General features: G+C 41.8%; 1 protein-coding gene and 1 long non-coding RNA gene across 2 annotated transcripts; both read left to right on the top strand.

Moving 5' to 3' along the window:
- Window positions 1-21,710: 21,710 nt before the first annotated feature.
- Window positions 21,711-35,146, top strand: LOC124256661. Its single transcript, XM_046690636.1, has 3 exons — window positions 21,711-21,885; window positions 34,055-34,992; window positions 35,117-35,146. Exons 1-3 carry the CDS (start codon window positions 21,711-21,713, stop codon window positions 35,144-35,146), a joined length of 1,143 nt encoding a protein of 380 aa, XP_046546592.1.
- Window positions 35,147-41,463: 6,317 nt separating this feature from the next.
- LOC124256674 lies at window positions 41,464-51,007 on the top strand. Its single transcript, XR_006893036.1, has 3 exons — window positions 41,464-41,474; window positions 48,219-48,223; window positions 50,885-51,007. It is a non-coding gene; the product is annotated as an uncharacterized LOC124256674 (long non-coding RNA).
- Window positions 51,008-71,131: the final 20,124 nt, after the last annotated feature.

Here is a 71,131-nt window from a genome sequence, read left to right as displayed (position 1 = left end):
TTTTAATGTCAAGTGAGAACAGTGATCTTATAAGAAAGTTGGCTATGTATGTTGAAAATGCCATGCAATTAAGAAAAAAATCTGTTAATGTAGGCAATATGTAGTGTGGCTGCTGTACAACTGCTGTGTCATGGGCCGATGGCCTACGTCTCTTGCTAAATAAACCTGGAGGAGTACTAGTATTTAGAAAAGTGTATGTCATTCTGTTTCCTTCTCCAACTAACATGAGAAGGAAGAAACTTGGTATAATTATATATGTTTGTACCCATATGTTTCATCAATATGCAGATGCTTATTTAATCAAATATTTTCGTCACTGGGCGCGCCAAAACATCACCAGGTGTCATGAACATTATCTTGGACAGGAAAGCCTACTTCCATATTTGGGAACAAAACGTACATTTATTCCACAAGGGACACGTTCTAGATATTGCCCAGGGTGATCGGATAGAACGCCCCCTCCATAATTTATAGGTGGTACTCAGCGTTATGACATAACAGAGATGTAATGAAAATTAAATGTTCAAACTCTGTGGAACAATAAGTGACCCTCCATCACATCACATTCCGATCGTCGACATCAGCGTTACAACTGAATCCTAAAAACTACATGTGTACATTTCACAGTCGGAAAAGAAATTCACTTTACACTTTGCATTACGACACTGACAATCTTCACGCGATGATGGACAAACAGAAAACACATGTTGTTCAGTTAGTCAAGGCATCGTGCCGACAACCCACAACCTGATAAACCCTTACGCAATCGATCGGCTTTCTGTCTCGTTTGGAGACCTAACAACAAGCACAGAGACACTTCCACTGGCGTTAAGTGCGACTACACCCCGGTAGTTTGAAAGCCTCTGGGTACAAAATACCAGCAAATGAACACTTTCCTAAACGTAATGTTATGTTTTATAGTGGTTTATTGTTGCACGCTGCAGTCACACATGTTTTGCGAGAGCGTCCTTGTACCAAAGACGTTGGCTTTTTAATTGTTCCTGAAAATAATTCAATAGCTTCTATGGAAGTTCCGTGTTTGCGGATGTTTGATGGTGGGTGTAAATCGTTATAGTTAATTGTTCTGAGTAAGGATAGTACAGTATTACCTGATGACGATGTGCATCATGTGTGGCAGGTGTTAAACTGTAACCGTTTCAAGCATATCCACCAACGTCAATCTGATTCAGCAGCCCCATTGTGTGAATATTGTAACACCAAGGTAGGTGTCACGATGTTGGGGATTAGAAGCTGGTTGGCTTGAGTTGACAGGGACTGTAGACTGTTTACCAGGGTGTTGGTTTTCTTAGTGAACACAAGTAAACGCTGTTCCTGTTCATAGAAAAGTCCACACGATGAATCGAAAGTACACCGCCATCGACATTTAACGATTAACATACACCGATATTGATGTGTCAGGCTACAACCCGCCTACACTGCATGGAATCTATTTCAGCAGATAGTCCACCTCGAGTATTGTTTGATGCTTATGTTTGAGTAGTGAAAGCCCTCAGTATAAACCGAGTGTCAGAACGTCTCCATTACAAGAGATACACCAGCGAGTCAACATGTCCTTCATCAGCTGAGTTCCTGGATATGTTCTCAGAAGACGCTGAATGTTGTCTGAATGTTGTTCTAAAAGTGCATCTGGTGGAAGAGCAAACTCCGATTTTAAAACAAAAACATGAAGTCTGCAATGCCGTGTCTAACAAGAAAATGGTGATATTTAACGCCAAGTTAAGCACCTGGGTGCATTAGCATGTTTCCATTGGAGCTGAAAGCAAATCAAAGATGGTATCACTCCAGAGTGTCTTAAAGGTGGAAGTACGCTTCCGGAAACCACCAACCACCATACAGGAACTCGTCAAGTAGTTCTTTTTGTGTTGGTCGTGCTCCGGAAGTTGACAGGTACGTGTGCCAAAACACCTAACAGGTACAAGCCGAAATGTCCCCATCATCGATGGGTCTGGTGTATTGTTTTACACAAGAAGGCAAAACTGAAGACATGTGTTATAACTTGAAGAATATTTGTATTCTCATCTGAGACTATTAAATATAAAAGCTTTTAGTTGCCTGACAGCTTTGTGTTTGTGAGACCGATGCAATCCCTAATAGTCCTGTTTGAAGGCTTGCTCCTGTCGCGAGAGTGATGGGTGAGCTTAAATCCTTACAGACATGGTACAAAGGACGGAAAGATTCTGTGATCTTCAACGTACAAAGGTAAATAAAGTCGTTTTTCATTCCCCAGTAGGTAGTTGTTACTTCAGCTCAGTGTAGCAGAGGACCAGGACATAAGATAAAGGACACTTGTACACGGATGAACGCACGTATCCATGTACAGTTAGTGAAACAACATATTGACGCTTTATGTATCGTCAGTCAAAGTCAGTCAAAATGGTTTATTGCACAGAAGGCCTCTGGCCCATATACAAGAGAGTACGTACACATCATACTGTTACACACAGGAAGTAACACGTTCTTTAAACAGTTCATTTTTTTTAACTAGTGCATGTTTAATATATAGTGAAAGGTTTAATATATGGGATTCGATCTTAGTCGTTAAAATATATACGAAAGCTTTCAATGGCGGCATCCGTAACAAATAATCTTTAATATATTTCTTTCGAAGGTCACTATAAAATGGACAGACGAACACAAAGTGAATTTCATTTTCTATTTCTATACCGCATAACTGACAGATTCGTTTCGATTTTACAATGGAATGTTTTCTTCCTTCATTTAACAAAAGGTCTAACAAACCTAGCCGATATTTAATAACATGTTTCCTTAAATTTTCTGTCGTGAGTATTGATAAATAACTTTCTGGTTGAAGTAAGGTCTTGAAAGTTCTATAATAAGCATAACGTGAACTATCTTCTAAAGTGGAATGCCTTTCCTTGTAAATCATATTAACAGACCGAGTTCTAAATTCTTTAAGAAACATGTCTACACTTCCAACTGACTGACATCACCATATGATACCATAACCATGGCAAAATAGAAGTTATATGTTATGAGCTACTTTGGGGAGACGTTGCTCGTGCATATGAAGAAGTTTGAACCAATTTTAAACATCTAATCTGGGAATTAATATATAATGGGTATCTACCACATTCACCATATACCATGCAATTTGGTGTAGAGGATCCAACACAAAGAAATTTTTGACATACTAATAAGTGGACCTTCTCCAAACATTCATACCGCTGAAATCCCCATACTTCCGAGCCATATAATTAAATTGGTTGTATCTGGGTATCAAAGAGCTTAAAGAATATATTAGGTGACATGGTTCCAACTTTGTGGACAATAGACATTTACACTTATTAAAGCTTCTTTGCACGCAATGATAAATCTTTGGTACATATTTTCAAGGTCATTGTGTGTGAAAACCAGATTCCAAAATATGAGAAATGATCCACTACATTGACTAACTGACCATCAAATAACCATATTTCTTCCAGCGCTATTGGACCACCTTTCCTGAAGATCACAATTTTAGTTTTCTCTAGATTCACTGACAATTTCCATTCCCTTGTGTATGCATTTAGAATATTTAGTTGTCTTTGGAGACCGACTACAGTATCTGACACTAAAATGACATCGTCTGCAAAAAGTAACATCAAAACTTCTATTAGGTCTGGAAATATTTGGATACCATGTTTACCATTTGAAGCTGTTTCATATATAATTCATTAATGAAAAGTGAAAATAAGACAGGACTCAGAATACAGCCTTGTCTTAAACCCAAAGGATAATCAAAGAAATCTGTTTCACCCTCCCTGCTACGAACACATGACCTCACTTTACAATATATTGCTTTATAATAGCAAACATTTTCCCCCGTAGTCCAGCTTTCCGAAGACACTTCCATAGCTTAGAGCGGTCAACTGAAATCTACAAATGCTACAAACACTTTATGCTTTCGTCGTGACAAAGTCTTTTGGATAAATGCATAAGAGTAAATATGTGATCTGATGTGGAATAATTCTTTCTAAAGCCAGTTTGAAATTCAGGAATTTTATCACGCATGTTCGCCCATTTAGAAATTCTATTATTTAGTATTGTTGTAAACACTTTTCCAAGGATGCTCATCAAAGAAATACCCCTGTAGTTGTCTGGGTCATTCCGATCACCTTTTTTATGCAGTGGAATTATTATAGAACATGACCAGCTGTTTGGGGAAAATACCTTTTTCAATAAGCTTATTAAACCATTTGCTTAGAAAAGGCATAACTACAAACCTGGAACACTTCAACATTTCAATAATTATGTCATCTGGGCCTGCTGCTTTCCCCTTTTTTATGTGATCTATTGCACCAAATATTTCGCTTTCAACAATGGGTGAATCTAGCACAAGTTCATCAACATCAGTATAGCATTCAGTAAAATCATTTTGCATGTCATCAATTTCCATGTCTAATATTGTTTCATTTGAAAAAACCTTCTTAAAACGACTAAGCCACTGTGTTTTTATATGTTATCTTTAGCATGGGACCGATATTGAGGGATCGTATTTCTTTCCAGAATGATGAAGCGTTGTTCATAGAATTTACCAATTTGTCTTGTTTACGCCTACGTAAATCAACTTTGAGGATTTCCGACAACAATTCTTATATTTATTCCTATTTTCACGATATTTCTTTCTGTCAAGACCAGCACGAGTTATTCTGAATCTTCGAAGTGCCTTGCGGGCGTTCCGTCTTGCAGTTCTGCATTCAGCATTAAGTGAGGTCTTTTTATTTATGTTATGTTTTAATTCTTTTCTCATACAAGATGATGAATCCAGCATTATTTGAACAAAATCATCAATTACCCCCTCAATGTTATTATCAAGTTTATCGAAGAGTAGATGTGTAATAGACGTTATACTTTCATGAAGCTTACTTAGATAATTGTCAGATAATTGGTCATTCCATATTAATTGTATTTTTGTGACGCCCTCAGGTGTTAGCTTGTTAATTGTTTGATTCATATTGGGGAATCTACAAGTCAGTTCTAGAGGTAGGTGATCCGAGTCCAGACGATAGCCAATATTCAGCATGTCAATATAATCAAAGAAATCGGGAGAACATATAAAGTAATCATTAACACTAGCACCTTGGTATCCACAATAGGTAAATTCTCCCAGGTATCTCCATACACTCTCCCATTGATAATGAACAGCTGGAATGTATACAACATATCTAACAGCAACTGGCCAAATTTGTTAATAATGGTATCATGAGATTACCGATCGCCAACAGATGTTTTCATCTTCAGGAAATACACAACTACTATGAACAACATCGTTTTGTAAATCGGCGAGAGGATTATTCAATCATATCTCCACATACCACACTAATAGAATCCCTAAACTTCGACTGATTATCTAACAAAAACTCTTCAAGCTGTTCAATACTACAGTCTGAGCTCACGTGGTTATAATACTATAGGCCAGCTGGTGGTATGTATGTACATAGCAAGTTTACACTTTTATCAGTTTTAAGTAACACATTTGATATGTTCAAGCACAGGAGGTTATGAACCTCTGATTCAGTCAACTTACACAATTTGCTTACTGTTTGATGGACACATACACACACACCACCTGAGAGCCTGCCGTAGTCAGATAACTTTATTGCTGGGATGTAATAGATGTCATAATCAACTAACCAGTCGTTGCCAAATCCGCAGTCGACAAAAGTTTCCACAAGACATATTATTTGAAATTGCTTTAAGTACGATATAAATTCATCGTCAGCAATTTTGTTTTGTAGTCCGTTAATGTTCCAACAGAGGAAAGCGAATGTTTCGCCGGGACAGTCAGCGTTTACTGTAGCACCGGTGTTAACCGTGTTATCTCCTTGTGGGTTAATATCCGGGCCTCGGCCAGTTCCCCTAGCTAGCAGACACGTTTGCGGATGATTTTCCGAGCGATCTTCTGGGTAATGATCGTCTGTCTCCTGACGTTTCCAGACATCGCCGAAGTTGGTGTTGTTTCTAGTGTGCGAGGCTTTGTTATCAACCGTCCATCCTTGAAATACCCAAACTTGTTGGTCCCCTTAAGCGCCTGCAACTGCTGACGTTGACGTGACGTAAGATCACTGGAAATTCCAAGTCCTCCTTCCTTGAATGTGGGTCTCGCTTTCAAGGCTCGAACTTTGTCGTCAGACATATGTAGCTTAGTAATCATTGGGCGAGGTCGTGTTGCATTTTCACGTTTAACGCCAAGCCTGTGAGCCCGTATGATGTCCAACGACTGCCACGTTTTGAATTAAGCATGTTTATTGAGGACAGATAGCACAGTGTCTTTAGACGCCATTGATTTTTCATCGACTGCAGCTTCAGGGATACCGTGGATGAGAATATTGTTACGTCTGCTATATGACTCAAGTCTGTCCAGTTATATGTCTGCTATATGACTCAAGTCTGTACAAAGGTAAATAAAGTCGTTTTTCATTCCCCAGTAGGTAGTTACTTCAGCTCAGTGTAGCAGACGACCAAGACATTTGATAAATGACACTTGTACACGGATGAACGCACGTATCCATGTACAGTTAGTGAAGCAACATATTGACACTTTATGTATCGTCAGTCTTGTAGTCGGCTTCAAAATGTCATAGCATGGAAGTTTAACATAACGGTTATCGAATCTAACCTCTGGATTTTACCGAAACAAATCAATCGATGATGGCGAAGGAAGGCGGAGCGTTTGATAGCGTCCATTGCATATAGTTGGACTTTCAGATCCTCCCCAATTGTCATGGATGTCACGTTTAGCTTCATTCTCGCGGGGATGTGTACATGTACCTGCATATTCGATAATTAAAATACATCTAGATCTGTTATTATATGTTCGGTGGTGTATTACAGTTGAAAAATATTTTAATTTGTGACCAATAGAGTGACAATATGTTATGATATCTACTGTGGAAATGTTGTCCCCGTTGTCGCCCCCCAAAACAACACAATCAAACAACAAAGTATGGTCGTTGTTGTCGACACGATGGGCACACCCGGGGTCAGTGTGACACTGACGAGGAAACACGTCATCAACAATGGATTATGTCACTGTAGGTCGAGTGACGTCATTCGACACTGACCTTTCATTCCGCCAACAACAGAGGAAGAATAATGTGTGAGTTATTGGAACGTAAACTGTATTAATTCACTCAACATCGACATTGTAATGGAATATGACAAGTATTGACAGTGCAATGATTGCTCCACATTAAACCAACACGGTGAGACCATTTCTGAATGTACGCACATATGTTGGTAAGAAGATGTAGCGCAATAGCTAGTGTTAGTGTGACACACCTAAAACACGAGTTCGAGTCCTACATTGCTACAACGTGTCCATCCCGTTCCTGATGTTCCCCGTCGTCATGTGTCTCCTGTAGTAGGCAGAGTCGAAACCTTATTCCTCTTGGATGACAATTGGCAGATGTAATGAAATATCAACGGACTGGATATAAATTGGCAGATGTAATGAAATATCGAACTATTTCCTGCTTCTCCATCTTGACGATCTCTTTCTTTGTGAACATGAACGGGAATTTCTGCACCAACTGGCAAAGTTAAAACAAGGCAATTTGGCTAAGAAGTTTAACTTAAGCTTCAGTTATATCACTGATCCGATATCCTTCAGTCAAATAGGCAATTCCCTTCCACTGATTTACCAAACTGAAAATGAAATACGGACACCAGCGAGACCGCCTCGTCTGTTTCATATCAAGATCTATACATAACGATTCACAGTGACAAAACACGCTTCACAACTTTCCATAGTCACTTTTATGACTAATTTAGCAACTTTTGAGGGGTACAATCGAGCATGCTCCTTCCACGAACATTTCAGAGATCTTCGCACAATTCTCTGTCACAAGTTGTCAGATCGATGTTGTAACCATCAAGGCCTTTGAAAAACCCCTTAAAAGGTTTGACGGTAGACATGTGGAGGACCGTTGTAAGTTAGGTGCATCAGTGACAAGAAGTATTATCTGATGCAATTACTACGCTGATTGGCGTCCCATGTTTCGTATGCTTTGTTTCAGGTCAACGCTTGGTTTGGCTTATGTTTGCGGCCAGTGTCACCGTAAGAGCAGGATACGCTAACGGCTTCGCGAACACCTGGGTCCGACTTGTGCACTTGTTACTGTTACAGGAATTACAGAACTTGGCGTCCAGACAGTTATTGGAACCGGGTTCGAATCCCTATTTATGATTTTCTCTCCCATTATGTGTCGAGGTTTGCCGGCTCCTGTCCCGCCACTAGATAATTAACCTGCATCTCGAGCTTACATGTTGAATATATATTGTTCAGTAAAGCCTTGAACCTCATTCAGTCTTGAGCACGTTTTTTTTCATTATATGCCCAATGATCGTACACGGAGATAGCAAACACCGAAAGCACTCAAGTGGGTTTGTTTTCGTAAATGTTAAAAAAGATCAATAATCATTACTTTCAAATAAAGTTTCGACTTAGAGGTTTTCGTTGTTTATCTGTTCACGTCAAGTTAACCAAACATCGTCGACCCCACACAAGTCCATCTGGTAATGGTTATTTCAAGAGGATGGAAGTAAGATTCAGATCTATACATTTCACGGCTTCGATTAGAGTAGCCCCGATTTGGTTGCAGGAGAGAACGGTAGCAGTGAAGAGTGTTGTATAATTGCATGTGACTGGACTCGGATGCTTACTGTGGTAATCTGTCGTTCTGTCTGTTAGTGATGAAATCTGGAATCGTACAACTATCTAACTGGCCAGGTGATCTGCTGTGGTGGTCGTGAAGACCTTCAAACAAGAACAGTGATCTGATTGGACGTCGCGTTGTAATCACTAATAGCACAATTCCTGCATCTTCTATAAGGTTGTGGATCCACTTGTCTCGGGGAGTCCAGTCCGCTTTCATCAATGTACAAATGTATACTATTCACACTTTACTAAGGATCAAATCATGGATTCAACAGAAAACTATGATGTGGGGTCAAATTGGATTTAAATATCTTAGCTTATTGTAAGCATGGATCCTACGTTTCAGTGTGACATTTCATCTAGTGGATCTCATACCTGCTATTGACAGGTGTTGTGTACTTGTCAATGACTCGTTCCATGATTTGCCAAATGGTTGATTGGTGCGATGAAAACCATTTTTATGGTTACTCATGTATCAAGTGCATATTAAGGATAGATGAAAGTGACTGTTTGCCTGAAGACGGGATACCACATTATTATTTACCCAGTTTTAAATGGATACAATTTCAAATTATGAATCTACGTTTAAGTAAAGCTGTGAATTTTTGCAATCCTTAGCAAAGTGTGAGTAGTATATATTTAATGTTAAATCTGTTTCGTCACTGAGCGCGCCAAAACATCACCAGGTGTCATCAACAGTATCTTGGACAGGAAAGCCTACTTCCATATTTGGGAACAAAACGTACATTTATTCCACAAGGGACACGTTCTAGATATTGCCCAGGGTGATCGGATAGAACGCCCCCTTCCATAATTTATAGGTGGTACTCAGCGTTATGACATAACAGAGATGTAATGAAAATTAAATGTTCAAACTCCGTGGAACAATAAGTGACCCTCCATCACATCAAATTCCGATCGTCGACATCAGCGTAACAACTGAATCCTATAAACTACATGTTTACATTTCACAGTCGGAAAAGAAATTTACTTTACGCTTTGCATTACCACACTGACAATCTTCACGCGATGATGGACAAACAGAAAACACATGTTGTTCAATTAGTCAAGGCATCGTGCCGGCAACCCACAACCTGATAAACCCTTACGCAATCGATCGGCTTTCTGTCTCGTTTGGAGACCTAACAACAAGCACAGAGACACTTCCACTGGCGTTAAGTGCGACTACACCCCAGTGGTTTGAAAGCCTCTGGGTACAAAATACCAGCAAATGAACACTTTCCTAAATGTAATGTTTATGTTTTATAGTGGTTTAATGTTGCACGCTGCAGTCACACATGTTTTGCTGTTACAACCGAGAGCGTCCCTGTACCAAAGACGTTGGCGTTTAAATTGAAAGTAATTCAATGGCTTTTATGGAAGTTCCGTGTTTGAGGATGTTTGATGGTGGGTGTAAATCGTTATAGTTAATTGTTCTGAGTAAGGAGAGTACAGTATTACCTGATGACAATGTGCATCATGTGTGGTAGGTGTTAAACTGTAACCGTTCCAAGCATATCCACCAACGTCCACCTGATTCAGCAGCCCCATTGTGTGGATGTTGTAACACCAAGGTAGGTGTCACGATGTTGGGGATTAGAAGCGTGTTGGCTTGAGTTGACAGGGACTGTAGACTGTTTGACCAGGGTGTTGGTTTTCTTAGTGAACACAAGCAAACGGTGTTCCTGTCCTTAGAAACGTCCACGCAATGAAACTAAAGTACACCGTCATCGACATTTAACGATTAACGTACATCAATATTGATGTGTCAGGCTACAACCAGGCTACAACCAGGCTACAACCAGGTTACACCGTACGGAATCTATTTCGGCAGATGTTCCAGGAGAAGCACCTTATCCAGATACAACTCTGCCCGCTAACTGTCTCAAGTATGATGTCACCCTCCTGGTATCGCACCCAGTATCATGGAGGGCGACTGTAAGCCGGTGACTAACTGAAGAATTACTTAACGCAATGGTAATTACTAACCTTCTCTTCCTCAGTTCACTTGTGATGCCGGACTTCTGTGTGTGGTCGGTACTATATGTGTGGTCGGTACTATATGTGTGGTCGGTACTATATGTGTGGTCGGTACTATATGAACTGACGAGAACATCATCATGTAAAACAATGCATTGTGGACGTGTAAAACCAGACAGAGTATGGAAAGAAATCCATATCGTGTGTTGATATCGAGTACTTGTCAAATATACGGAGAAGACAAAATTGTGCTGTCCTCGTGTTTCACTAAGTTTTGCGTTTCGGCATATGGTCTTCCACCAGATGCACTCAGTAAAAGCATTCCGTAAACATTCAGATTATTGGGTATATAATAAAACAATACGTGTTCAAGGGTGGTTGAGGATTAAGGCTGCACTGAACGATAAGTTTACACAATGTCAGCGTGTTGTTCGAGGTAAGCTCGAGATGCAGGTTAATAATCTAGTGGCGGGACAGGAGCTGGCAAACCTCGACACATAATTGTGGACCAAAACTTCAACAGGGATTCGAACCCGGTTCCAATAACTGTCTGGACGCCAAGTTCTGTAATTCCTGGAACAGTAACAACACTCCTGTCTTTCTAGTATCTACCATAAAACCGTTAGAAAGCTATTTGTGAGGCCTTGATGGTTACAACATCGATCTGACAACTTGTGACAGAGAATTGTGCGAAGATCTCTGAAATGTTCGTGGAAGGAGCATGCTCGATTGTACCCCTCAAAAGTTGCTAAATTAGTCATAAAAGTGAAAAGTGACTATGGAAAGTTGTGAAGCGTGTTTTGTCACTGTGAATCGTTATGTATAGATCTTGAAATGAAACAGACGAAGCGGTCTCGCTGGTCTCCTTATTTCAAGTTCAGGTTGGTAAATCAGTGGAAGGGAATTGCCTAATTGACTGAAGGATATCGGATCAGTGATATAACTGAAGCTTAAGTTAAACTTCTTAGCCAAATTGCCTTGTTTTAACTTTGCCAGTTGGTGCAGAAATTCCCGTTCATGTTCACAAAGAAAGAGATCGTCAAGATGGAGAAGCAGGAAATAGTTCGATATTTCATTACATCTGCCAATTGTCAATCCAAGAGGAATAAGGTTTCGACTCTGCCTACTACAGCAGATACATGACGACGGGGAATATCAGGAACGGGATGGACACGTTGTAGCAATGTAGGACTCGAACTCGTGTTTTAGGTGTGTCACACTAACACTAGCTATTGCGCTACATCTTCTTACCAACATATGTGCGTACATTCAGAAATGGCCTCACCGTGTTGGTTTAATGTGGAGCAATCATTGCACTGTCAATACTTGTCATATTCCATTACAATGTCGATGTTGAGTGAATTAATACAGTTTACGTTCCAATAACTCACACATTATTCTTGCTCTGTTGTTGGCGGAATGAAAGGTCAGTGTCGAATGACGTCACTCGACCTACAGTGACATAATCCATTGTTGATGACGTGTTTCCTCGTCAGTGTCACACTGACCCCGGGTGTGCCCATCGTGTCGACAACAACGACCATACTTTGTTGTTTGATTGTGTTGTTTTGGGGGGCGACAACGGGGACAACATTTCCACAGTAGATATCATAACATATTGTCACTCTATTGGTCACAAATTAAAATATTTTTCAACTGTAATACACCACCGAACATATAATAACAGATCTAGATGTATTTTAATTATCGAATATGCAGGTACATGTACACATCCCCGCGAGAAGGAAGCTAAAAGTGACATCCATCACGATAGGTAGCGCTGACAAACAATCGGGGAGGATCTGAAAGTCCAACTATATGCAATGGACGCTATCAAACGCTCCGCCTTCCTTCGCCATCATCGATTGATTTGTTTCGGTAAAATCCAGAGGTTAAATTCGATAACCGTTATGTTAAACTTCCATGCTATGACATTTTGAAGCCGATTACAAGACTGACGATACATAAAGTTTCAAAATGTTGTTTCACTAACTGTACATGGATACCTGCGTTCATCAGTGTACAAGAGTCATTTATCAAATGTCTTGGTCCTCTGCTACACTGAGCTGAAGCAACAACTACCTACTGGGGAATGAAAAACGACTTTATTTACCTTTGTACGTTGAAGATCACAGAATCTTTCCGTCCTTTGTACCATGTCTGTAAGGATTTAATCTCACCCATCACTCACGCGACAGAAGCAAGCTCTCAAACAGGATTATTAGGGATTGCATCGATCTCACAAACACAAAGCTGTCAGGCAACTAAAAGCTTTTATATTTAATAGTCTCAGATGAGTATATAAATATTCTTCAAGTTAAAACACATGTCTTCAGTTTTTCGGTCTTGTGTAAAACAATACACGAGACTCAGTTGATGATGGGGACTTTTCGGCTTGTACATGTTAGGTGGGTGTCGGTCCGATACTGCGAAATCTCAAAATATAGAGAACCGAAACCGCGAAAATAAATCCGTTAGGTCCGGACCGATCGCGCGAAACTCTGTAATCACTGAACTGTTGAGTTAGGCCTACTTATCCAGACTCCAGTTGTAACGGACAAGCTGGTATACAGCAGCACAGTCCATGCTGAACTGCTTAATTACGTACCAATACAGGTTGTACATTTATTATGAAACGTTGAAGTTATGTTTTCATTTCAACTCGGAGTAGTGAATAATTCAGTCGCATGTTAGAACAGTTCACGCTGCACTGGTTAATATGAAAACAACATTCGTTCGACTTTGTGTTTTCATTTTCTAAGTAAAACACATGTTTAAAATACGTGTTTGAACAGTTCACGCTGAACTGGTTAATGTAATAACGTAATGTGTTTACACTTAACATTCATAAGTAAACGTTGAGTTTGTGTTTTCATTTCAACTGAGAGTAAATAATTCATTTGCGTGTTTTCACTATTAAATTAACATCTGGTTCCCTTACCGTTATGTAATGCACCCACTATAAAGTCATTCAGGTACGGTCATTGATTTACCGTTGAATCGCCTGGCATAAAACCAGACAGTGCGTTTGTAAGTATTTTATTATCCCAAAAGTGATTAAGTACAAAGATGTATTTTTCGAAAATCTGTTACTGCGACTGGTAGATTGTTGGAGCATTCATTAATACTGTGTATAGGAACAACAGATGCTTCCTTCCAGACATCAGGAAACACTTTATTCCTTAATGATAGATTAAAAAACTTCTGATGAGGAAACTGCTAAATGTCTTGCATTTATTTTTAAGAAATGTATTACCAATGCCATATGGGCCTGTTGCTTAAGTGATATCAACAGAGGAGGGAATATCATGGATTTCCTGCGGACTCACCCATCAGTGGAGACCGACATCAAGGTGAGAGAGACCATGGAGACACTAAGTCAAGTCCACGATCAGATCACTGCCGCAGCTGTTCCAGGTAGAAGTAGACAGTATGCGGGGTGGTGACTGGACACCGGAACACGCCACCCTTGTTGGCAACGTACCTACGTTTTAAATGAAGACGGACACCCTGTATAGAGCAAGGAAGAAGTCATTTCCTCCTCTACCATCCCATCGTCGTGACCTGGTAATCCACGAGCAGTACCAAACAACAGAGGGCGGGGAACAGTTCCTGGCATTAGAAGATGGGGACGAGGACAAGATCCTGGGATTCGCCACCACATCCAACTTGGAGAAGTCTTTACAGAAGGTCAGTTTTATGTGACGCCTCACATACTTTACCAGCTGTACACCATCCATGCTGTGGGCCAGATGCTTCCCCTGGTCTACCTGCTGTACACCATCCATGACGTGGGCCAGACGCTCCCCCTGGTCTACCTGCTGTACACCATCCATTACGTGGGTCAGATGCTCCCCCTGGTCTACCTGCTGTACACCATCCATGACGTGGGCCGGATGCTCCCCCTGGTCTACCTGTTGTACACTATCCATGCTGTGGGTCAGATGCTCCCCCTGGTCTACAAGCTGTACAACAGCCATGACGTGGGTCAGATCCTCCCCCTGGTCTACCAGCTGTACATCATCCATGACGTGGGCCGGATGCTCCCCCTGGTCTACCTGCTGTACACTATCCATGCTGTGGGTCAGATGCTCCCCCTGGTCTACCTGCTGTACACCATCCATGACTTGGGCCAGATCCTCCCCTGGTCTACCAGCTGTACACTATCCATGACGTGGGCAAGATCCTCCCCCTAGTCTACCACCTGTACACCATCCATGACGTGGGCCAGATGCTCCCCCTGGTCTACCTGCTGTACACCATCCATGACGTGGGCCAGATGCTCCCCCTGGTCTACCTGCTGTACACCATCCATGACGTGGGTCACATGCTCCCCCTGGTCTAAAAGCTTTACACCATCCATGACGTGGGCCAGATGCTCCCCCTGGTCTACCAGCTGTACACCATCCATGTCTTTGGCGAGATGCTCCCCCTGGTCTACCTGCTGTACACCATCCATGACTTGGGCCAGATCCTCACCTAGTCTACCAGCTGTACACCATCCATGACGTGGGCCAGATCCTCCCCTCTGGTCTACCTGCTGTACACCATCCATGCTGTGGGCAAGATGCTCCCCCTGGTCTACCTGCTGTACACCATCCATGCTGTGGGACAGATGCTCCCCCATGGTCTACCCTGCTGTACACCATCCATGACGTGGGCCAGATGCTTCCCCTGGTCTACCTGGTCTACCTGCTGCTCCCCTGGTACACACCATCCATGCTGTGGGCCAGATGCTCCCCCCTGGTCTACCTGCTGTACACCATCCATGACGTCGGCCAGATGCTCCCCTGCTCTACCTGCTGTACACCATCCATGATGTGGGCCAGATGCTCCCCTGCTCCAGCCCTGACGTCTACCCCCTGGTCTACTGTACACCATCCATGATGTGGGCCAGATGCCCCTGGTCCACCTACTTTACACCATCCATGACGTGAACCAGATGCTCCCCCAGATGTACCTGTTGTACACCATCCATGCTGTGGGCCAGATACTCCTCCTGGTCTACCAGCTGTACACTATCCATGACGTGGGCAAGATCCTCCCCCTAGTCTACCACCTGTACACCATCCATGACGTGGGCCAGATGCTCCCCCTGGTCTACATGCTGTACACCATCCATGTCTTTGGCGAGATGCCCCCCCTGGTCTACCTGCTGTACACCATCCATGACGTTAGCCAGATGCTCCCCCTGCTCTACCTGCTGTACACCATCCATGACGGGGGCCAGATGCTTCCCCTGGTCTACCTGCTGTACACCATCCATGCTGTGGGCCGGATGCTCCCCCTGGTCTACCAGCTGTACACCATCCATGACGTGGGCCAGATGCTCCCCCTGGTCTACCAGCTGTACACCACCCATGACGTGGGCCAGATCCCCCCCTAGTCTACCACCTGTACACCATCCATGACGTGGGCCAGATGCTCCCCCTGGTCTACCAGCTGTACACCATCCATGACGTGGGCCAGATCCTCCCCCTGGTCTACCACCTGTACACCATCCATGACGTGGGCCAGATGCTCCCCCTGGTCTACCAGCTGTACACCATCCATGACGTTAGCCAGATGCTCCCCCTGCTCTACCTGCTGTACACCATCCATGACGGGGGCCAGATGCTTCCCCTGGTCTACCTGCTGTACACCATCCATGCTGTTGGCCGGATGCTCCCCCTGGTCTACCAGCTGTACACCATCCATGATGTGGGCCAGATGCTCCCCCTGGTCTACCTACTTTACACCATCCATGACGTGAACCAGATGCTCCCCAAGATGTACCTGCTGTACACCATCCATGCTGTGGGCCAGATACTCCTCCTGGTCTACCAGCTGTACACTATCCATGACGTGGGCAAGATCCTCCCCCTAGTCTACCACCTGTACACCATCCATGACGTGGGCCAGATGCTTCCCCTGGTCTACCTGCTGTACACCATCCATGCTGTGGGCCAGATGCTCCCCCTGGTCTACCTGCTGTACACCATCCATGGCGTCGTCAAGATGCTCCCCCTGCTCTACAAGCTGTACACCATCCATGACGTGGGCCACATGCTCCCCCTGCTCTAACTGCTGTACACCATCCATGATGTGGGCCACATGCTCCCCCTGGTCTACCTACTGTACACCATCCATGACGTGAACCAGATGCTCCCCCAGATCTACCTGTTGTACACCATCCATGCTGTGGGCCAGATACTCCTCCTGGTCTACCAGCTGTACACTATCCATGACGTGGGCAAGATCATCCCCCTAGTCTACCACCTGTACACCATCCATGACGTGGGCCAGATGCTCCCCCTGGTCTACCTGCTGTACACCATCCATGACGTGGGCCAGATGCTCCCCCTGGTCTACCTGCTGTACACCATCCATGACGTGGGTCACATGCTCCCCCTGGTCTAAAAGCTTTACACCATCCATGACGTGGGCCAGATGCTCCCCCTGGTCTACCAGCTGTACACCATCCATGTCTTTGGCGAGATGCTCCCCCTGGTCTACCTGCTGTACACCATCCATGACTTGGGCCAGATCCTCACCTAGTCTACCAGCTGTACACCATCCATGACACGGGCCAGATCCTCCCTCTGGTCTACCTGCTGTACACCATCCATGCTGTGGGCAAGATGCTCCCCCTGGTCTACCTGCTGTACACCATCCATGCTGTGGGACAGATGCTCCCCCTGGTCTACCTGCTGTACACCATCCATGACGTGGGCCAGATGCTTCCCCTGGTCTACCTGCTGTACACCATCTATGCTGTGGGCCAGATGCTTCCCCTGGTCTTCCTGCTGTACACCATCCATGGCGTCGGCAAGATTCTCCCCCTGCTCTACAAGCTGTACACCATCCATGATGTGGGCCAGATGCTCCCCCTGCTCTACCTGCTGTACACCATCCATGATGTGGGCCAGATGCTCCCCCTGGTCTACCTACTTTACACCATCCATGACGTGAACCAGATGCTCCCCAAGATGTACCTGTTGTACACCATCCATGCTGTGGGCCAGATACTCCTCCTGGTCTACCAGCTGTACACTATCCATGACGTGGGCAAGATCCTCCCCCTAGTCTACCACCTGTACACCATCCATGACGTGGGCCAGATGCTCCCCCTGGTCTACCAGCTGTACACCATCCATGACGTTAGCCAGATGCTCCCCCTGCTCTACCTGCTGTACACCATCCATGACGGGGGCCAGATGCTTCCCCTGGTCTACCTGCTGTACACCATCCATGCTGTTGGCCGGATGCTCCCCCTGGTCTACCAGCTGTACACCATCCATGATGTGGGCCAGATGCTCCCCCTGGTCTACCTACTTTACACCATCCATGACGTGAACCAGATGCTCCCCAAGATGTACCTGCTGTACACCATGTACACCATCCATCCATGCGTGGGCCAGATGCTCCTCCTGGTCTACCAGCTGTACACCATCCATGACGTGGGCCCCTCCCCTAGTCTACCACCTGTACACCATCCATGACGTGGGCCAGATGCTTCCCCTGGTCTACCTGCTGTACACCATCCATGCTGTGGGCCAGATGCTCCCCCTGGTCTACCTGCTGTACACCATCCATGGCGTCGTCAAGATGCTCCCCCTGCTCTACAAGCTGTACACCATCCATGACGTGGGCCACATGCTCCCCCTGCTCTAACTGCTGTACACCATCCATGATGTGGGCCACATGCTCCCCCTGGTCTACCTACTGTACACCATCCATGACGTGAACCAGATGCTCCCCCAGATCTACCTGTTGTACACCATCCATGCTGTGGGCCAGATACTCCTCCTGGTCTACCAGCTGTACACTATCCATGACGTGGGCAAGATCATCCCCCTAGTCTACCACCTGTACACCATCCATGACGTGGGCCAGATGCTCCCCCTGGTCTACCTGCTGTACACCATCCATGACGTGGGCCAGATGCTCCCCCTGGTCTACCTGCTGTACACCATCCATGACGTGGGTCACATGCTCCCCCTGGTCTAAAAGCTGTACACCATCCATGACGTGGGCCAGATGCTCCCCCTGGTCTACCAGCTGTACACCATCCATGACTTTGGCCAGATGCTCCCCCTGGTCTACCTGCTGTACACCATCCATGACTTGGGCCAGATCCTCACCTAGTCTACCAGCTGTACACCATCCATGACACGGGCCAGATCCTCCCTGGTCTACCTGCTGTACACCATCCATGCTGTGGGCAAGATGCTCCCCCTGGTCTACCTGCTGTACACCATCCATGCTGTGGGACAGATGCTCCCCCTGGTCTACCTGCTGTACACCATCCATGACGTGGGCCAGATGCTTCCCCTGGTCTACCTGCTGTACACCATCCATGCTGTGGGCCAGATGCTCCCCCTGGTCTACCTGCTGTACACCATCCATGGCGTCGGCAAGATTCTCCCCCTGCTCTACAAGCTGTACACCATCCATGATGTGGGCCAGATGCTCCCCCTGCTCTACCTGCTGTACACCATCCATGATGTGGGCCAGATGCTCCCCCTGGTCTACCTGCTGTACACCATCCATGACGTGGGCCAGATGCTCCCCTGATGTACCTGTTGTACACCATCCATGCTGTGGGCCAGATGCTCCTCCTGGTCTACCAGCTGTACACTATCCATGACGTGGGCAAGATCCTCCCCCTAGTCTACCACCTGTACACCATCCATGACGTGGGCCAGATGCTCCCCCTGGTCTACCAGCTGTACACCATCCATGACGTTAGCCAGATGCTCCCCCTGCTCTACCTGCTGTACACCATCCATGACGGGGGCCAGATGCTTCCCCTGGTCTACCTGCTGTACACCATCCATGCTGTTGGCCGGATGCTCCCCCTGGTCTACCAGCTGTACACCATCCATGATGTGGGCCAGATGCTCCCCCTGGTCTACCTACTTTACACCATCCATGACGTGAACCAGATGCTCCCCAAGATGTACCTGCTGTACACCATCCATGCTGTGGGCCAGATACTCCTCCTGGTCTACCAGCTGTACACTATCCATGACGTGGGCAAGATCCTCCCCCTAGTCTACCACCTGTACACCATCCATGACGTGGGCCAGATGCTCCCCCTGGTCTACATGCTGTACACCATCCATGACGTGGGCCAGATGCTCCCCCTGGTCTACCAGCTGTACACCATCCATGTCTTTGGCGAGATGCCCCCCCTGGTCTACCAGCTGTACACCATCCATGACGTTAGCCAGATGCTCCCCCTGCTCTACCTGCTGTACACCATCCATGACGGGGGCCAGATGCTTCCCCTGGTCTACCTGCTGTACACCATCCATGCTGTGGGCCAGATGCTCCCCCTGGTCTACCAGCTGTACACCATCCATGACGTGGGCCAGATGCTCCCCCTGGTCTACCAGCTGTACACCACCCATGACGTGGGCCAGATCCCCCCCCCCCCTGGTCTACCAGCTGTACACCATCCATGACGTGTGCCAGATGCTCCTTCTTTCCTTCTTGTCTACGAGCTGTACACCATCCATGACGTAGGCCAGATGCTTCCCCTGGTCTACCTCCTGTACACCATCCATGTTGTGGGTCAGATGCTCCCCCTGGTCTACCAGCTATACACCATCCATGCTGTGAGCCAGATGCCCCCCCTGGTCTACCTGCTGTACACCATCCATGCTGTGGGCCAGATGATCCCCCTGGTCTACCAGCTGTACACCATCCATGACGTGGGCCAGATGCTCCCCCTGGTGCTGTGGACCAGATGCTCCCCCTGATCTACAAGCTTTACACCATCCATGACGTGGGGCAGATGCTCCCCTTGATCTACCAGCTATACACCATCCATGACGTTGACCAGATGCTCCCCCTGGTCTACCAGCTGTACACCATCCATGACGTGGGCCAGATGCTCCCCCAGATCTACCAGCTGTACACCATCCATGACGTGGGCCAGATGCTCCCTCTGGTCTACCAGCTGTACACCATTCATGACGTGGGTCAGATGCTCCCCCTGGTCTACCTGCTGTACACCATCCATGACGTGGGCCAGATGCTCCCCCCTGGTCTACCTGCTGTACACTATCCATGCTGTGTGCCAGATGCTTCCCCTGGTCTACCAGCTGTACACCATCCATGACTTGGGCCAGATGCTCCCCCTGGTCTTCCAGCTGTACACTATCCATGCTGTGGGCCAGATGCTCCGCCTGGTCTACCTGCTGTACATCATCCATGACGTGGGCCAGATGCTCCCCCTGGTCTACCTGCTGATACCAGACAAGAAGCAAGCAGCCTATATCAAAGGGTTTCAGCTGCTGAAGGCGACTGCAGGACACAGAGGTATACAACTGCGACCACAGATAATGCAGGTAGGTTGGGCTTTATTAATATTAGATATAATATTAAATAAATGTCTCATAGTAATTACATAATTTATCGTTTATTTCCAACTAATTAAAAATTTGATATAACGTTGGTAATATAATTGTAAAAACGTGCGTGTTTGTCTTTACAGTATGGATGTCGAGACTGCCACCAGGAACGCTTCAATAAGAGTCTTCCCTGATGCCAGGTGGAAGGGCTGTTTCTTCCACTGTACACAGTGTCTGTGGAGGAAGACCCAGCAGGTTGGCGGCCTGCAGTTGGACTACGGCAAGGACCTGGAGGTCAAAAATTTCTTCGGCGATGCACCGTGCTGCCCCTTGTCCCCATAAATGATGTAAGTATAACGTTTTCACAAATTTCTTTAGAAATTACTAATCAGAGATACACTTCTTTCATATCAGATGTTTTTTATGAATGCCTTTTTTTATCTTATTTTAAACAATTTCGTTCCTATTTTTAGGTTGAAAACTTGTGGCTGGACACCATTGCAATGATGCCTGACGACAGATGCTGCAGGCAGTTGGCAGACTACGTCACCACAAAATGGATTGAGGGCGACTTCTCCCAAGCTAGATGGAACCACTTCACCACTGACGGCACCCGCACCAACAACACACGGTAAGGACGGCACAACAGGGTGAAGAAGTTGGTGTGCAAGGCCCACCCCAACATTTATGACCTGATCCATTTCTTAAAGATGGAGCAGACGACAACAGAGATCAGGCACCTGCAGTACGACGCTGGCCAAAGGAGACCTCCCAAGGGAAGGAAGTACAGAGCTTTGGGTCACAGGCTAGACCAGCTGCAGACGAGACTCCAGGGCAACGACTGCACCGTTTTGGCCTATGCCGATGCAGCAGCTCACCTGCTTAGTTTGTAAAATTGATAGTGCTGTTGATGATGTATGTAACATCTATGGAGATGTGTAAATAAAACAGTTTTGCCTTTTCCCCTGGTTCCAATTACCACCCACCCCACCCCCAATCATCTTCGGTCCTAATCCGCAATATAATCTGGCCATTATGTCCCTTAATTGCAATAATTGGCTATTTAGCGAAATTCTCACGAAGTCATCCAGTAGGGAACATACAGTTTTGCAACCTGTAGGTCTTAAACGAAAAATATGGCTTGCTTCGCACCCGTCAGCATCCTGTTATTCGCAGATTGTGTAGTACTTCTGGCGGGAAAAGAAGAGGACCTGCAAATACTGTTGGATTGACAGGATAGTTCGTGCTTAAGGAATAAGTTGTATTAAAACTGTGACCAGTCAACAATTGTGCATTTTAGAAAACCATCTTTGCAGAATAATGCGCGTGTTTTTACATGTGGAGATCTACCGTAAAGGCAGTACAAGCAGCCACACATGAACATACATGCGCGAGCGAACTCTTCTTAAGTGCAACGTTAAACCCATTTCACCTCACCTCCCATACCGAGCGGCTGCGGGGCTCTTCAGGGCCACACGTGTATAAACGATGTTCAGAACCTGGCATATAGGTTTTACTTAGGTGTTGGTAAATATACGCCAACTGATGGAGTGCTTGGTAATCTATGATGGGTACCCGTTAGCATGTCATAGAAGACTGCAGGTCTAATACAGTGGTGCAGATATATGTACCCGTTAGCATGTCACAGAAGATTGCAGGTCTAATACAGTGGTGCAGATATATGTACCCGTTAGCATGTCACAGAAGACTGCAGGTCTAATACAGTAGTTCAGATATATGTACCCGTTAGCATGTCACAGAAGATTGCAGGTCTAATACAGTAGTGCAGATATATGTACCCGTTAGCATGTCATAGAAGATTGCAGGTCTAATACAGTAGTGCAGATATATGTACCCGTTAGCATGTCAGAGAAGATTGCAGGTCTAATACAGTGGTGCAGATATATGTACCCGTTAGCATGTCACAGAAGATTGCAGGTCTAATACAGTGGTGCAGATATATGTACCCGTTAGCATGTCATAGAAGATTGCAGGTCTAATACAGTAGTGCAGATATATGTAGCCGTTAGCATGTCACAGAAGATTGCAGGTCTAATACAGTGGTGCAGATATATGTGCCCGTTCGGATGTCACAGAAGACTGCAGGTCTAATACAGTGGTGCAGATATATGTACCCGTTAGCATGTCACAGAAGACTGCAGGTCTAATACAGTAGTGCAGATATATGTACCCGTTAGCATGTCACAGAAGATTGCAGGTCTAATACAGTAGTGCAGATATATGTACCCGTTAGCATGTCACAGAAGACTGCAGGTCTAATACAGTAGTGCAGATATATGTACCCGTTAGCATGTCACAGAAGATTGCAGGTCTAATACAGTGGTGCAGATATATGTACCCGTTAGCATGTCAGAGAAGAGTGCAGGTCTAATACAGTGGTGCAGATATATGTACCCGTTAGCATGTCACAGAAGATTGCAGGTCTAATACAGTGGTGCAGATATATGAACCCGTTAGCATGTCACAGAAGATTGCAGGTCTAATGCAGTGGTGCAGATATATGTACCCGTTAGCATGTCATAGAAGATTGCAGGTCTAATACAGTAGTGCAGATATATGTACCCGTTAGCATGTCACAGAAGATAGCAGGTCTAATACAGTAGTGCAGATATATGTACCCGTTAGCATGTCATAGAAGATTGCAGGTCTAATACAGTAGTGCAGATATATGTACCCGTTAGCATGTCAGAGAAGATTGCAGGTCTAATACAGTGGTGCAGATATATGTGCCCGTTGCGATGTCACAGAGGATTGCAGGTCTAATACAGTGGTGCAGATATATGTACCCGTTAGCATGTCATAGAAGATTGCAGGTCTAATACAGTGGTGCAGATATATGTACCCGTTAGCATGTCAGAGAAGATTGCAGGTCTAATACAGTAGTGCAGATATATGTACCCGTTAGCATGACATAGAAGATTGCAGGTCTAATACAGTGGTGCAGATATATGTACCCGTTAGCATGACATAGAAGATTGCAGGTCTAATACAGTGGTGCAGATATATGTACCCGTTAGCATGTCACAGAAGATTGCAGGTCTAATACAGTGGTGCAGATATATGTACCCGTTAGCATGTCACAGAAGATTGCAGGTCTAATACAGTGGTGCAGATATATGTACCCGTTAGCATGTCACAGAAAACTGCAGGTCTAATACAGTAGTTCAGATATATGTACCCGTTAGCATGTCACAGAAGATTGCAGGTCTAATACAGTAGTGCAGATATATGTACCCGTAAGCATGTCATAGAAGACTGCAGGTCTAATACAGTGGTGCAGATATATGTGCCCGTTGGGATGTCACAGAAGATTGCAGGTCTAACACAGTAGTGCAGATATATGTACCCGTTAGCATGTCACAGAAGATTGCAGGTCTAATACAGTAGTGCAGATATATGTACCCGTTAGCATGTCACAGAAGACTGCAGGTCTAATACAGTAGTGCAGATATATGTACCCGTTAGCATGTCACAGAAGATTGCAGGTCTAATACAGTAGTGCAGATATATGTACCCGTTGGGATGTCACAGAAGATTGCAGGTCTAATGCAGTGGTGCAGATATATGTACCCGTTAGCATGTCACAGAAGATTGCAGGTCTAATGCAGTGGTGCAGATATATGTACCCGTTAGCATGTCATAGAACATTGCAGGTCTAATACAGTAGTGCAGATATATGTACCCGTTAGCATGTCACAGAAGATTGCAGGTCGAATACAGTGGTGCAGATATATGTACCCGTTAGCATGTCACAGAAGATTGCAGGTAGAATACAGTGGTGCAGATATATGTACCCGTTAGCATGTCATAGAAGATTGCAGGTCTAATACAGTAGTGCAGATATATGTACCCGTTAGCATGTCAGAGAAGATTGCAGGTCTAATACAGTGGTGCAGATATATGTGCCCGTTAGCATGTCATAGAAGATTGCAGGTCTAATACAGTGGTGCAGATATATGTACCCGTTAGCATGTCATAGAAGATTGCAGGTCTAATACAGTGGTGCAGATATATGTACCCGTTAGCATGTCACAGAAGATTGCAGGTCTAATACAGTGGTGCAGATATATGTGCCCGTTAGCATGTCATAGAAGATTGCAGGTCTAATACAGTGGTGCAGATATATGTACCCGTTAGCATGTCACAGAAGACTGCAGGTCTAATACAGTGGTGCAGATATATGTACCCGTTAGCATGTCATAGAAGATTGCAGGTCTAATACAGTGGTGCAGATATATGTACCCGTTAGCATGTCACAGAAGATTGCAGGTCTAATACAGTGGTGCAGATATATGTACCCGTTAGCATGTCATAGAAGATTGCAGGTCTAATACAGTGGTGCAGATATATGTACCCGTTAGCATGTCACAGAAGACTGCAGGTCTAATACAGTAGTGCAGATATATGTACCCGTTAGCATGTCACAGAAGACTGCAGGTCTAATACAGTAGTGCAGATATATGTACCCGTTAGCATGTCACAGAAGATTGCAGGTCTAATACAGTAGTGCAGATATATGTACCCGTTAGCATGTCACAGAAGATTGCAGGTCTAATACAGTGGTGCAGATATATGTACCCGTTAGCATGTCACAGAAGATTGCAGGTCTAATACAGTGGTGCAGATATATGTACCCGTTAGCATGTCATAGAAGATTGCAGGTCTAATACAGTAGTGCAGATATATGTACCCGTTAGCATGTCACAGAAGATTGCAGGTCGAATACAGTGGTGCAGATATATGTACCCGTTAGCATGTCACAGAAGATTGCAGGTCGAAGAATACAGTGGTGCAGATATATGTACCCGTTAGCATGTCATAGAAGATTGCAGGTCTAATACAGTAGTGCAGATATATGTACCCGTTAGCATGTCAGAGAAGATTGCAGGTCTAATACAGTGGTGCAGATATATGTGCCCGTTAGCATGACATAGAAGATTGCAGGTCTAATACAGTGGTGCAGATATATGTACCCGTTAGCATGTCACAGAAGATTGCAGGTCTAATACAGTGGTGCAGATATATGTACCCGTTAGCATGTCACAGAAGATTGCAGGTCTAATACAGTGGTGCAGATATATGTGCCCGTTAGCATGACATAGAAGATTGCAGGTCTAATACAGTGGTGCAGATATATGTGCCTGTTAGCATGTCACAGAAGACTGCAGGTCTAATACAGTGGTGCAGATATATGTACCCGTTAGCATGACATAGAAGATTGCAGGTCTAATACAGTGGTGCAGATATATGTACCCGTTAGCATGTCACAGAAGATTGCAGGTCTAATACAGTGGTGCAGATATATGTACCCGTTAGCATGTCACAGAAGATTGCAGGTCTAATACAGTGGTGCAGATATATGTACCCGTTAGCATGTCACAGAAGACTGCAGGTCTAATACAGTAGTGCAGATATATGTACCCGTTAGCATGTCACAGAAGATTGCAGGTCTAATACAGTGGTGCAGATATATGTACCCGTTAGCATGTCACAGAAGACTGCAGGTCTAATACAGTGGTGCAGATATATGTGCCCGTTGGGATGTCACAGAAGATTGCAGGTCTAACACAGTAGTGCAGATATATGTACCCGTTAGCATGTCACAGAAGATTGCAGGTCTAATACAGTAGTGCAGATATATGTACCCGTTAGCATGTCACAGAAGACTGCAGGTCTAATACAGTAGTGCAGATATATGTACCCGTTAGCATGTCACAGAAGAGTGCAGGTCTAATACAGTGGTGCAGATATATGTACCCGTTAGCATGTCACAGAAGATTGCAGGTCTAATACAGTGGTGCAGATATATGTACCCGTTAGCATGTCACAGAAGACTGCAGGTCTAATACAGTAGTTCAGATATATGTACCCGTTAGCATGTCACAGAAGATTGCAGGTCTAATACAGTGGTGCAGATATATGTACCCGTAAGCATGTCACAGAAGACTGCAGGTCTAATACAGTGGTGCAGATATATGTGCCCGTTGGGATGTCACAGAAGATTGCAGGTCTAACACAGTAGTGCAGATATATGTACCCGTTAGCATGTCACAGAAGATTGCAGGTCTAATACAGTAGTGCAGATATATGTACCCGTTAGCATGTCACAGAAGACTGCAGGTCTAATACAGTAGTGCAGATATATGTACCCGTTAGCATGTCACAGAAGATTGCAGGTCTAATACAGTGGTGCAGATATATGTGCCCGTTGGGATGTCACAGAAGATTGCAGGTCTAATGCAGTGGTGCAGATATATGTACCCGTTAGCATGTCACAGAAGATTGCAGGTCTAAGGCAGTGGTGCAGATATATGTACCCGTTAGCATGTCATAGAAGATTGCAGGTCTAATACAGTAGTGCAGATATATGTACCCGTTAGCATGTCACAGAAGATTGCAGGTCTAATACAGTGGTGCAGATATATGTACCCGTTAGCATGTCACAGAAGATTGCAGGTCTAATACAGTGGTGCAGATATATGTACCCGTTAGCATGTCACAGAAGATTGCAGGTCTAATACAGTGGTGCAGATATATGTTCCCGTTAGCATGTCACAGACGATTGCAGGTCTAATACAGTAGTGCAGATATATGTACCCGTTAGCATGTCACAGAAGATTGCAGGTCGGCTACAGTGGTGCAGATATTGACCCGTTAGCATGTCACAGAAGACTGCAGGTCTAATACAGTGGTGCAGATATATGTACCCGTTAGCATGTCACAGAAGATTGCAGGTCTAATACAGTAGTGCAGATATATGTACCCGTTAGCATGTCACAGAAGATTGCAGGTCTAATACAGTAGTGCAGATATATGTACCCGTTAGCATGTCATAGAAGATTGCAGGTCTAATACAGTGGTGCAGATATATGTACCCGTTAGCATGTCACAGAAGATTGCAGGTCTAATACAGTGGTGCAGATATATGTACCCGTTAGCATGTCACAGAAGATTGCAGGTCTAATACAGTAGTGCAGATATATGTACCCGTTAGCATGTCACAGAAGATTGCAGGTCTAATACAGTGGTGCAGATATTGACCCGTTAGCATGTCACAGAAGACTGCAGGTCTAATACAGTGGTGCAGATATATGTACCCGTTAGCATGTCACAGAAGATTGCAGGTCTAATACAGTAGTGCAGATATATGTACCCGTTAGCATGTCACAGAAGATTGCAGGTCTAATACAGTAGTGCAGATATATGTACCCGTTAGCATGTCATAGAAGATTGCAGGTCTAATACAGTGGTGCAGATATATGTACCCGTTAGCATGTCAGAGAAGATTGCAGATCGAATACAGTGGTGCATATATATGTACCCGTTAGCATGTCATAGAAGATTGCAGGTCTAATACAGTGGTGCAGATATATGTACCCGTTAGCATGTCACAGAAGATTGCAGGTCTAATACAGTGGTGCAGATATATGTACCCGTTAGCATGTCACAGAAGATTCAGGTCTAATACAGTGGTGCAGATATATGTTCCCGTTAGCATGTCACAGACGATTGCAGGTCTAATACAGTAGTGCAGATATATGTACCCGTTAGCATGTCACAGAAGATTGCAGGTCTAATACAGTGGTGCAGATATTGACCCGTTAGCATGTCACAGAAGACTGCAGGTCTAATACAGTGGTGCAGATATATGTACCCGTTAGCATGTCACAGAAGATTGCAGGTCTAATACAGTAGTGCAGATATATGTACCCGTTAGCATGTCACAGAAGATTGCAGGTCTAATACAGTAGTGCAGATATATGTACCCGTTAGCATGTCATAGAAGATTGCAGGTCTAATACAGTGGTGCAGATATATGTACCCGTTAGCATGTCAGAGAAGATTGCAGATCGAATACAGTGGTGCATATAAATGTACCCGTTAGCATGTCATAGAAGATTGCAGGTCTAATACAGTGGTGCAGATATATGTACCCGTTAGCATGTCACAGAAGATTGCAGGTCTAATACAGTGGTGCAGATATATGTACCCGTTAGCATGTCACAGAAGATTGCAGGTCTAATACAGTGGTGCAGATATATGTGCCCGTTAGCATGTCACAGAAGATTGCAGGTCTAATACAGTAGTGCAGATATATGAACCCGTTAGCATGTCAGAGAAGATTGCAGGTCTAATACAGTAGTGCAGATATATGTACCCGTTAGCATGTCACAGAAGATTGCAGGTGGAATACAGTGGTGCAGATATATGTACCCGTTAGCATGTCACAGAAGATTGCAGGTCTAATACAGTGGTGCAGATATATGTACCCGTTAGCAGTCACAGAAGACTGCAGGTCTGATACAGTGGTGCAGATATATGTACCCGTTAGCATGTGACCAGTCAACAATTGTGCATTTTAGAAAACCATCTTTGCAGAATAATGCGCGTGTTTTTACATGTGAAGATCTACCGTAAAGGCAGTACAAGCAGCCACACATGCACATACATGCGCGAGCAACGTTAAACCCATTTCACCTCACCTCCCATACCGAGCGGCTGCGGGGCTCTTCAGGGTCACACGTGTATAAACGATGTTCAGAACCTGGCATATAGGTTTTACTTAGGTGTTGGTAAATATACGCCAACTGATGGAGTGCTTGGTAATCTATGATGGGTACCCGTTAGCATGTCATAGAAGACTGCAGGTCTAATACAGTGGTGCAGATATACTGTTGGATTGACAGTCAACAATTGTGCAGTTTAGAAAACCATCTTTGCAGAATAATGCGCGTGTTTTTACATGTGAAGATCTACCGTAAAGGCAGTACAAGCAGCCACACATGCACATACATGCGCGAGCAACGTTAAACCCATTTCACCTCACCTCCCATACCGAGCGGCTGCGGGGCTCTTCAGGGCCACACGTGTATAAACGATGTTCAGAACCTGGCATATAGGTTTTACTTAGGTGTTGGTAAATATACGCCAACTGATGGAGTGCTTGGTAATCTATGATGGGTACCCGTTAGCATGTCATAGAAGACTGCAGGTCTAATACAGTGGTGCAGATATATGTACCCGTTAGCATGTCACAGAAGACTGCAGGTCTAATACAATGGTGCAGATATATGTACCCGTTAGCATGTCATAGAAGATTGCAGGTCTAATACAATGGTGCAGATATATGTACCCGTTAGCATGTCACAGAAGATTGCAGGTCTAATACAGTGGTGCAGATATATGTACCCGTTAGCATGTCACAGAAGACTGCAGGTCTAATACAGTAGTTCAGATATATGTACCCGTTAGCATGTCACAGAAGATAGCAGGTCTAATACAGTAGTGCAGATATATGTACCCGTTAGCATGTCATAGAAGATTGCAGGTCTAATACAGTAGTGCAGATATATGTACCCGTTAGCATGTCATAGAAGATTGCAGGTCTAATACAGTAGTGCAGATATATGTACCCGTTAGCATGTCATAGAAGATTGCAGGTCTAATACAGTAGTGCAGATATATGTACCCGTTAGCATGTCAGAGAAGATTGCAGGTCGAATACAGTGGTGCAGATATATGTACCCGTTAGCATGTCACAGAGGATTGCAGGTCTAATACAGTGGTGCAGATATATGTACCCGTTAGCATGTCACAGAAGACTGCAGGTCTAATACAGTGGTGCAGATATATGTACCCGTTAGCATGTCACAGAAGATAGCAGGTCTAATACAGTAGTGCAGATATATGTACCCGTTAGCATGTCATAGAAGATTGCAGGTCTAATACAGTAGTGCAGATATATGTACCCGTTAGCATGTCATAGAAGATTGCAGGTCTAATACAGTGGTGCAGATATATGTACCCGTTAGCATGTCACAGAAGACTGCAGGTCTAATACAATGGTGCAGATATATGTACCCGTTAGCATGTCACAGAAGATTGCAGGTCTAATACAGTGGTGCAGATATATGTACCCGTTAGCATGTCACAGAAGACTGCAGGTCTAATACAGTAGTTCAGATATATGTACCCGTTAGCATGTCACAGAAGATAGCAGGTCTAATACAGTAGTGCAGATATATGTACCCGTTAGCATGTCATAGAAGATTGCAGGTCTAATACAGTAGTGCAGATATATGTACCCGTTAGCATGTCATAGAAGATTGCAGGTCTAATACAGTAGTGCAGATATATGTACCCGTTAGCATGTCAGAGAAGATTGCAGGTCGAATACAGTGGTGCAGATATATGTGCCCGTTGGGATGTCACAGAGGATTGCAGGTCTAATACAGTGGTGCAGATATATGTACCCGTTAGCATGTCACAGAAGACTGCAGGTCTAATACAGTGGTGCTGATATATGTACCCGTTAGCATGTCATAGAAGATTGCAGGTCTAATACAGTGGTGCAGATATATGTTCCCGTTAGCATGTCACAGAAGATTGCAGGTCTAATACAGTGGTGCAGATATATGTACCCGTTAGCATGTCACAGAAGACTGCAGGTCTAATACAGTGGTGCAGATATATGTACCCGTTAGCATGTGACCAGTCAACAATTGTGCAGTTTAGAAAACCATCTTTGCAGAATAATGCGCGTGTTTTTACATGTGAAGATCTACCGTAAAGGCAGTACAAGCAGCCACACATGCACATACATGCGCGAGCAACGTTAAACCCATTTCACCTCACCTCCCATACCGAGCGGCTGCGGGGCTCTTCAGGGTCACACGTGTATAAACGATGTTCAGAACCTGGCATATAGGTTTTACTTAGGTGTTGGTAAATATACGCCAACTGATGGAGTGCTTGGTAATCTATGATGGGTACCCGTTAGCATGTCTCAGAAGATTGCAGGTCGAATACAGTGGTGCAGATATGTGTATGGACAACAACAGTTTAAACAAAACGATATATCTATGGTCTGATAAGTGTGCCACCCCCTGGTGTAAAAACTGGAATTTTAAGCTGAGAAACTGTTTAGAGCCTGTAATTGACGCTATTACATATTCAGTTCCACCGGGCATGGTTACGCTACGCTATTCACCAGGTATAGGTGTGCATGGACGCTAAGGACTAATGACAGTACAGGGAAGCTAACGACCTATACGACTGTGAAGAAAAGTGGATATCAAGCGGAACATTTCATAGTATCACAAATGCCCCGAACACATAGAAATTTAGACTGGGAGTAGCACCTGCCAGACTAGAGACAGGGCGATATGAAGAGGAAGAGAGACTATACGCAACGTGTGAAAACTGCTGTGTTGATAATGAATATCATGTTATTTTAAACCGTCCTTTATAGGAGGATTTACGATATACCCCAGCAGAATATGTATGTATGCCCCAATTTTAATGTTTTAGCAGAAGCAGGGAAGATTGAAGTGCTCTTTGCACACTTTGATTAAACTTTGTTGTGTGCCAAAACCTGTTTTAATATTTGAAAGGACGTTTATAGAGGTTTGTAAGATGGATTCCAAGATACTTACAAACTTTGACACATTCGATGTGTGCACCATATATTAGTATCTGTTTACTCATATCTCTTATTGTACCACAGAATGTTTTGAATTTGTTTTTGTGCTAAAGTTGATGGCTAACTTCCATGTTTTACAATAAAGGGTAAACGCGTCAAACACCTTTTGCAAATGTTGATGGTTGAAGGTAAATAATACTGTGTGTTCGACATAAATGAGCGCGAATAACACGATGGACATATCTTACAGTCCGTCGACTGACTTAGACTCAACGAAAAGACTAGGGCAATTTTGAGAAAGTGAAAACGGTTCCAAATCGTTCACAAATAGTGAGAATAGCATTGGGGAGAGATTTCCCCCTTGGCAGACTCCAATAAGACAGGGGAACTGTTCTGAGTAAGTACCATTTGAACACACGTGAATGAATATCATCGTACGTTAACAATAATGCGAATTAACTTGCCATCAATACGTTGTGCTGGTAACTTGACTTGACTATACACCAATGTGGAAAACCTGAAACAGTGACGTGACCAGATGCGACCAGTTATTACTTCTTTGAGTGGCATGTAGAAGCTGGGATGATAAACAGGAACGACTTTTTATGAATAGACAACTTCTTTATTGCAATGAATGCGACGTTTCGGTGCAGCTGCTCACGCTGTTACCAAGCACTAGCAATGACGCCGCAGCGTCGCATCGATTGCAGTAAAGAAGTTGTCTATCCATAGAAAACCGTTCCTTTTCATCACTAGTTATAACGATTTATACATTTTGTTTTGCATATTGTTATAACTGTTAAAAGGAACATTGCATGGAACATCTTTGCCAGCTGCAAGTGAATGGCCTGTCGTTCCTTTATGTGGATATTGTTGGATACATTTCTCGAACAAGGTAACGCCCTGATGTTATTGGTCGGTTTTAGTTTTGATATTTGTATTTTATTTTAATTATTTTCTGTAGCATCCAACAAAATCATTCCATTTCATTCCTATACCGTGAAGCTCGATGAGACAGACAACATACACCAGGTCGCGTCTGTATGAAATATGATTCCCGTCGGCAATCTATAAAAGGTCTAGATATTATTATATTATAAAATTTACTAAAAAACAGATCGTAGAGTTTGTATGAAGTTCCAACAATTAATTAGGATTACAAGGCAAAAATATAAAGACGCACATTTTTTTGCAGTCCTAACATATTTTATCACTGGCAGATGAGGCTATGCTTCAAAATGGCTTCATTTGTTATCATAAAAATGAAGATCAAAATATTAATGAGTAAAAAACAGATTTCATCTTTGTTGATCAATGTCAGGATATACATATCATACATATACTACAGCAGAGATCGCAACCCGGTCAAGAATTCTGGGATATCATCTGGGTACTCACGGGGAAGAGAGAAATCATAACAAAAACAGTTCCGAGGAATTGTTCTGGATCAGTATCCCTTTAACTCTTCGCCGTCCGATGTTACGTAACCGACTTGATTTTTTAGGTGAGGAGAACGATGAAAGAAACTAAATACAATCGGAGTTCAGCGGAAGATTCTCTCGGCTATAATATCCATGACCAGGATTACAATTTTTTATGCGAGTTAACCAGGCATCAACAAACTCAACAACCTAGAGAAGAAGTTCATCCACTCATCTAACCATCTCACCTTCCTTATGAGATGCAGAGATAATCATCTCATCCCTAAAGGCCTTAGACTAACAAGTCCAGTCCACTCACCAGCATCCAGCAACATCCTCAACAAAGCATCCAGCCTCCTTGTCCGAGAGACAATTCAACACCATCGCAAGACCAAGGTTCTCACCTTGACCAACATCATAGAACAGCAACACCAACTCCAGAACATCCTCCACCCTGAGAACTACTCCAAAATGCGCCACCTCCAGACAAAAGCAAACCAGAATCTAGACGCCCGAACAAAGAAGACCCACATCACAAAATTTAACAAGCTCAGGCCATCAACCAGCACCCGAACCTCTCCCCCTAGAAAAGAATACCTAAAGAAAACTGTGATCAACCTTAGCAGCAAGAATCTATCTGAAGATGATATCACTGTCCTAGCCAAAGGCCTGAAATTCTCCCCCACGGTCCGCCTGAACAATGATACATTCATTGCCAACATTGAAACAGGCCTACAACAACTGGCACCTGGCGGCAATGTTGACTACCTAAGACACCAGACAGCCAACATCCTCCAAACGAATAACACTCAAAAAGACAACCTAAACAGAGCAGAAAGGAAAGCCCTCAAACGACTAAAATCGGATCAGTCCATAACCATAGCCCCAGCTGACAAAGGCCGAGCAACTATCATTATAAACACCGAAGACTTCAACAAGATCACCAGTAAAATCCTCAACGACACATCAACATACAAAGAACTCAAGAAAGATCCCACCAATCAACTCCAGAAAGAACACAAGGCCCTGCTGAAAAACCCCTGTGACAAAAATGAAATCGGCCCAGCCCTGCACAAGAAGCTCACTGTCCCACATCCTAAGCCACCCTACGCCAGAGCCACCATCAAGGTCCATAAAGATCCGATCAAAGCCCGTCTACTAGTCTTGACAACGGTATTAGTAGCTACACCGAAACGTCGCTCATATTATATTAAATAAGTTGTATATTCATAGAACTCTCCTCGTTGTTCAGGCAAAGACGGAGTGGTTTGGTATCAACTGAGGACTTAAACAAGGATGTATCTTGTCACCTCTGCTTTTCAATCTGTACATCAATGATCTATTAGAAAATATTACTGCACTTGGAAGAGACGTTCGGGTGGGAAAAGAGGTTATCTCCATCATTGCCTATGCCGACGACATTGTGTTAATCCCCGAATCAGAGAATGACTTGAAGTTTATGTTATCTGTATTTCACGATTGGTGTCACAAGAACAAGATGTCGGTTAACATGGACAAATCGAAGTTTATCCACTTCAGGGGGCCTTCAATGCCACAGACAGACATCACCTTTAAACTGGGAGAAATGGTACTGAATGTTTGTTCACAATACCAAATACCTGGGAATTATGCTGACTGAACATTGGAATTATAACGCAATGGTGAAGTGTGCTGTAAAACCAGCAAATAGAGCCTTAGGCTTACTTATCGCCAAATTCAAGTGCCTCGGAGGGATGCCTTTTCATGTCTTCACGAAGCTTTACGACTCGATGGTACAGTCTCTTGGCCAACATTTCAAACGAGCAACTCCAAAGGTTGCAAAGTGTTGAAAACACAGCAGCCAGGATTGTGATGAGGTGCAAGAAATCATCCGACATAACTCCAGCTCTGATCCAGCTTCACTGGCTTCCTGTTCATGCAAGAATTGAGTACAAGATACTGTCCTTAGCTTATCAATGCTGTCACCATTCTGCTCCTGCCTATTTGTCAGAACTCACAAACCACTATGAACCACCACGACAACTACGATCTGCACACCTTTGCCTCCTCTGTGTGCCAAATCCAAAGCTTACATGGTTTGGGAAAAGATCCTTTACCTTCAACGCAGCAACATTGTGGAATAAACTGCCTTGTGACTTGAAAAGAATTGAAAATCTCAGCACTTTCAAAAGGGCTTTAAAGACCTACCTTTTTAAACAGTTTTACAACACTGCCTAATCTACAAATTACAAACTTTGTACATACCAGTGGACGTTTGTTAGCGCTATGAGCATTCACCTAGTGGATGGAGGTTAGCGCATTATAAATGCACTTATAAATATTATTATTATTATTTGCAGATTAAAAATTGTATGCAGCAGAGAGGGTTCGGATGATCCTGGCACAGTCAGGCTGGTAAGGCTCATCATCAGCTCAGGGCCCTTGCCCCCTCTACACGCAGCCCAGACAGCGCCTAGTCGAACCCACCAAGAACTTTCCGGAGAATATGAAGGCTCCCCAACACTGCAGCCTTCTGCATTACCCAGAGTGTCAGAAGGGCTGTACTCCCGGTGGAGAACCCGGGCACTCTCCTGATCTGCGCCAAGAGATCAGGAGGTACCAAACCAAGGGCACCGAGAACAATGGGGAGCCTGACGACAGTGTACTTGGGATGCAAGCGAGACATTTCAAAGGCGAGGTCCGCATATTTATCATGCTTTTCCTTGATCTTGTCAATCACATTGGTGTCAAAAGGGACAGAAAATTCAATGATATAAATAAATTCATTGGCTTTATCAAAAAGGACAAGATCAGGTTTGTTAGCTGGAATTCTTCTGAGGCTGTATATGGGCCTATTCCACAGAAGTTTGAAAGCATCATTTTCCATGACGCCCTGGACATGTTCAGGGTCGTACCATGGATGGACCTCGGAGTCAAAGCCACAGGCATGTCGGAGACGGTAGTAAAAGCAGCGAGGCATGCCATCATGTCGTTTAAGATATGCTGTTTGTGCCAAGGAAGGTCATCCACTGACAAGGTGTTGGACAGTCTCTGTAAATTCATTGCAAAGACGACATTTCATATTGATATTTTCTTTAAGAATCACATTTAGGCGATTACGAGTGGGAAGTGACTGGTCCTGAGCAGCAAAAAGGAAGCCCTCAGTTTCACATTTAAGACCAGCCGACTTCATCCAGGCGAAGGAGTCGGTGGGATTGCTATTCTGTTCAACACACTGCATGTACACACGATGCAATGGCTTCTCAGAAAGCTTATCCACAAAAGACCGACTCTGGGCAGACTTGGTAAAGGACTTCACCTGGTTTACTCCCATCGCTGTACCGTCCAGCAGTACATTGCCTTCAACAAAGTCAACCTCAAATTTCAGATTCTGTCCAACAACCTTGGCACGCTTAAAATAGCTGTGGAATTCCTTGTTTTCATCATGAGTCTTCACATGCATCACCAGAGGATCATCCGATAAATAAATATGTGCAAAAGTACACAATATAATTCTGTCATGAAGAGCCTTCACATTAATCAAACCCCGACCTACAGAATTGATTGGCATATATACACGGTTAAGGGAGGAACGAGGGTGATGGGCTCTGTTATCAGACATGATCCTTCTGGTCAGGCGGTCAAGACTCTGGATATCTTGTTTCGTCCAGTCAACTACTCCAAAGGAATAGGAGAGGACTGGCACAGCAAAAGTATTGGTGGCTTTGACCTTGTTTCGAGCATTTAGCTCTGAGCTCCAGATTTTCTTTAAACGAGATTTATACTCGGCCTGAAGTTTGTCTTGAATTTGGGCATTCTGGAGCTTATCTCGAACTTGCATTCCAAGATAGGTGTAGGCCTGATCTTCCAAAAATGCTCAATAACTCCTCCCCCTTGTAACTTGACCGATCCATCATTAGTTACCTTGCCACGTTTCAAATGAAGAGTATTACATTTGTCGAGTCCAAATGTCATGCCAATATCATTAGAAAAGGACTCGACAAGGAGAACCTGCTCTTTCAAATTGGTATCTCCTTTGGCAAGGAGCTCGATATCATCCATGTAAAGGAGATGAGTAAGAGGTGTTGGGGATCTGTCCTGAGGAGGTCCGGGATGGTAACCCTCCTCTTTATTGAGCAGAAAGCTCAAAGGATTTAAAGACAGACAAAAAAGCAAAGGACTAAAGGAATCCCCCTGAAATATTCCCCTTCTGATTGGAATAGATTCCGAAGTCTGCACCTGCCCCAGCGAGTACATCTCAAGTTGAGTCGACCAGCAACTCATTAAAGACTTGAGTAAATCAAGTAGTCGCTCAGGGAGGTCAATACAATGAAGAGACTTCAGAATCCATTCGTGAGGGACAGAGTCATATGCTTTTTTGTAGTCAATCCAGCACATGGAGAGGTTGCGGTGATATGTTTTAGCCTCTTCCAAAATCATTTTCTGTACAAGAAGTTGATCCTTGCACCCCCAACATCCCTTTCTTGCCCCCTTCTGCTCTCTGTAAATTATATCATTGGAAGAGCAGTAAGATGACACGAGGTTTGTCAAACACCCTGTGAATATTTTGTATTGTGTATTCAAACATGTGATAGGGCGGAAGTTTTTGGGATCAGTCAAGTCTCCTTTCTTGGGAAGAAGTATTGTGCGACCTTGCAGAACCATGGAGGAACATCACCTGTGCCCACAAGAGTATTGAAACAGTGTAGTAATGGTGTTTGGACACAGGGGAACAGTTTCCAATACCGATTTCGAATGCCATCAGGCCCTGGAGCTGTATTTGATTTGGACTTTTTATAACACTTTTCAGGCAATCTGGTGAGATGTAACAGACAAACGACCTAGTTACCTTCTCATGCATTGCATGGTCATAATCACGGACCCATGGTGCCTCAAGGTTACAGTTGCCGGGTACAGACCACAACTGTTTCCAGAACCTTTCATTGGCATCCATGGGAGGCCGTTTGTCATGTTCACCATCACCCTTTGCTTTCAGTTGCCTGTAGAAGTGCTTTTCATTGTTTCTAAAAAGTTTATTTTGTTTAATGAATTTATTTTTCTTTTCCCATTTTTTCTTTCTTTCAGTCCAAACCTTTATTTTTGCCTTAAGGGAATCGACAATTTGGAGAAGTATCTTTTCTTTCGTTGTTTTATATTTCAGTTTTAATTTTCTCCAAATTGCCTTTTGTCTTTTGACATTGGACTGCCTGATGATCTTAACTTCAGGCACAGCTCTATCCAGGAAATGTATTTTCTAGTTTCCGTTAGTTTTACTTTAAACCGGTTTTTCTTTGGTGTAGTCTTCTTAGTATTGGATGTTTTTTCTTTGGAAACTGTGTGAATTTCCTCCAAGGTTCGAGCGGCAGCATAGACACAACAATTAACTTCATGTAATGAACAGTCCGATGAAAGTTTCATAGAAATAATATCATTTAATAAATTAATTTCATTTTTGGGAAAAGATTCATTTGTTTGTTTAATAGGCCTCCGATTTTCTAAAGGAATGCCAGATATTTCATCATAAATAGAATGAAACAAAATATACACAGGATTTTCAGAAAGATCTGCAACTGGGGAAGAGGAAGAGTGAGGGTCTGAAATTTCGGGGCCAATTGGCTCTATGCCGGAAGAGTTTCCATCAGCAAGAGGAAAGAGGTTGACACGGACGTCCATTCGAAGTTTTGGGTCTCCTGCCACTTGAGCATTCTGTTCGTGCAAAGGTTCCTGACGGGCACCAGTTGTGGGTTGAACTGGCTCACGGGGCAAGAGATTTTTAAGCCGCCGGAATTGATCTCGGAGATTTTGCTCCGTCAGGTAAGCATACATGGGCATGGCATTGTCCCAATGCAGCTTCAGCGACTTGCCATTGATACGTGGATTTTCAGGCCATCCTGTCGCTCTCGCACACTCAAGTAGTGTGGTTTTAAGGTGGTTTGACCAAGATATTCTTGGTCGGGTTCTGTGCCTTCCCCTGGGGCAAGTCCCATCTCCAGTATGGTTGGTTTCACTAACTAATGGAGGAAGGCTGACTGGGCTGCGGAAGTGAATCTATACTTTCCTTTTGGCTGTCTGTAACCCAGTGAAAAACCAGCTTCGGGGGGTCAGCCCTAACTGGGTGATGCACGTTTGGTTCAGGGAATATAATTCCCCTATCTAGGCCCACCACGGAGAGGCGTACATCATCAGGCCCTTTATTATTATTATTATTATGTTTTACAGATTAAAAATTGTATGCAGCAGAGAGGGTTCGGGTGATCCTGGCACAGTCAGGCTGGTAAGGCTCATCATCAGCTCAGGGCCCTTGCTCCCTCTACACGCAGCCCAGACAGCGAATGGGACTTCTCCCAGGAAACGCTGCCTAGTCGAACCCACTAGACTATAATGGTGGGGATATGGGAAACACACCGCGGTCAACGCCCTTCATCACACAGTTATAAGATTCGTCATGGGCGTTGGAAATACACCCCCAACCTCAGTGTTAACGGCTGGATACCACCATCCCCCACCCCACCCCTCAGTGGTGCGACAGTAGACAACAGTAACTAGAACATAAACACGGTTAGACAACATGAGTAAATGACGGATGAATAAACGGGTATTTTTTGGTCGAAGAATATGAACAGATAGAAAGTGTTGACGAGTTAGAGAAAAGTTTGAAGTCACTGGAATGGGACATTTAACTGCCTGTGAATCATTAGAAAGCCGCCTTTTATGAAAAACTGTCGCAAGTATATCGTTTAACAACTATACATCGAACTGAAGAGAGAAGCTGAATGGCAATACTCGTCACAATAGTTCATCTACAGGTCTTAGCAAACTTAGACATTATAGACAGTTCAAAGGGTAAAACCAAGCTGAGAGCTACCTCACCTGTTCTCTACACAGATCACATAGGACCGCCCTTGCTAAGTTCACGTGTGGGGTAGCGCCTCTGAGGGTTGAAACAGGGCCTTATGAGAACCTGAATTTTTATAATAGATTTTGTTTTAACTGTGTTAACACTATAGAAGATGAAATGCATGTTTTGCTCGCATCAGTTAGAGCTGAATTATTAAGTGTTGGTGTAACAGGTTAGAGGGATCTGATGTACCATCTCTAAATGAACAGTTTCATTCTATACTTAACTTACTTAACTTCACTTTGACTTTGGACACACCAGCACACTGGAAACAAGTAAATGAGAGTTATCTTCCCTTTTTTACAATAGATTGAAGTAGCAAAATGGAAAAGAAAGGTTATATCTTTTATAAAACTCTAACTAGATGAGGCTATAGTTAGCCTAATAGATAAAGGATTAAAATGACAGCTAAAAGCTCCAACTAAAAGAGATGAGGAGGAGGACTGAGGTGATTCTGCTCCCATAATTAGCCCATAGAACTATATGCACTGCGGTCGTGTCAGATACTAACCTTGGTGATGAATGGGTCATTCTGTATCAAGATGTAATAGAACGTGAAGACACATAAGCCAGAATGATAGATTAGAAAAATATGATACCATTAATATTTTCTCTGCTATTAATTTTAAAACAATTTCAAAAGGCGATTGAAGGACAAGGTTGTTCTCCTTTAACTTGGACTGGCAACTACATGCTATTATGTGAGCAGAGTGAACCCAAGGAAATATTTACAGTATAACTGGTATTTTGTATCTGATTTGAAAACTCAGCAACATTTAAAAAAACGGACTGAAATCTTAATGAAAAATTTGTAAGTGATTCACATAAACTGGATATATAGCCCACATTTTTAATGAAAAACATGCCAATCATTTTCTTTAAAAAAAAGCATTAACTTAGGTTTATTGTAGAGAGTGAGTTTAGTTTTACGCTGCGTTTAGCAATATTCCAGCTATATGGCGGCGGTCTGTAAAGAATGGAAGCTGGACCAGACAATCCAGTGATCAACAGCATGAGCATCGATCATTTGGGATACAATGACACGTGTCAACCAAGTCAGTGAGTCTCACCACCCGATCCCGTTAGTCGCCTCTTACGACAAGCATGGGCTACTGAAGATCAATTCTAACCTTGATCTTCACGAGTGCTAGGCTACTTGTTAAAAGCTCTAGAAAGGTAATAATATTGGTAGTTTTTAAACCGAAATTATTAAAGGACAGATACTTTAAGTATTTCTAATACTTTAATAGTAGGTGGAACATGTTTGTCTATCAACCCTACTGGTTTCGATGTACCAGTCAGCGAAAAACTATTGCAAGCACCCTTGAATCATATCACCTCACCCAACCACATCTCAAATATTCAAGTTAGCCTGAACACAACCCTTCAAATTATTGAACTTACTAACTGTCTCAAGTATGATGTCACCCTCCTGGTATCTTGTATCATGGAGGGCGACTGTAAGCCGGTGACTAAAAGAACAATTAATTAACGCAATGGTAATTACTAACCTTCTCTTCGTCAGCTAACTTGTGATTCCGAAATTCTGTTTGTGATCGGTATTATTTGAACTGACAAGAACATTTTCTTGTAAAACACGTCATAAAACCACACAGATTTAAAGAAAGAAATCCTTATCATGTGTTGATATCGAGTACTTGGCAAATATACGCAGAAGACAGAATTGTGCTGTCCTGGTGTTTCACTAAGTGTTGCGACTCGGCATATGGTCTTCCACCAGATGCTTGCACTTTTAGAACAACAGCCAGTCAACATTCAGCGTCTTCTGAGAACATATCCAGCAACTCAGCTGGTGAAGGACATGTTGACTCGCTGGTGTATCTCCTGTAATGGATACGTTCTGACACCAGTTTTGACACCCGGCTTTTACTACTCAAACATCAGCTTCAAACAATAATTAGCCTGGAATATCTGCCGTAATAGATTCCGTGCAGTGTAGGCGGACACATCAATGTTGGTGTACGTTAATCGTTATATGTCGATGGCGGTGTACTTTCGATTCATCGTGTGGACTTTTCTATGAACAGGAACAGCGTTTACTTGTGTTCACTAAGAAAACCAACACCCTGGTAAACAGTCTACAGTCCCTGTCAACTCAAGCCAACACGCTTCTAATCCCCAACATCGTGACATCTACCTTGGTGTTACCACATCCACACAATGGGGCTGCTGAATCAGATTGACGTTGGTGGATATGCTTGGAACGGTTACAGTTTAACACCTGCCACACATGATGCATATTGTCATCAGGTAATACTGTACTATCCTTACTCAGAACAATTAACTATAACGATTTACACCCACCATCAAACATCCTAAAACACGGAACTTCCATAAAAGCCATTGAATTATTTTCCGGAACAATTTAAACGCCAACGTCTTTGGTACAGGGACGCTCTCGGTTGTAACAGCAAAATATGTGTGGCTGCAGCGTGCAACATTAAACCACTATAAAACATAACATTACATTTAGGAAAGTGTTCACTTGCTGGTATTTTGTACCCAGGGGCTTTCAAACCACCGGGGTGTAGTCGCACTTAACGCCAGTGGATGTGTCTCTGTGCTTGTTGTTAGGTCTCCAAACGAGACAGAAAGCAGATCGATTGCGTAAGGATTTATCAGGTTGTGGGTTGCCGGCACGATGCCTTGACTAATTGAACAACATGTGTTTTCTGTTTGTCCATCATCGCGTGAAGATTGTCAGTGTCGTAATGTCAAGTGTAAAGTGAATTTCTTTCCGACTGTGAAATGTACACATGTAGTTTATAGGATTCAGTTATCACACTGATGTCGACGATCGGAATTTGATGTGATGGAGGGTCACTTACTGTTCCACAGAGTTTGAACATTTAAATTTCATTACGTCTCTGTTTTGTCATAATGTTGAATACCACCTTTCAATTATGGAAGGGGGCGTTCTATCCGATCACCCAGGGCGATATCTAGAACAGGTCACTTATGGAATAAATGTACGTTTGCTACATGCTAAGACGTTCCTGATGTTCAGCTATTACATCCTGTATCTGCTGTAGTAGGCAGAGTCGAAACCTGTCCACGCTACTGGTATCCTACATATGTGGAAGACAACCTGGTGTCCATCCTAAAGTAGGGGCATCCCTACATCGCTCGTCACACAGAAGACCTGGGTGTCCCAGCTATTACATCCTAAGCCCATTTCTGGACCCCGAACCTGGTGTCCAGCTCACTCCATGAAGTATTATCTGGTACATCATCCTACTACATCGGACAGAACCCTACATTAGGCAGTCCCAGCTATTACATCCTACACCGGACAGAACCTGGTGTCCAGCTATTACATCCTACACCGGACAGAACCTGGTGTCCAGGTTATTACATCCTACATCGGGCTGAACCTGGTGTCCAGCTATTACATCCTACATCGGACAGAACCTGGTGTCCAGCTACAAAACCTACATCCTACATACGGACAGAACCTGGTGTCCAGCTATTACATCCTACAACCGGACAGAACCTGGTGTCCAGCTATTACATCCTACATCGGACAGAACCTGGTGTCCAGCTATTACATCCTACATCGGACAGAACCTGGTGTCCAGCTATTACATCCTACATCGGACAGAACCTGGTGTCCAGCTATTACATCCTACATCGGACAGAACCTGGTGTCCAGCTATTACATCCTACATCCGGACCAGAACCTGGTGTCCAGCTATTACATCCTACACCGGACAGAACCTGGTGTCCAGCTATTACATCCTACATCGGACAGAACCTGGTGTCCAGCTATTACATCCTACATCGGACAGAACCTGGTGTCCAGCTATTACATCCTACATCGGACAGAACCTGGTGTCCAGCTATTACATCCTACATCGGACAGAACCTGGTGTCCAGCTATTACATCCTACATCGGACAGAACCTGGTGTCCAGCAATTACATCCTACATCCAGCTATTACATCCTACACCGGACAGAACCTGGTGTCCAGCTATTACATCCTACATCGGACAGAACCTGGTGTCCAGCTATTACATCCTACATCGGACAGAACCTGGTGTCCAGCTATTACATCCTACATCGGACACAGAACCTGGTGTCCAGCTATTACATCCTACATCGGACAGAACCTGGTGTCCAGCTATTACATCCTACATCGGACAGAACCTGGTGTCCAGCTATTACATCCTACATCGGACAGAACCTGGTGTCCAGCTATTACATCCTACACCGGACAGAACCTGGTGTCCAGCTATTACATCCTACATCGGACAGAACCTGGTGTCCAGCTATTACATCCTACACCGGACAGAACCTGGTGTCCAGCTATTACATCCTACATCGGACAGAACCTGGTGTCCAGCTATTACATCCTACATCGGACAGAACCTGGTGTCCAGCTATTACATCCTACATCCAGAACCTGGTGTCCAGCTATTACATCCTACATCGGACAGAACCTGGTGTCCAGCTATTACATCCTACATCGGACAGAACCTGGTGTCCAGCTATTACATCCTACATCGGACAGAACCTGGTGTCCAGCAATTACATCCTACCTCCAGCTTTTACATCCTACATCGGACAGAACCTGGTGTCCAGCTATTACATCCTACATCGGACAGAACCTGGTGTCCAGCTATTACATCCTACATCGGACAGAACCTGGTGTCCAGCTATTACATCCTACACCGGACAGAACCTGGTGTCCAGCTATTACATCCTACATCGGACAGAACCTGGTGTCCAGCTATTACATCCTACATCGGACAGAACCTGGTGTCCAGCTATTACATCCTACATCGGACAGAACCTGGTGTCCAGCTATTACATCCTACATCGGACAGAACCTGGTGTCCAGCTATTACATCCTACATCGGACAGAACCTGGTGTCCAGCTATTACATCCTACATCGGACAGAACCCTGGTGTCCAGCTATTACATCCTACATCGGACAGAACCTGGTGTCCAGCTATTACATCCTACATCCGGACAGAACCTGGTGTCCAGCTATTACATCCTACATCGGACACCTGGTGTCCAGCTATTACATCCTACACCGGACAGAACCTGGTGTCCAGCTATTACATCCTACATCGGACAGAACCTGGTGTCCAGCTATTACATCCTACATCGGGCAGAACCTGGTGTCCAGCTATTACATCCTACATCGGACAGAACCTGGTGTCCAGCTATTACATCCTACATCGGACAGAACCTGGTGTCCAGCTATTACATCCTACACCGGACAGAACCTGGTGTCCAGCTATTACATCCTACATCGGACAGAACCTGGTGTCCAGCTATTACATCCTACATCGGGCTGAACCTGGTGTCCAGCTATTACATCCTACATCGGACAGAACCTGGTGTCCAGCTATTACATCCTACATCGGACAGAACCTGGTGTCCAGCTATTACATCCTACACCGGACAGAACCTGGTGTCCAGCTATTACATCCTACATCAGGGAGAACCTGGTGTCCAGCTATTACATCCTACATCGGACAGAACCTGGTGTCCAGCTATTACATCCTACATCGGAACCTGGTGTCCACCTGGTGTCCAGCTATTTACATCCTACATCCGGACAGAACCTGGTGTCCAGCTATTACATCCTACATCGGACAGAACCTGGTGTCCAGCTATTACATCCTACATCGGACAGAGAACCTGGTGTCCAGCTATTACATCCTACATCGGACAGAACTTGGTGTCCAGCAATTACATCCTACCTCCAGCTTTTACATCCTACATCGGACAGAACCTTGTGTCCAGCTATTACATCCTACATCGGGCAGAACCTGGTGTCCAGCTATTACATCCTACATCGGACAGAACCTACATCCAGCTATTACATCATCCTACACCGGACAGAACCTGGTGTCCAGCTATTACATCCTACACCGGACAGAACCTGGTGTCCAGCTATTACATCCTACATCGGACAGAACCTGTGTCCAGTGTTACATCCTAGCTATTACATCCTACTTCGGGCTGAACCTGGTGTCCAGCTATTACATCCTACACCGGGCAGAACCTGGTGTCCAGCTATTACATCCTACATCGGACAGAACCTGGTGTCCAGCTATTACATCCTACTTCGGGCTGAACCTGGTGTCCAGCTATTACTTCTTACACCGGGTAGAACCTGTTGTCCAGCAATTACATCCTACGTCCAGCTATTAAATCCTACACCGGGCAGAACCTGGTGTCCAGCTATTACATCCTACATCGGACAGGACCTGTTGTCCAGCTATTACATCCTACACCGGGCTGAACCTGGTGTCCAGCTATTACATCCTACACCGGACAGAACCTGTTGTCCAGCTATTACATCCTACACCGGGCTGAACCTGGTGTCCAGCTATTACATCCTACATCGGACAGAACCTGATGTCCACCTATAACATCCTACATAGGACAGAACCTGGTGTCGAGCTATTACATCCTACATCGGACAGAACCTAGTGTCCAGCTTTTACATCCTACACCGAAGAGAACCTGGTGTCCAGCTATTAAATCATATACCACTTAAACTCCTGGGGTTTTGTTCACGAAAGGAAGAGCAAACCTACTATCCATTATGCACACGGCCGAGCGGCCATCACCACATTACAGATGTTGATCAAGTCAGCTGGCCTGACAATGTTTGGTCAGCCATGCATTTTTAATAAAACCTACACGTGAGCGGCTTCACAACCAGGCACTGAGAAACAAGCATTGGCTGTTTACAAGTGTGAGACGATCTCAGACTAGGGCGTCAAGTCGGGGCATTTCAAATCATGACACTTTCGTCCGAGAAGACAGTGATGCCGTGTATGTTGAACCTTGCAATAACACACCACCGTGCATTAGCGCTTGACAAGAAAACATGTGTTCTCACCCGGACCGTGTGGCTACACTGGGGGTTGACTTGGAGGGTTGAATGTAGACACGTTGTCGTTGAATGAAATCTATCCTTATCAAGCTTTTGTGATTTGACGCAACTCTACCTCTGATGAAGATTTTACTAAAGTGCTACGAATATCCGATAAAAACACAACTTTATACATATTCCCGTGTGAATAATCGCATGACCTTTGAAAAGGCCTTACAGACGGCCAGACTGGTCTTATACAGGAGCTGTGATGTAACAGTTGGGAATCCATGTGTCTAAAGTACTGTCGGAAATAGAAAAAATACTGTATTTTCTCATTTATCTCTACAATTTATGTAGTTGATATTTGAAAGTGTGAAATATCTGTTAAACTACGTTCGGCCTAACTACAGTCTCAGTGGTAGGGAGATGGGAAACGTAAAAAATGAATTTTACTGAGGAGAGATTAGTGCAGAAATGAGCATTGCGGGTCCAAAACGACTTATTTGGAACAGACCATGGCTTTATGCAATTTAGTGTGCGACGATATTGTATTACAAAGGACACGTTTTAAATGCTCAATTTGAAATTAGACGTAGCTTCATTATAAACAATAGCTGACGTAAAAAAGTAATAACTTTCATGCTGAAACTTTTAAGGATGTAGCTACCATGGAGTCTAACGGTCTATTACACACCTACTCTTCGATAAACTTGATAATAACATTGAGGGGGCAATTGATGATTTTGTTCAAATAATGCTGGATTCATCATCTTGTATGAGAAAAGAATTAAAATATAACAAATAAAAAGACCTCACTTAATGCTGAATGCAGAACTGCAAGACGGAAAGCAAAGCACTACGAAGATTTTTTTTTTTTTTTTCTTTTATTTATTGTTCCCAATGTGATGAGTACAAAAACATGATGAGTACAAGCATATAGAGGAATGTGTGCACATACAAGCTAGTGGGCTCAATAGCGATATAGTACACTAAGTGCATTGAATATCAATGTTAGTGATATGTTCTTTTTGTAATAGTCATTCAGGGTTAAATTCAGGGATGAGAGGAAACCATTTGACTAAAAAGTTTTCAACATTATTATTTCTTCTGGCGATGAATGAATCAGTGGTAAATATGTCTTTCAATATCCTTAAGTAATTATCAACTTTTGGAATTGTTTTTGTCAAAGAGCAAGTGTAAATATATCTCTTAGCAGATAAGATTATGTGGTTCAATAATGGGTTCTTACCTAAAAACCCCCAAACCAAATCAAAGATTTTGTCAAATTAAGTGTTTGGATACGTTTCGTAATCCACTGTTCAAGTTTCTTCCAGAAAGTTTTGGTTTCATCACATTCCCAATATACATGGCATTAAGTTTCAACAGAATCATTACACAAAGAACATATTGTATTGTCCGCCAGATTCATTCTAAAAAGTTTTAGAATAACTCGTGTTAGTCTTGACCGAAAGAAATATTGCGAAAGTAGGAATAAATATAAGAATTGTTGTCGGAAATTCAAAGTTCATGATCATCATCATATTTATTTCCTCCTTGGATTGGAGATCAGATGTTGATTACATCAATTGACAGTGGGAGTATGTACAACGAAAGTAAGAGGTGTTAATTTACTGAAAGTTTGATATTAGTAAACTAGCATGAATGTTGATTTGGAGTGACTTGACTGTCAGTTGCTGGTCATACTTTGTATAGTGATGAGGCGCTGGTATGCGGACATTGCAGACATGAGGAAAACAGCGGAGAGTTTGTGAAAGTGGAGGAGCACCTCTGCATCAGTGCACACACTCTGTGGACGACCCATGAGCAACTGCAGTAATGTCTCGTCGTCACAGTTGTGGAGATGTACATGTAGCTTCAGGGGTAAAAAATCCAGCGTGTTGTTCCAGAATTGGTCGTAGATGGCATATAGTGCTGGGCATCCGCTAGAGACATGATGGAGCAGGTCCGTGTACAAGAGCTTGCACAGGGCACAGATCGTTTCACTGGACTGAGGCACTGCAATCCACATCTGAGCTAGAAAGTGGAAGGCCTTGACGTGTTGTCTGTTTCCGGCTAGTGTCCATGGGAGGCATGGTGAAAGCTTCATGTGGAGAGACTTAAATCGTTGGAAGTCATCGTCGAAGGTTATACGCTGTTTCCACTCAGTTGTATACTTGAGGTTTACTCGTTCTGTGATGAGTTTTTTCCACGATTGCTTGCTTGGTATTGGTAGACCTTGAATGAAAGCAATGAAGTAGTGTCCGAGATTGTAGAGTTGGAGAAGGGAGACAATTGCGGGACAGAATCCGTGTACAGTGTCTGAGTCGGCTTTCTGGAGGAAACAATATTAGCCATGGAAATTGATGACATGCAAAATGATTTTACTGAATGCTATACTGATGTTGATGAACTTGTGCTAGATTCACCCATTGTTGAAAGCGAAATATTTGGTGCAATAGATCACCTAAAAAAGGGAAAAGCAGCAGGCTCAGACGACATAATTATTGAAATATTGAAGTGTTCCAGGTTTGTAGTTATGCCTTTTCTAAGCAAATGCTTTAATAAGCTATTTGAGAAAGGTATTTTCCCAAACAGCTGGTCATGTTCTATAATAATTCCACTGCATAAAAAAGGTGACCGGAATGACCCAGACAACTACAGGGGTATTTCTTTGATGAGCATCCTTGGAAAAGTGATTACAACAATACTAAATAATAGAATTTCTAAATGGGCGAACATGCGTGATAAAATTCCTGAATTTCAAGCTGGCTTTAGAAAGAATTATTCAACATCAGATCATATATTTACTCGTCATGCACTTATCCAAAAGACTTTGTCACGCCGAAAGCATAAATTGTTTGTAGCATTTGTAGATTTCAAAAAAGCTTTTGATTCGGTTGACCGCTCTAAGCTATTGAAATGTCTTCGGAAAGCTGGACTACGGGGGAAAATGTTTGCTTTATAAAAGCAATATATTGTAATGTGAGGTCATGTGTTCGTAGCAGGGAGGGTGAAACAGATTTCTTTGATTGTCCTTTGGGTTTAAGACAAGGCTGTATTCTGAGTCCTGTCTTATTTTCACTTTTCATAAATGAATTATATATTGAAATAGCTTCAAATGGTAAACATGGTATCCAAACGTTTCAAGACCTAATAGAAGTTTTGATGTTACTTTTCGCAGACGATGTCATTTTAGTGTCAAATACTGTGGTCGGTCATCAACGACAACTAAATATTCTAAATGCATACACAAAAGATTGGAAATTATTAGTAAATCTAGAAAAAAACTAAAATTGTGATCTTCAGGAAAGGTGGTCCAATAGCGCTGAAAGAAATATGGTTATTTGATGGTCAGTTAGTCAATGTAGTGGATCATTATTCATATTTAGGAATCTGGTTTTCACAAACAATGAACCAATGTACCAAAGATTTATCATTGCATGCAAAGAAAGCTTTAATAAGTGTAATGTATATTGTCCAGAAAGTTGGAGCCATGTCACCTAACATATTCTTTAAGTTCTTTGATACCCAGATACAACCAATTTTATTATATGGCTCGGAAGTATGGGGATTTCAGCGGTATGAATGTTTGGAGAAGGTCCACTTATTAGCATGTCAAAAGTTTCTTTGTGTTGGATCCTCTACACCAAATTGCATGGTATATGTTGAATGTGGTAGATACCCATTATATATTAATTCCCAAATTAGATGTTTAAAATAATGGTTCAAACTTCTTCATATGCACGAGCAACGTCTCCCCAAAATAGCTTATAACATGCTTTTACATTTAGATAACATGGAGAAAATTACATGGGTATCGCATATAAGGAATCTTCTATTTTGCCATGGTTATGGTATCATATGGCGATGTCAGTCAGTTGTAAGTGTAGACATGTTTCTTAATGAATTTAGAACTCGGTCTGTTACTATGTTTCACCAAGCATGGCATTCCACTTTAGAAGATAGTTCACGATATGCTTATTATAGAACTTTCAAGACCATACTTCAACCAGAAATGTATTTATCAATACTCACAACAGAAAATTTAAGGAAACATTTTATCAAATATCGGTTAGGTTTGTTAGACCTTTTTGTAAATGAAGGAAGAAAACATTCCATTGCAAAATCGAAACGAATCTGTCAGTTATGCGATATAGAAATAGAACATGAAATTCACTTTGTCTTCGTCTGTCCATTTTATAGTGACCTTCGAAAGAAATATATTAAAGATTATTTGTTACGGATGCCGCCATTGAAAGCTTTCGTATATATTTTAACGACTAAGATCGAATCCCATAATTTAAACCTTTCACTATATATTAAACATGCACTAGTAAAAAGAAATGAACTGTTTAAAGAACGTGTTACTTCCTGTGTGTAACAGTATGAGGTATACATACTCTCTTGTATATGGGCCAGAGGCATTCTGTACAATAAACCTTTTTGACTTGACTTGACTTTGACGGTCACTATAAAAAGAAACAATAATTAGGAGGGGTCGTCTCAAAAGCAAAACCTGGACGGGTGTCGCAGACGGTGGTTGGGGTGGGGCTGGGGAACAGAGATATCAGCTAAGATAAGATAATCCTTTAGGGCAATTATATTGGGGAGGTACACGGCATGTGATCTTCGGGTGGTCATGCCACCTATATATTTTGAGACATTTACTCCGATGCGTTTCTATGGTTATAAGGTATCATACTTTTTTACATATCTCAACATAAACTTTATGAAAGAAAGACACGTAAGATGTTAATAAGTAGATGAGACATAGTCAACACACATGACAAAGCACAAAATATCTTTGAGATGACCCCTTGTGCCTGTAGGCAGCACGTGCATTTCATGCCAGGTGAGTCGACGGTCCGTCGTCATACCTGGCTGAGCGACCTAATTGCCATCTATAGTCTGATCTATTGTTTTCAGCAGCTATTCGTATGTTTGCTAAGTTTTGCCCGATTTTACGAGTAAACATGCTTTTCTGGATATTCTATTACGCATCCCACTGAATGCCAAGTCAGGCCGAAGTGGGTTATTTCGACATATGCTATTTGCAGTTGTGTAAATTTCAGGGATACAGAGTAGCAGCCTAAAAACAGGGGGTATTTTATTTCCGACAGTACTTTTGTCACTGACGTTTATAACCGGTCAGGTAGTGCCCTGGTTGAGGTGCTCGCTCGTCACGACCAAGGTGGGAGTTCCATTGGAAACAACTTGTGAAGATCATGACTTGTTTGGCGCCGTGTAATCTCTATGTAGCTCCTCTCCTATCTAACGGACACACACGTATTTCGCCCACCTTTTCTTTACTATTGAAATCCTTATATGTCCGTACAATAAAGATCTTGAACCCTACCATTAAGAGAGAGTTTTCTAGCTGACCGTTGAAGTTCAGAAAGGGTATGTATTGGAAACCAGCCTACTTCATCTGGAACCACGCCTTCCCTGCTAGTTTGCATGACTATATCTACATGTTCACAATGTTAGGGTTTGCATGACTATATCTACGTGTTCACAATGTTAGGGTTTGCATGACTATATCTACATGTTCACAATGTTAGGGTTTGCATGACTATATCTACATGTTCACAATGTTAGGGTTTGCATGACTATATCTACATGTTCACAATGTTAGGGTTTGCATGACTATATCTACATGTTCACAATGTTAGGGTTTGCATGACTATATCAACATGTTCACAATGTTAGGGTTTGCATGACTATATCTACATGTTCACAATGTTAGGGTTTGCATGACTATATCTACATGTTCACAATGTTAGGGTTTGCATGACTATATCTACATGTTCACAATGTTAGGGTTTGCATGACTATATCTACATGTTCACAATGTTAGGGTTTGCATGACTATATCTACATGTTCACAATGTTAGGGTTTGCATGGCTATATCATGTTCACAATGTTAGGGTCTATATCTACATGTTCACAATGTTAGGGTTTGCATGGCTATATCTACATGTTCACAATGTTAGGGTTTGCATGGCTATATCTACATGTTCACAATGTTAGGGTTTGCATGGCTATATCTACATGTTCACAATGTTAGGGTTTGCATGACTATATCTACATGTTCACAATGTTAGGGTTTGCATGGCTATATCTACATGTTCACAATGTTAGGGTTTGCATGACTATATCTACATGTTGTTAGGGTTTGCACAATCTACATGTTACAATGTTTGCATTTGCATGATATATCTACATGTTCACAATGTTAGGGTTTGCATGTTAGGGTTTTGCATATCTCTACATGTTCACAATGTTAGGGTTTGCATGACTATATCTACATGTTCACAATGTTAGGGTTTGCATGACTATATCTACATGTTCACAATGTTAGGGTTTGCATGACTATATCTACATGTTCACAATGTTAGGGTTTGCATGCTATATCTATGTTCACAATGTTAGGGTCTGCATGACATGTCTACACAATGTTAGGGTTTGCATGACTATATCTACATGTTCACAATGTTAGGGTTTGCATGACTATATCTACATGTTCACAATGTTAGGGTTTGCATGACTATATCTACATGTTCACAATGTTAGGGTTTGCATGACTATATCTACATGTTCACAATGTTAGGGTTTGCATGACTATATCTACATGTTCACAATGTTAGGGTTTGCATGACTATATCTACATGTTCACAATGTTAGGGTTTGCATGACTATATCTACATGTTCACAATGTTAGGGTTTGCATGACTATATCTACATGTTCACAATGTTAGGGTTTGCATGGCTATATCTACATGTTCACAATGTTAGGGTTTGCATGACTATATCTACATGTTCACAATGTTAGGGTTTGCATGACTATATCTACATGTTCACAATGTTAGGGTTTGCATGACTATATCTACATGTTCACAATGTTAGGGTTTGCATGACTATATCTACATGTTCACAATGTTAGGGTTTGCATGACTATATCTACATGTTCACAATGTTAGGGTTTGCATGACTATATCTACATGTTCACAATGTTAGGGTTTGCATGGCTATATCTACATGTTCACAATGTTAGGGTTTGCATGACTATATCTACATGTTCACAATGTTAGGGTTTGCATGGCTATATCTACATGTTCACAATGTTAGGGTTTGCATGACTATATACATGTTCACAATGTTAGGGTTTGCATGTTACATGTTCACAATGTTAGGGTTTGCATGACTATATCTACATGTTCACAATGTTAGGGTTTGCATGGCTATATCTACATGTTCACAATGTTAGGGTTTGCATGGCTATATCTACATGTTCACAATGTTAGGGTTTGCATGACTATATCTACATGTTCACAATGTTAGGGTTTGCATGGCTATATCTACATGTTCACAATGTTAGGGTTTGCATGACTATATCTACATGTTCACAATGTTAGGGTTTGCATGACTATATCTACATGTTCACAATGTTAGGGTTTGCATGACTATATCTACATGTTCACAATGTTAGGGTTTGCATGACTATATCTACATGTTCACAATGTTAGGGTTTGCATGGCTATATCTACATGTTCACAATGTTAGGGTTTGCATGACTATATCTACATGTTCACAATGTTAGGGTTTGCATGACTATATCTACATGTTCACAATGTTAGGGTTTGCATGGCTGTATCTACATGTTCACAATGTTAGGGTTTGCATGACTATATCTACATGTTCACAATGTTAGGGTTTGCATGGCTATATCTACATGTTCACAATGTTAGGGTTTGCATGACTATATCTACATGTTCACAATGTTAGGGTTTGCATGACTATATCTACATGTTCACAATGTTATGTTAGGGTTTGCATGACTATATCTACATGTTCACAATGTTAGGGTTTGCATGACTATATCTACATGTTCACAATGTTAGGGTTTGCATGACTATATCTACATGTTCACAATGTTAGGGTTTGCATGACTATATCTACATGTTCACAATGTTAGGGTTTGCATGACTATATCTACATGTTCACAATGTTAGGGTTTGCATGACTATATCTACATGTTCACAATGTTAGGGTTTGCATGACTATATCTACATGTTCACAATGTTAGGGTTTGCATGACTATATCTACATGTTCACAATGTTAGGGTTTGCATGACTATATCTACATGTTCACAATGTTAGGGTTTGCATGACTATATCTACATGTTCACAAATGTTAGGGTTTGCATGGCTATATCTACATGTTCACAATGTTAGGGTTTGCATGACTATATCTACATGTTCACAATGTTAGGGTTTGCATGACTATATCTACATGTTCACAATGTTAGGGTTTGCATGACTATATCTACATGTTCACAATGTTAGGGTTTGCATGGCTATATCTACATGTTCACAATGTTAGGGTTTGCATGACTATATCTACATGTTCACAATGTTAGGGTTTGCATGACTATATCTACATGTTCACAATGTTAGGGTTTGCATGACTATATCTACATGTTCACAATGTTAGGGTTTGCATGACTATATCTACATGTTCACAATGTTAGGGTTTGCATGACTATATCTACATGTTCACAATGTTAGGGTTTGCATGGCTATATCTACATGTTAGACAATGTTAGGGTTTGCATGACTATATCTACATGTTCACAATGTTAGGGTTTGCATGACTATATCTACATGTTCACAATGTTAGGGTTTGCATGGCTATATCTACATGTTCACAATGTTAGGGTTTGCATGACTATATCTACATGTTCACAATGTTAGGGTTTGCATGGCTATATCTACATGTTCACAATGTTAGGGTTTGCATGGCTATATCTACATGTTCACAATGTTAGGGTTTGCATGACTATATCTACATGTTCACAATGTTAGGGTTTGCATGACTATATCTACATGTTCACAATGTTAGGGTGGCTTGCATGTTAGGGTTTGCATGACTATATCTACATGTTCACAATGTTAGGGTTTGCATGACTATATCTACATACATGTTCACAATGTTAGGGTTTGCATGACTATATCTACATGTTCACAATGTTAGGGTTTGCATGGCTGTATCTACATGTTCACAATGTTAGGGTTTGCATGACTATATCTACATGTTCACAATGTTAGGGTTTGCATGACTATATCTACATGTTCACAATGTTAGGGGGTTTGCATGACTATATCTACATGTTCACAATGTTAGGGTTTGCATGACTATATCTACATGTTCACAATGTTAGGGTTTGCATGACTATATCTACATGTTCACAATGTTAGGGTTTGACATGTTCACAATGTTAGGGTATCTATATCTACATGTTCACAATGTTAGGGTTTGCATGGCTATATCACATGTTCACAATGTTAGGGTTTGCATGACTATATCTACATGTTCACAATGTTAGGGTTTGCATGGCTATATCTACATGTTCACAATGTTAGGGTTTGCATGACTATATCTACATGTTCACAATGTTAGGGTTTGCATGACTATATCTACATGTTCACAATGTTAGGGTTTGCATGACTATATCTACATGTTCACAATGTTAGGGTTTGCATGACTATATCTACATGTTTGCACACATGTTAGGGGTTTGCATGACTATATCTACATGTTCACAATGTTAGGGTTTGCATGACTATATCTACATGTTCACAATGTTAGGGTTTGCATGGCTATATCTACATGCAGGGTTTGCATGACTATATCTACATGTTCACAATGTTAGGGTTTGCATGACTATATCTACATGTTCACAATGTTAGGGTTTGCATGACTATATCTACATGTTCACAATGTTAGGGTTTGCAACTATATCTACATGTTCACAATGTTAGGGTTTGCATGGCTATATCTACATGTTCACAATGTTAGGGTTTGCATGACTATATCTACATGTTCACAATGTTAGGGTTTGCATGACTATATCTACATGTTCACAATGTTAGGGTTTGCATGACTATATCTACATGTTCACAATGTTAGGGTTTGCATGACTATCTACATGTACATGTTCACAATGTTAGGGTTTGCATGACTATATCTACATGTTCACAATGTTAGGGTTTGCATGGCTATATCTCTACATGTTCACAATGTTAGGGTTTGCATGACTATATCTACATGTTCACAATGTTAGGGTTTGCATGACTATATCTACATGTTCACAATGTTAGGGTTTGCATGACTATATCTACATGTTCACAATGTTAGGGTTTGCATGACTATATCTACATGTTCACAATGTTAGGGTTTGCATGACTATATCTACATGTTCACAATGTTAGGGTTTGCATGACTATATCTACATGTTCACAATGTTAGGGTTTGCATGACTATATCTACATGTTCACAATGTTAGGGTTTGCATGGCTATATCTACATGTTCACAATGTTAGGGTTTGCATGACTATATCTACATGTTCACAATGTTAGGGTTTGCATGACTATATCTACATGTTCACAATGTTAGGGTTTGCATGGCTATATCTACATGTTCACAATGTTAGGGTTTGCATGACTATATCTACATGTTCACAATGTTAGGGTTTGCATGGCTATATCTACATGTTCACAATGTTAGGGTTTGCATGACTATATCTACATGTTCACAATGTTAGGGTTTGCATGACTATATCTACATGTTCACAATGTTAGGGTTTTGCATGACTATATCTACATGTTCACAATGTTAGGGTTTGCATGACTATATCTACATGTTCACAATGTTAGGGTTTGCATGACTATATCTACATGTTCACAATGTTAGGGTTTGCATGACTATATCTACATGTTCACAATGTTAGGGTTTGCATGACTATATCTACATGTTCACAATGTTAGGGTTTGCATGACTATATCTACATGTTCACAATGTTAGGGTTTGCATGACTATATCTACATGTTCACAATGTTAGGGTTTGCATGACTATATCTACATGTTCACAATGTTAGGGTTTGCATGACTATATCTACATGTTCACAATGTTAGGGTTTGCATGACTATATCTACATGTTCACAATGTTAGGGTTTGCATGGCTATATCTACATGTTCACAATGTTAGGGTTTGCATGACTATATCTACATGTTCACAATGTTAGGGTTTGCATGGCTATATCTACATGTTCACAATGTTAGGGTTTGCATGACTATATCTACATGTTGACAATGTTAGGGTTTGCATGACTATATCTACATGTTCACAATGTTAGGGTTTGCATGACTATATCTACATGTTCACAATGTTAGGGTTTGCATGACTATATCTACATGTTCACAATGTTAGGGTTTGCATGACTATATCTACATGTTCACAATGTTAGGGTTTGCATGACTATATCTACATGTTGACAATGTTAGGGTTTGCATGACTATATCAACATGTTCACAATGTTAGGGTTTGCATGACTATATCTACATGTTCACAATGTTAGGGTTTGCATGACTATATCTACATGTTGACAATGTTAGGGTTTGCATGACTATATCTACATGTTCACAATGTTAGGGTTTGCACGACTATATCTACATGTTCACAATGTTAGGGTTTGCATGACTATATCTACATGTTCACAATGTTAGGGTTTGCATGACTATATCAACATGTTCACAATGTTAGGGTTTGCATGACTATATCTACATGTTCACAATGTTAGGGCTCGCGAGTAACAGGTCTATTTTGTCTGAAGTGAACCAATATTCTCTGATCCTATAATTAAAGAAATATATCTCCCGTGGTGGTTTTGATCGACTATTACGCGTCTATAGTTCCTGATGCGGGTTTGAACCGCTCTGTCGTGTTTTCCAAAAAGATCTATAATCTGACATTAAAAACGAAAGAAACTTCGGTTAGCATGAATGTTAAATAAGATTTAGTTTGATGTTAAACGGAAGTCTTGTTCATCATCGAAACTTCACCTTTCCTAGAGGCAGTGCAAATGTTTGTGAGTCAAAGAGATTATAAATACGTATATTACTAGTCTCTTCTGAATATTCCTTGTATATATACACGTTCTTCTTGTCTGTGTTCCTTGCACAGATGGATAACTGTGATGGATAACTTGTTCCGAATCCATGTCAATCTTCATAAATTATGTTTCACCACGCTTGAACAGGCGACCAGAGTACTGTGACGCTAAACCACAAAGAACAGGCCTTTAAACCTATGAAGCAATTATTCACATTCACGAAAATCGATTTTGTGAATATTTCGTACATGCAATAATAGGTCTATGAATATCATATTGCCGAGATGAATGCACCTGTGTGCTTTAATCAGTGGAAGCATGTGTTTAGCGATGTGCATGGTTACACAGGCTGTCTATGTTAATTAGCTGGATGCAGCCAGACTTCACACTCTGATGACTGAAAGTGTTTCTCCAGTAGCAAGAGATGACGTGTACGAACTAATACTTATCTCCAACCCCTGTGTTGTGCTCACATATTGTGACAGTCAGACATACTTCGCACATCTACAGCCAAGTCCAGTGAAGATCAAATGACAATTACCAGCCATTCGGCGAACTTATGACAGTTTGTGTTACATGAATTGTTCTCACAGCTCAAAACATGCTTAGTCAAACTCCAGCTACCATGATCCTCATCTCGCCAGGCAATGCCAACATGTATCCCGGCTGTTTGGGGTTTGACACAGATAATGCAGAGAGAGTGAGTGAGCTGAGACCTCGAGTGGTACCCGTGCCAAAGTTGTATGAGGCTCTTAGAATTCTTCTTTAGAAGTGATGCTTGATTGTACCTGTAAAGTTAAGAAATGTAAACACCAAAGAATATTGATCGATGCAATGGGAAAGTAGAGTAAAAAGCCATTCCCCTTGTCCCATGGAGAGTGAATCGTAATGCACAGATTTCAAAATGGGTGTGTCAGCGGAGGGACAGTGGCTAATAGACAAGTGTGACTGACAGCAGACTATCGCTGTAACTGACGCGTATGTTCAGCCAAACTGCCTTTATCTGATGTCGTCAAGTTCACGTTCATATGCATAAAGAAGCCAATCACTGTTGTTGCGTCTGACGGTGAGACTTACTGAAGTGCTCGCTCTTCACGACGAAGGTCCGGGTTCGACTGACATTTTGGGTAGACCATTGTTTGTTTTGCAGCGTTATAGAGTGATAGCACTCTGACAACCTATATAACATCCTTGATAATCCTCTGACAACCTATATAACATCCTTGATAGCACTGTCAGTGCTGTTATATAGGTTGTCAGAGTGCTATCAAGGATGTTATATAGGTTGTCAGAGGGAATATCATGGATATTATATAGGTTGTCAGAGTGCTATCAGAATGTCATCAAACATCTTTGATGACATTCTGATAGCACTCTGACAACCTATATAACATCCTTGATAACATTCTGACAACATATATAACATCACTGCTAGCACTCTGACAACCTATATAACATTGATGACATTCTGATAGCACTCTGACAACCTATATAACATCTTTGATAACATTCTGACAACATTGCTAGCACTCTGACAACCTATATAAAATCATTGCTGGCACTCTGAGAAACATCGTTTATAGAACAAAGGCATGTACGTGTGCACAATTACAGTGTGAATATTAATTCAGTAAAGCATGGATTGTGTTGCCATTGATACTGCATTGGTTGAATTGTTGTGAATACAAAGAATATCTGCAATCCAAGCCTTATGTTTCCCACATATCAGCAGCAGAGTGACAATTGCATAAAATCTGAGTGATTGTTTGAGATGTTTATGAACCAAATGGTGATACAACCTATTCAATGTCAGATAACTAATAGTTAGAACCTATAATATGATGTATACCTTTAAACCGAAGCCATCATAATTCAATATTTAGTGTGCACATTTTGGGCCATAAGGTTATATCCGTGAAGATCCGAGTTAGAATTAATCCTCAGTAACCCATGCTTGTGAGAGGCGACTAACGGGATCTGGTGGTCAGGTTCGCTGACTTGGTTGACACATGTCATCGTATCCCAATTGCATAGATCGATGCTCATGCTGTTGATCACTGGATTTTCTTGTCCAGACTCGAAAATTTACAGACCGCCGCCATATAGCTGGAATATTGCTGAGTGCGGCGTCAGACAACACAGCAACCCAAATCATAAGGTTCCTGTTGATCCGCTCTGTATATTGTATACTGTATACAATCTTTAGACCTATTGTGCCACTTTTGTTTGTAGATTTAGGACTTCATGAAATGCATTACTTCCTTGTTACCGCTAGTATATGAGCCTTCGCCACACTTTAACATAACGTTTTTCATTGTAATTCTGTAAATAACAAGAATTGATAGGTAAAGAACTGTATTTTGTACTAATTTATCAAAATAGTATAAATTTTGCTGTGCCATGAATGATTTGAAATCATGATATGATATACCCTTTTGATGCCATTGTGGAGAGCAGACAGGTTTACCCTCAGTTTGAATGTCATCGTTATACCAGACGCATTAGTTCATCGGTTCTTCCAAAGATGGTTTAACGTTGCCAAATAAAATAGATCAAGTAAATTGACCACCACCACAAAACCTAAGTCCAAAAGTTTTTTACTGATGTTTGGTATGATATCCCCACTAATATTGGCAGCATCGTTCAGGTAAATTATATGAACTACTTTCTCCAACCAACAGCCCATGTGGGTCTACCAAGACCGGCCTCTTAATGCAAGCGATGTTGTTGTTTTTTGTTTGTTTGTTTTTGTTAATTTCCATATTTCATGTACAGGCAAACATGTATAGATAAGTTTCATAATAATACAATGGTATATGTATACATGTATGAAAATGTACAGCTTGCTGAAAAAGTATAATTGGCTGGATTATCTTCCAAGTAATAGATGTAATGATGACCAATATTGAAAAAACAATTGTTCAGTTCCTGCTGATAGGTAACATATCTTGACATATCATAGTGACGGACAATTTCATCTCTTAAATATTCTAACTCTGGTTTGAAACCATTTATGCTGCATCTGAAGATATAATGTTTGACTACTGAAATGATTTCATTAATCGGATTACTGTTTTTTTTTCCTTTCATTCCCAATATAACGATTTTATTTGTAAGTTCAAGCTGTAACTGTACTGAGTTCAACCATGATTCTATTTCTGTCCATAATTTAAAAACAGATTCACATTCCCATAACATATGATTGATAGTTTCTCTTTCTTGTTCACAAAATGGACACATGTTGAGGATGTGTATCCAATTTTATAAAGTAGTTGTATTGTTGGAGGATATTGCGGATAATTCTATATTGGAACCATTTCAAGTCTATGCTTCGCGAACATTTATTTGCAATAATGTTAAAACGTTTGGCAACCGAACAAATGTTGAGTTCAAGAGGGAGGCATATAGTTTTTTACTCCCAATCATTGTGTCAATTTTTGAGACATTAAAGGGATAAATTGGTTCGCTTAATTTCTTTTTAAATTGCTTTATATTCAGTGTTCGAGCATATGTTATAATTGCTTTTTTCACTGATTCATACGCTACGAAATTGTTTTTTATTGAAAACGGATTGGACAATTCTTTATATGTGAACAGTCTGCCTTCTTCATGTATTAAATCATTCACAAAAACGACACCTTTTTTGTACCACTCACGATACAGAAAGGGGTGGCTATCAATTCTGATATTGTCATTATTCCATAATGATTGGCATTGTATTTCTTCTTCATTTACAATTTCTCTTTTACACATGGATATAAAGTTCGACTATTCTAAGAGTAGGTCTTTCCAAAAGGAGTTAGTTGAAGAGGGAATTATTTCATTTTGTATATAGTAACTATCCGTCAGTAAAACTTGAGGCCTGATTTAAAACTGACTGGTGACGAGAAACGTCCATTTGAGGTCATGACCGCTTATTCTCCCTTATCCATTTTAGTTGTTGTGAAGATATAACTTTTCTAGTATTTGGCGTTTTTATCCCCCCATGCTCTGGGTTTAACATCATTACATCTCTTTTAATCTTATCAGGTTTGTTTTTCCATATGAAATTAAAACACTTTTTTGAAGTCTTTCAATGACACATTTTTTTGGATTTGGTAGAGAAATAAGTTTAGGTAATAGAAGTGATTTAAGAACAGTGTTTATTCCATACGGGGTTACGGTACGAGCTGACCAAATGTTCATTTGCCTTTCAATTTGAGCTAGTTTTTCGTTGTAGTTTATTTCAACCATATTGTCAAGATCAATATCGAAATGTATTCCCAAGAGCGTGAAGTCTCTTTGTGACCAGTCAAAATTCCATTATTTACACATCTTATATCGGGATCTCTTTTTGGAGCCTATCCATATTAGTTTAGTTTTATCTACGTTGACTTTCAATACTGAAAAACGGGCAAATAGTTCGAAAGTGCTCAGAACTGCATAGAGGCATTTCTCTGATCCGTCTAATGTAAGTGTTGTATCATCTGCAAACTGTGATAGAAGATATGTTATACTCCCAAGTTTAATCCCCTTTATATTTTTGTTGTTTCGTATCATGATACCCAAGATTTCTACACACAACAGAAAGATGTACGGCGCTAGCGGGTCCCCCTGGCGGCATCCCCGACCTATCTTAAAAGAAGTTGACGCAAATTCATTTACCAATACTCTCGATTCAATATCATTATAGAATGTTTCTATCCAATGTGAGATACTGGGTCCAGTAAAGTTGTACGTTTCATGTAATCCGACACCTTATAAACCGGTTTGCTACGTTTGCTCTCTTTTAAAAAAAAATTCAACACATTTCTAATTAAACGTTTAGCATCATCTGAATAAGCTTTCATGATGACAGGTACAAGTAGTCAATGTGAATGATCCAAACGGTCTATCACTGTGCAGTGCACAGGTAACTATCATGAACTGCACGTGCATTTACCTTTATGACCCAACACTGCCGCCGTTACAGGTCATTGGCTCCCTCCCTCTGCAAGCAGTCTGCGTTCTGCTGTTTAGTTTGTTGACAGTTACATACTAAATAGACAGATTCTTTAATACAAATGCATAAAATCGGCGATTTACAATGTGATTAGGTTGTCTGACAAAACATCCACTTGCACAGTTTGAGATTGATTGGGGTCATTGGATGAAGAGATATTTACAAAAAACCGGGTTCACATGCATTTCATGCCAAACTATAGGTCATATATAAATCTTGTTACCTCGCCAATATATCTTCCCAAGACAAAACCCTTTTGGTCTTCATTAATAATACTAGGTAATACCTTTATAATTCTGTTTGCAATTGCGGATAAGATAGATAACGGGAATATGACAATAAATAAAAGACTCTCTGATAAGGTAGAAAACGGTAATATGACATTAAATAAAAGACTCGCTGATAAGATACATAACGGGAATATGACATTAAATAAAAGACTCGCAGATAAGATAGATAACGGGAATATGACATTAAATAAAAGACTCTCTGATAAGATAGATAGCGGGAATATGACATTAAATATGACTCATAGATAACGAGAATATGGCATTAAATAAAAGACTCGCTGATAAGATAGATAAGATATGACATTAAATAAAAAGAATCTGATAAGATAGATAAAGAATATGGCATTAAATAAAAGACTCGCTGATAAGATAGATAGATAGGCATTAAATTCAAGACTCGCTGATAAGATATGGCATTAAATAAAAGACTCGCTGATAAGATAGATAACGGGAATATGGCATTAAATAAAAGACTCGCTGATAAGATAAACGGGAATATGACATTAAATAAAAGACTCGCTGATAAGATAGATAGAATATGACATTAAATAAAGACTCGATAACGGGAATATGACATTAAATAAAAGACTCGCTGATAATAAGAATATGGCTCGCAGATAAGATGGATAACGGGAATATGGCATTAAATAAAAGACTCTGATAAGATAGATAACGGGAATATGACATTAAATAAAAGACTCGCAGATAAGATAGATAACGGGAATATGGCATTAAATAAAAGACTCGCTGATACGATAGATAACGGGAATATGGCATTAAATTCAAGACTCGCAGATAAGATAGATAACGGGAATATGACATTAAATAAAAGACTCGCAGATAAGATAGATAACGGGAATATGGCATTAAATAAAAGACTCGCTGATAAGATAGATAACGGGAATATGGCATTAAATAAAAACTCGCTGATAAGATAAGATAGATAACGGAATATGGCATTAAATAAAAGACTCGCTGATAAGATAGATAACGGGAATATGGCAAATTAAAATAAAAAGATAGATAAACGGACTCTCTCTGATAAGATAGATAACGGGAATATGGCATTAAATAAAAGACTCGCAGATAAGATAGATAACGGGAATATGGCATTAAATAAAAGACTCGCAGATAAGATGGATAACGGGAATATGGCATTAAATAAAAGACTCTCTGATAAGATAGATAACGGGAATATGGCATTAAATAATAGACTCTCTGATAAGATTGATAACGGGAATATGACATTAAATAAAAGACTCGCTCATAAGATGGATAACGGGAATATGGCATTAAATAAAAGACTCTCTGATAAGATGGATAACGGGAATATGGCATTAAATAAAAGATAAGATGGATAACGGGAATATGGCATTAAATAAAAGACTCTCTGATAAGATGGATAACGGGAATATGGCATTAAATAAAAGACTCTCTGATAAGATTGATAACGGGAATATGGCATTAAATAAAAGACTCTCTGATAAGATAGATAAGGAGAATTTGACATTAAATATAAGATAAGATAGATAACGGGAATATGGCATTAAATAAAAGACTCTCTGATAAGATGGATAACGGGAATATGGCATTAAATAAAAGACTCTCTGATAAGATCGATAACGGGAATATGGCATTAAATAATAGACTCTCTGATAAGATGGATAAGGGGAATATGACATTAAATAAAAGACTCGCAGATAAGATAGATAACGGGAATATGGCATTAAATAAAAGATAAGATGGATAACGCGAATATGTCATTAAATAAACGACTTAAAACAAGTCATGTGTAACATCACATAACGTGTTGATGACGTTGAAGGCATGGCCGCCCTCAATGAAAGTGAAGTGAAAGATTTGAAATCGGAGATAGAAAAAGTCCAAACTAACCTGAGCAAACCACTACATTTGAAAGAAGATTGTTGCGTCAAGAAATCCATGACCGTAAGACGAATCTCCTGTTTTATGGCATAAAGGAAAATGTAAATGAGGACTCCGAGAGGGTTCTTCGTGATATGTTCGCTAAACACCTCAACCTGCATGACAATACAATAGACAATATCTACTTTAAAGCCATCCACCGGCTCCCCAGAAAACCCTTCCCAGATGGCCCCACCCCAGATGCCCCCTCCCGAGACGCCCCCTCCCCAATCATAGCCAGTTTCTTGAGTATGGCTGACAGAGATATTGTGTTAAGGTCATCCAAATATCTTAAAGGCAAACGAATGTCAATTCGAACTGACCTTTCAGCAAAACTGAAGAAACAACGAGCTATTCTCTACCGCAAATCTCGTGTCATATTTCAAGAGGAGAAGGTCCAGACCCGTGTCCGACAGATGTAGACCATGTCCTGGAGAGCAAGCGATGTTTATGTGCTGCCGTGACTACTGCCGCCACTCGAACACTGACGTTAACCTATTTTTGTCCTTCTAACTTTGTCAGGTTAAAATGTTAGATAATTTAAATCAACCAGTTTTCACATCAAAATCTAGGCCAAATATACAACACATTGGTGGCAAATGACTGGACTTCGAAAGTTAAAAAATAGTTGTGTTTAGTAGGTTTTGCTGAATTTGGGGGGAAAGGCCTAGTGATAGTTGTGTAGAAGAGTTTGTGATACGACTGACATGTTCATGAACAAGAATAGCAGGCCTCACTGACGTGTGGGTATATTCTAATCTGTTTAAAACACCGTTCTGTGTGGAGCCTTACGTAAAGTTTCGTCGAGTTTTTATGATTATCTCAGTTTTGATTTAGCTCCCATTAATTAAACAAAGAACGAGGCGGACATAATACAAACACAAAGGAATGAAGAATCTGAAGTATGCCATGTACAAGATGATGATCACTGCTCGTTCGTCTGTAAGACTCACTCCGCTCACTGACAAATGTATTGCTACAGGAAGCACTATGTACCTCCCACTCTACAGAAATACTAATGTTTGTTGATGACACAGAACATGTTAGACAGTTAGCAAGCTTGTGTATCTCATACAATGCAATAGATAGAGGAATGGTGCGTAATTCACAGAATGGAGGTTGGCTGCATGGTACATCCAGCCGTGGCTGGCTGCATGGTACATTCAGCCGTGGCTGGCTGCATGGTACATTCAGCCGTATGGGTCCACGTCGTTTTCAGCAATAGCCCAGACTTATGACGGCGGTAAATACCAACAGCAGCCTCCATATACTGAACCCAGAACTACTGGAAGTAGATAGTTACATGGAGCATCTCATCCAAGTGTCTACATATACTGAACCCAGAACTACTGAACCCAGAACTACTGGAAGTAGATAGTTACATGGAGCATCTCATCCAAGTGTCTACATATACTGAACCCAGAACTACTGGAAGTAGATAGTTACATGGAGCATCTCATCCAAGTGTCTACATATACTGAACCCAGAACTACTGGAAGTAGATAGTTACATATAGAATTATACTGAACCCAGAACTACTGGAAGCATAGTTACATCAGCATCTCATCCAAGTGTCTACATATACTGAACCCAGAACTACTGGAAGTAGATAGTTACATGGAGCATCTCATCCAAGTGTCTACATATACTGAACCCAGAACTACTGGAAGTAGATAGTTACATGGAGCATCTCATCCAAGTGTCTACATATACTGAACCCAGAACTACTGGAAGTAGATAGTTACATGGAGCATCTCATCCAAGTGTCTACATATACTGAACCCAGAACTACTGGACATATATCCAAGTGTCTACATATACTGAACCCAGAACTACCAGAACTACTGGAAGTAGAAGTAGATAGTTACATGGAGAATCTCATGCAAGTGTCTACATATACTGAACCCAGAACTACTGGAAGTAGATAGTTACATATAGAATCTGAACCCAGAACTACTGGAAGTAGCATATCCAAGTGTCTACATATACTGAACCCAGAACTACTGGAAGTAGATAGTTACATGGAGCATCTCATCCAAGTGTCTACATATACTGAACCCAGAACTACTGGAAGTAGATAGTTACATGGAGCATCTCATCCAAGTGTCTACATATACTGTACTGGAAGTCTACATCTCATCCAAGTGAACCCAGAACTACTGGAAGTAGATAGTTACATGGAGCATCTCATCCAAGTGTCTACATATACTTGAACCCAGAACTACTGGAAGTAGATAGTTACATAGCATCTCATCCAAGAATCTCATCCAAGTGTCTACTGATATCAGGTATATCAACACGAGTTGATCAAGTCACAAATATCCAAGGCTTGCCGACGATAGTTCTACTTTTATCAACGAGTGTTGATATATTTGATATCAGTAGACACGACTGGCTATTTATCATCAAAAATCACTCTTCATTAGTTTTCAATGAAAAGTGTACATCTCTGAACACGGTACTGTCATTAGACTTGCAGTGCAGCGATGTTATAGCATTGTGATGTCATCATTGTACAAGATCTACTGTCAAAACGATATCTCCTAGGAGATATCGTATGATCTCACACAAGTAATATCTCCTGTGGAACAAAGGTTTGGATGAAAAAATACATAAATCCATCATTAAATTCTTAAATACCATTCTTGTTGAGAATACCCATCAAAGATAGGTACAACAACAGAAGAAAAACAGGGGAAAAACAACAGAAGACAGGGTGCGCTGAAAATAGCTTTCATTTGCTCATAGATACGTATGACACCACTTGATTATAACCAGTTGGTGACAGTAATTGTAAATACATGTACACATTTAGACCGTCATCCCGAGTCTTGTAGTTATGTTCCATGACACTGACATCCACGAGGACTTGGACAGTAAAACACATCATAACAGACAGAACAATAGCAACAGATTCAAGAATGTGAGGCGTGGAGATGTTTTTGTCACAAAGTTGTGGCCAACAAATATCACCGCATGTCTTGCTCCAGATTTACAACATATTTTCACAATGAAATGAAGAGAAAGATGTAAGAAGCGTATGACCAGTGTAATGCATCAATAAGCTTTGTTTACTGTTTAAAGTCGTTCTTATGTATGTTCCTGTATCTAATCCATCTATACGACAGCGGTCTTAGATAATGGAGCCGGAACCAGACAAACCAGTGATCTGTATGCAACACACGATGACACACTGTCACACCGTACCCGACCTTTCACGTCGTCGTGGATTTGGAAGAAAATACCACAGCACAAGATGTATACTTTCTTTTGTACGTAAGTATAGGTTCCTATAGGCCACCCCTGGGGACCCCATATGAAGGGGCATTTTGTACAAGTACCTTTTCCGTTCTCAAAATATCAGTCTTTGTCTAGGTTTTTAAGTGAAGAGAAACAATGTTTTCATGGATTGACAAGTTCCTTATTGTATCTATTGCGTTTAACCGCCGTTATATTGCTATAATATTGCTACACTCACTCACTCACTATTGAAGCTATAAAGAAGATGTCAACAGATAAAGAGTGTTCCTATGCATCATACCAGCTTCAAAATGTCACTTAAGCAGATATTTTCCCACATTTCCATTTTGAGATGTTCCCTGATTTTGTACATAGAGAATACTACACGAGGTCTCATTACATACGAATTATACGAAACGAGTGTCCTTCCTATGGTATCTGACCGAGCAAAAGCGAGGTCAGATAACATAGGAAGGTCACGAGTTTCGTGATGACCGAGTGTGGTATTTTATTTATTACCCACGTCTTACATGCATTAAATTGACAAAATAGCGTATTTTTGTTATGTTTTTGGTTTCAAACCGAAACCGGTTTCATAAAGAGGTTGCGGAAGAGTTTTGTACTGTAGTACAATATTCGCATGACGTCACACTGTAATGACGTCACTGCCTTGGTAACCGACGTCACGATGCATGCCAGTTGTCATCGCCTCGTACAGCCTCCTACAGTAAACTACTCCGTAGCACCTCGTTTCTTGGTTTCCAGTTGCTTCATTCGGCTAACATCACTGGTGGAAACATTGCGTTTATGTTTTTCGACGGATATAATGTCTCAGTTCGACTCACAATTAAACAGCGACACGGCAACGTTCGCAATGTTTACATTCCCACAATGCATTTAAGTTGTAGAATGAATGAATTCACGTGTTTGTTATGAATGAAAAAATAGTTACGTCCGAATGTGACCTAATTGAGAGGTCATCGGTTATCCAATCAAATCGTTAGAATCTCAGGTCAAGTCGTTACGATACAGGTCAACGCGATACGACACTCGTGTGCCGTACGAGATTAGTATGCAACTACCCATACGCTGACCTCGTGGGTAATAAATACATATATCCCCCATACTCTAGCGACTG

The sequence above is a fragment of the Haliotis rubra genome, unplaced genomic scaffold, assembly GCF_003918875.1.
Source record: "Haliotis rubra isolate DU_JTF1 unplaced genomic scaffold, ASM391887v1 Scf634, whole genome shotgun sequence".
Taxonomy (NCBI): Eukaryota; Metazoa; Mollusca; class Gastropoda; order Lepetellida; family Haliotidae; genus Haliotis; species Haliotis rubra.
The sequence above is the reverse complement of the archived record's forward strand: the minus strand, read 5'-3'. Positions and strand labels throughout refer to the sequence as shown.

Coding starts and splice junctions, on each gene's coding strand:
- LOC124256661 (XM_046690636.1), top strand. CDS start 21,711: ATGGAGCAGACGACAACAGAGATCAGGCACCTGCAGTACGACGCTGGC. Junction 21,886..34,054: donor TGCAGCAGCTCACCTGCTTA/GTTTGTAAAATT, acceptor CGAGTTAACCAG/GCATCAACAAACTCAACAAC. Junction 34,993..35,116: donor ACGCCAGAGCCACCATCAAG/GTCCATAAAGAT, acceptor CTCGTTGTTCAG/GCAAAGACGGAGTGGTTTGG.